Source organism: Populus trichocarpa, chromosome 1, assembly GCF_000002775.5.
Source record: "Populus trichocarpa isolate Nisqually-1 chromosome 1, P.trichocarpa_v4.1, whole genome shotgun sequence".
NCBI classification, from domain to species: Eukaryota; Viridiplantae; Streptophyta; class Magnoliopsida; order Malpighiales; family Salicaceae; genus Populus; species Populus trichocarpa.
This window is the reverse complement of record NC_037285.2, coordinates 34,645,429-34,711,738: the sequence shown is the minus strand read 5'-3', so window position 1 is coordinate 34,711,738 and position 66,310 is coordinate 34,645,429. Positions and strand designations below refer to the sequence as shown.

At 31.8% G+C, this 66,310-nt stretch overlaps 2 protein-coding genes across 3 annotated transcripts; both read right to left on the bottom strand.

Moving 5' to 3' along the window:
• Positions 1 to 16,377: 16,377 nt before the first annotated feature.
• Positions 16,378 to 30,940, bottom strand: LOC7467682 (uncharacterized). Of its 2 annotated transcripts, none has more exons than XM_024581770.2 (18): positions 30,435 to 30,940; positions 29,401 to 29,649; positions 28,901 to 29,091; positions 28,645 to 28,816; positions 24,688 to 24,825; positions 24,438 to 24,615; positions 23,355 to 23,500; positions 22,777 to 22,953; positions 22,431 to 22,541; positions 21,392 to 21,511; positions 21,107 to 21,263; positions 20,542 to 20,705; positions 20,351 to 20,437; positions 19,281 to 19,609; positions 18,656 to 18,737; positions 18,042 to 18,181; positions 17,662 to 17,935; positions 16,378 to 17,063 (listed from the first exon to the last, which is right to left on the bottom strand). In XM_024581770.2, exons 1-18 carry the CDS (start codon positions 30,726 to 30,728, stop codon positions 16,734 to 16,736), a joined length of 3,339 nt encoding a protein of 1,112 aa, XP_024437538.1. In that variant the 5' UTR covers positions 30,729 to 30,940; the 3' UTR covers positions 16,378 to 16,733. The 2 variants fall into 2 exon arrangements, with proteins under 2 accessions (XP_024437538.1, XP_024437544.1); XM_024581776.2 differs by having other exon boundaries at positions 17,662 to 17,911.
• A 12,145-nt stretch (positions 30,941 to 43,085) lies between these two features.
• Positions 43,086 to 65,458, bottom strand: LOC7456200 (putative UPF0481 protein At3g02645). The gene is made up of 2 exons (XM_002300042.4): positions 64,030 to 65,458; positions 43,086 to 43,479 (listed from the first exon to the last, which is right to left on the bottom strand). The coding sequence occupies exons 1-2, from the start codon at positions 65,404 to 65,406 to the stop codon at positions 43,222 to 43,224; spliced, it is 1,635 nt and encodes a 544-aa protein (XP_002300078.4). The 5' UTR covers positions 65,407 to 65,458; the 3' UTR covers positions 43,086 to 43,221.
• Positions 65,459 to 66,310: the final 852 nt, after the last annotated feature.

The window sequence follows — 66,310 nt, the reverse complement described above, 5'->3', positions numbered from 1 at the left end:
ATTAACAAAATAAAATGAAAAGAAATTTTAATTTTGTGTTTTAACTGAAATGAGTGAGCTAGAATCAGCAGGAATTGTGCTATCATTATAAATACTCTCTTTTTTCTTCACCTGTTGTCTTGTATCTTTAAGAATTGACATGTCATCAAACCAAGCAGGAAATTGGATTGCCTTTTCCCACTTCAAGTCCCTTATTTCGGTGCCAAATCTCTTCTGTGTTTGTTTTTAAAAACTGATTTTTAAAAAATTACTTTTCAAACTTTCCTGTGTTTATTTTTCATTAGAAAAGTTGGTCAACGAAAAACACTTTTCAGTCAAAGAAAAATTTAACTTGGTTTCTAGGAAAGTGTTTTCCTTTTATTTTGGGCAGAAAACACTTTCTGGAAGTTGTGAAGAATTTAAAAATGTCATATTATTTGTTGATTATATCAAATTTGGTCCTCAAACTTTTGATTGCTATATATATATTTTTTTGAATATTTTTTTTTCAATTTCATCCCTTAGAATTTAATTTTTATATTAATTTTAGTTTTTATTTTTATAATTGTTATTTACTTTTCCCTTATCATTTTTTAATTGAAATTTTTTATCTATCAAATTTGGTCCTCATTCTTTTGATTGTTACTTATTTTATTTGAAATAATTTATGAAATGTTAATTATTATTATTTTAATTTCTTCATCTTTTAATTTTTTTTATTTTTTAGATTTGATCTCTATTATTTTGATTATTATTTATTTTATTAGAGATAATTTATGAAATTATATTTTTTTTTCAATTTCATTCCCATTCAACTTTTTTAATTTGTAAGATTTGTTCCTCATTATTTTAATAAACTTGAAAAAAAAACATTAATAAGTTATTTTCCAGCTTATTTTCCATGACATAACCAAACACTGGAAAGTGTTTTCCAACTTATTTTTCATTACACTACCAAACATCGAAAAATAATTCACCTTTCCGGAATTCACTTTCTAAAAAAAACTATTTTCTAGTAAACAAATAGACCTAAGTCAATTTTTCCATTAATATAAGAGATTTCCCCATCTCATAGCTCATTAATTATTAACAAAAAACCTAAAACGCCCCGCATTGTGCAAAATGCACTATAGATCTCCTCTGACAATGTCAACAAGCTATTAATAGTTGCTTTTTTCTTTGTTTTTTTTTTTTAAAAAAAAAAAATTTGGTTCTTATTAGATAAAATTATAAGCCAATTTCTTAAGAGAAATAAGATTAAAAAAAAGAATCAAAGTAAAAAACATGTTGGGAATGGATGTCTTAAAAAGTTTAGAATTGTAGTTCTTGTATTTTATAAATTATAAATATTAGATTTTTTCAATTTTAAAATTAAAATAAAAAATTAATTTTAATCTAAAACTTTATTTTTTTATTTCTAGTATCAGGAAGGTGAGAGAAATACATTTTGTCTACTTTATGAGTGATTTGTGGCTATTTATTTTTCTGGTTGAAACCATACTTTTTTTTAAATAAAAAAAAATTATTTCATGGGAGGAAATATATGGTTGTATATGTGGGAATTGATGAGTTGATGAAGAACCTTCATAGAAAAATTGGCTAATGATTTTGATGTTTAAATTTATTTAATTAAGTAACAAACATATATAAAATTAAAAGGATAAAATATATATTTTTTGTGTGTAAAGAATAGATGCTAATTATAATGTTCTTCGTAAACAAAGTCCGTCTCTTGTATTCCTTTCTAATTTTTCTGCAACTTTTTCAGATTCCTATTCTTGTCGATCCAGCAGTCATCCTTAACTTTTTAATTACTGACATCACTTGGCAACTATTTAACTAAACAACTAAAAAATAACTAGTAAAAATCTAAATACAATAAAAAAAATATAGTGTTCTTCGTAAACATAGTTGTTTACAATTAAAAAAATTAAATAGAAACACACATAGGAGTTTTTTTTTTTTTTTTTTTACATTTCAAAAGTTTTTTTATTTTATTTTTTTTACTTTAAATTAATATGTTTTTAGTATTTTTAGATTATTTTAATGCGCTGATATAAAAAAATAATTTTTAAAAAATAAAAAATATTATTTTGTTTTATTTTTTAATGAAAAACATGAAAAACAACCGTAATCATACTCTCAAACAGGTTATATTTTAAAAAAAAATTAAATATCTGGAAAATTTAAAAAGAACCTATGAGCTATCTTTCACAAAATCGAATTCTTAGTCCAAATGGATATCGTGGATCTGAACCTAAAATATAAATTCCATATATATAATTTCTTTTCATTTTACTGTTCAAATCGAATATAAAAAAATACATTAGTAAAAATTTAAAGAGAGCGACCAAAATGGGTCTTAAAATCGGTCTTCTTCCTGGTCTCCTGGATTAAATGAGATGATGGAATAAGAAAGAATTAGAAATGAAGAAAAATAAACATGATTTCTGAATTTAATTCCCAATAATATAAATATAATTTAAATAACCTAAAATAACTTGGAAAATTACTATTGATGTACACTAAAAACTATTGTTTGCATGTGATGACTTTTTTATTATTTTGATTGCTCAGTGAAACGATCAAAATATTCTTGAAAACAAAAAGCTTAAATCTGGTGTTAAGGGGTATTTTTATATTTTCACAATGGCTCTTTGGTTATTATAATTTAAGTTAAGGGATAATTTGGTATTTTTCTAAATAAAAAATAATAAACAATTAAAATGCATGTTAAAGCAACAAAACTACCCTTAAAGTAAAAAAAAAATAAGCATGAGGTTAAGGAATATTTTTGGTTTTTCACAATGAGTTTTTGTGATTACAAAGTTAGCTCAAGGAAAATTTTGTATTTGACTAAATAAAAAAAAACCAAAAAGCTGGTCACGCGCATGACACACCATGGGGCGCTTGGGAGGCGCCCACACCATTCGAGTCATTGGAAGCGTCGTCGTGTCTTCTTCCTATTGGTGCGACGCATGTCATTGGTGGTGATCTAGTTTAGCGCCAATAGGCCTTTTTTTTCTCTCCTTCTTCTCTCTCTTCTCCCCAAAAAATTACCCAGTACGTGGGTGGTGTCCATGCCATTCAGTGTCCTCTTTCATTTGGAGCGGCACGTGATAGCTTACAGTGGTCGGATTGTCGTCGATGGTTGTTTGATTTCCCCCCCTCGTTTCTCTCTCCGGACAGGTAATGTACATCATTGTCCTCTTTGTTTCTTACTTTTCAATTTCAATCCTCATTTTATTAATTTCTTATTTCGTTTCTTTTCCATTTATACAAGTTTTATTCTTTTCAATTTAGTCCTTCAATTGTAATTTCTCATATGTTTGGTTTTTCATTTTGTTCTTCATTTCTAATTTTATCATCAGCATTTTTGTTGAAATTATTTTTCTTTCAATTTCATCATTCAATCAAATTTTTCGTTGTTTTATTTTTTTTCAGTTCGACTATTATTATTTTGATTTTTTTCTCATTTTATTAAAGCTATTTTTCAATTCAATCAAACCCTCCAATTGAAAAATTTTATCCCTCTAATTAATGTTTTTTCTCACCCTCATTTTTTTTTTATCCTTTTGTGTAATTATGTTTTTTCATTGTTTCATCTTTTGACATTTAATTTGTTGAGAATTCGGCTTTGTACGATCGTATTGTTCTGCATTATTTTGTTTTTAATATTGGTTTTTATATTATCTTTAATTTTTTTCTAAGAATTTATCCTGATCTCATGACCCAAGTCATGATTTTTGCATGCCTTTTTTTAATATAAGTTTTTTTAGTTGTTTTGTTTCTATTTTATTTTTCAAGGTATTATTCTAATTCATCTATAATTTGTTTTTGTACAAATGAAGTTTATTTTTTAAAATAAAAAATATTTATTTTTAAATTATATTGCTGATGTGTTCGGCCTTGCGTAATATTTTTATGGCGTGAGTTTATTCAATTAGTTTATTTGTGTTTATCTTTTAAGTTATGAGTTTTTTAGGGTGCATATTTATCTTTTATTTATTTAAATAAATAAGATTAGTAAACACAATCGGATGAGAGTCTCATTTTATGTTATAAAATATTTTGATCTTGCTTCCATAGGCTTTTTAATTTATATCTTGACTGTTTTTAATGTAAAAAAACATATTGAAGCAACATGAATACCAATATATTAAAAACAAAAAACAATTATAACATGTGGAATGACTAGTTATAACAAAAGCTAAATGGTGAGGAAAAATCAATGTAGATCAAGAGAGATTTCATTGTATATTATAATAGTAGTTTCACTTTTAATTTCTCATCTTTTCGCGAGACGTTTCTTTGGCTTTTTTTTTTTCTTTCCAAGTGAGTGAGTTGCTAGCAGACCCAATTCGTTTGGGTCTGGCATGGATGCCACACCTAAGACACTTGAAATGATAGCAAATTGACATGACAACAAACCAAGCTTAGCAACGTAGGGCTTGGTATGACATTATATCTTGGAATCTTACCTACTAGTTTAAGCTATTGGGCTGAGATTATTCTTTAACATGGTATCAGAGCCTTGATAACCAAGCAGTCACCAATTCGAATCTCACAATCCCTATTTATTTGATAAAAATGAAGCACAAGGTAATGTGGGTCTATGCAAGTTTCAAGCCCAAAGGGCTTTCACTTAAGGGAGTGTGTTAAAAAATAATATAAATTATATCTTAAGACCTCACCTAATAGCTTAAGTTATTGGATTGAAATGATTCTTTAATATATTTTATATTTTTAATATTTTTTTATAATTTTTAAAAAATTAATATTAACCCGCTGAAAATCACGTGTCAATATCTAGTTTTACCTAAATGTTGTGCATCCCTGTATCAACACATGATAGCTACGAGTTAGGAAGGAGGCACTTTTTTTTTTTTTTTGGTAACCTGGGGTGTCCGGGCCAGCTTACGCGCACCACAACTAATTCACAGACTCACTGAACACCTTGCAAGCCTAGTAGGCAGGTAAGACACCGCGGAGATGATTATGACAAGTATGAGTATTTTATTTTTCCCCCCACCAACGAGTTATAATATTTTTGCCTTATCTTTTGACTGCCACAGACGACATTACTGTTGGAATTGTTTTGGTGTTTGCTGAGAAATAATATAAGAGAATGAAAATAAGTTCGTGATTTATTGAGATGTTCTAAGACTAAATATATAGTCATTTACAGAACTTGATACAGAGAAGGAAAGCTAACAGAAATAACAGAATTCCTAAACAATAGGAATTATTCAAGCAGGAAATCAGGAAACCTAAAGACTAGTTCAACACGAAACAAACTCTAAACTGAAACAAACTCTTAACATCCTCTCTTAAACTAAGTGCTAACAATTCACTTAGTTTATCCCTGGGAATGTGCAGACCCCCATCAAACTTCTGAACTTTATGAACATGTCTAACTTTAAAGGTTTGGTCATTATGTCTGCTATTTGGTTTTGTGTGCTGTAGTGAAACATCTTGACAGTGCCATCTTTGGTGAGTTCATGGAGAAAATGAAACCTAATGTCAATATGTTTACTTCGGCCATGTAAGACAGGATTCTTTGATAGTTCAATAGCTGAACTGTTGTCGCAGAAAACAGTAGTGCTCTCATCTTCAGGTAGTTTCAAACTTGCCATAATTCTTCTCATCCATACCACTTGACAAACACATGAAGCAGCAGCCATGAACTCAGCTTCAGTGGTAGACAAAGTAACTATTGGTTGCTTCTTAGATGACCAAGAAACTGCCCCTGAACTGAGCATAAAGACATAGGCTGAAGTGCTTTTCCTGTCATTCAAATCCCCGGCATAGTCACTATCGGTGTAGGCAATCAATTTGTCTTCTCCTCTCTTGCTGTAAAATATTCCAAAATCACAAGTTCCTTTCACATATCGTAATACTCTTTTGGCAGCGTCAAAATGCATTCCTGTAGGATGATCCATGTACCTAGACAATAGGCTTACTACAAACATAATGCCAGGTCGAGTTGTAGTTAAATACATTAAACTCCCTACAATTTGCTTGTAGTGACTGCTGTCTACTTGTTCTCCAGTTGTGTCTCTCACAAGTTTGACTCCAGGTACAATCGGATTGAGCACAGGATTGCACTTATCCATACCGAACCTCTGCAACACTTCATGTGCATACTTCCTTTGATGAATGAAAATACCCTCCTGGTCTTGCAAGACTTCTATACCTAGAAAATACCTCATCCTTCCTTGGTCACTCATATCAAACTCAAGCATCATGGATTTCTTAAAGACAGTGATCATGTGTTCATCATTTCCAGTAAAGATTAAATCATCTACGTAGAGGCAAACAATTAAAACTTTACCTCCTTCGTTTGTCTTGATGAACAAGCTATGCTCATGTGGACACTTTTCGAAACCTTCCTTCGTAAAGTAAGACTCAATGTGACTGTACCATGCTCGAGGAGCCTGTTTCAAACCATACAATGCTTTTTTCAGTTTGTATACTTTATGTTCATCACCTTTCTTCACATAGCCTGGAGGTTGTTCAACAAAAACCTCCTCAGAAAGATGTCCATGCAAGAAGGCTGATTTAACATCAAGCTGAAAAATTATCCACTGCTTCTGGGCTGCAAGTGAGATGACTAAACGAACTGTATCCATACGTGCTACGGGTGCAAATACTTCAGTATAGTCAATTCCATGCTCTTGAGTGTAGCCTTTGGCAACTAACCGAGCTTTGTGTTTATCTACCTCCCCATTTTCGTTGAACTTTGTCTTGTATATCCACTTTACCCCAACCTTCTTTGCACCTGTGGGCAGATTTGTTAACTCCCAAGTATGATTTCTTTCAATTGCATCTATTTCTGCATCCATGGCCATTCTCCATCTTGCATCTTTCACAGCTTCTTCAAAGAACACAGGATCACTAGCAGTAGCAAACATGACCATATAAGATTCTTCCTCAGATATGTCTTCCCCACTGACATAATCCCTCATCCACAAGGGTCTTCCATACTCCCTTTCTGGTCTGCTGCGAATGATGTCACTGCTGTTTGGAGAGACAGCAGCATTGGCAGCACTGGTACTGCTAGATGCTCTTTCAGTGGTGCTTTCTTCTTGCAAAATGTTTTGAACATCTTGTCCATCATGTTGTCCTTCATCTTGATCATCATGTTGCCTTGTGTGTCCACTGTCTGCACAAACATCAGCTGTGACAGCATGTTCATCCATGACTGTATCTTCCCATGTTAAATCAACCGAATCCACAGCTGCTAGACTCTCACTCCAATCCCAACTATTTGTTTCATCAAATACCACATCTTTGCTGATTACAATTGATTGTGAAGTGGGATCATATAGCCGATAAGCCTTTGATTCTTTACTAATGCCAAGCAAGACACACTTTACACTTTTATCATCTAGCTTGCTTCTTTTGCAGTCTGGGACATGAGCATGTGCAATGCAATCGAAGACTCTAAAGTGATGAACTACTGGTTTAATGCCACTCCAAGCCTCTTCTGGAGTCATGTTTTTATTTGCAGATGTTGGACTTCTGTTTAGGACATACACAGCCCAATTTACAGCTTCCGGCCAAAAGCTTTTTGGCATGTTCTTTGCTGATAGCATGCTTCGAACCATATTCATGATGGTTCGATTCTTCCTTTCCGAGACCCCATTCTGCTGGGGAGAGTAAACAGCTGTAAGTTGACGACGTATACCATGCTCATTGCAAAACTCCATAAATTCCTGTGACATGAATTCACCTCCACGATCAGTGCGAAGGCTGTGAATACATGAACCAACCTCCTTTTCAACATGATTCTTAAATAATTTGAAGGCAGTAAAAGCTTCAGATTTAGCAGCAAGAAAATAAGCCCAAACTTTACGACTATAATCATCAATAAAAGTGATTATGTATTTCTTGTTGGAGTTTGAAGTGGGTGTAATGGGACCACAAATATCAGAGTGTATGAGTTGTAGAACCTGAGTAGCTCTCCATGAGGATTCTGCAGGAAAGAAATGTCTATGTTGTTTGCCAATCAAGCAATCTCCGCACACCTTTGTTGATGTACATAGCTTTGGCAGCCCTGTCACCATCTCCTTTTGATGAAGAAGATTCAAGCCAGTGAAGCTAAGATGCCCATACCTGTTATGCCAAAGCATAGCAGTTTCTTCTGATGAAGTGTTAAAGCATGTCTGCTCGTTGGAGTCCTTGAGCTGCACCTGGGCAAATAGTTTGAACATTCTGTTTGAAGACATGGTAATCTCCATAATCAAACCTCTGTCAGAATGATATATCTTGTATTTTTCTTGTTGAATAAGAATAGCAAGACCTTTCTCAACTAGTTGTCCCATGCTCAATAGACTGTTTTTCAGACCTGGCACAAAGAAAATATTTGTAATGATTTGCACAAAACCATTCACAAACATTCTGATATTTCCTTTTCCAGTAACAAGCATTGTTGAATTATCTCCCAACTTTACTGTCTCCCTGAAGGTGTCATCAAAATCAGAAAATAACTCCCTCTTCCCACACATGTGGTTGCTGCAACCCGAGTCAAGAAACCATAATTCCTCCATGTGAGCTGGTTGCTCATTCACATACGCCATTAACAACATTTCTTCACCTCCTTCTGCATAGTTTGCCTCCCATTCGTTCACCTTTTTAGGACATTCATAAGCAAAATGTCCTAATTTATGGCAGTAATAACACTCAACAGTGGATTTGTCAAGATGACGTCGTCCACCTCCAATTCCTCTGCCTCTACCTCTCCCTCTATTGGATCCTCGAAAACCCTGACCATTGCCTCGCCAGGCTGAGGATTCACCTGTTGTAACCTTCAAAGCATGCTCTTCTATATTATGGGCATTCATACGCTGTTCATGAACCACTAGACTACTTTGTAATTCATCTAGAGAAATAACATCAAGATCTTTTGATTCCTCAATAGAGCATACTACATAATCAAATTTGGGAGTCATAGATCGTAAAATTTTCTCGATAACTGTTAAATCAGTCAAGTTCTTCAAACCATTTAACCGTATTTTGTTCACAATTGCCATAGTGCGAGCAAAATAAGTGGTTACAGACTCACCTCCCTTCATGTTTAGCATTTCAAACTCCTTTTGAAGTGCTTGTCGATGGGCTCGTTGCACGCGTTCTGTTCCTTGAAATTTTGTCTTCAAGGAATCCCAAATACTCTTGGCAGAATCTTTGTTCAAGATTGTCTCTAAAATTGAGCGATCAATACTCTGGAAAAGATAATTCTTTGTCTTGAGATCTTTCAATTTTGCATCTTCAATTGCCTTCGTTTGAGCTGGAGTGGGTTGGACTCCTTCAATCACTATTGGAATCCCATCTTCAATTAAGCTCCAGTATTCCTTTGAACGGAGAAAATTCTCCATGAGCATACACCAATGGTCATAGTGTCCGTCCAATCGAGGAATTGAAGGCTGCACAAAACTTCCTTCTGCTGACATCTCTGATGTTAAAACCCAGCAAGCTCTGATACCAAAATGTTGGAATTGTTTTGGTGTTTGCTGAGAAATAATATAAGAGAATGAAAATAAGTTCGTGATTTATTGAGATGTTCTAAGACTAAATATATAGTCATTTACAGAACTTGATACAGAGAAGGAAAGCTAACAGAAATAACAGAATTCCTAAACAATAGGAATTATTCAAGCAGGAAATCAGGAAACCTAAAGACTAGTTCAACACGAAACAAACTCTAAACTGAAACAAACTCTTAACAATTACCACCATGAGGCTGGAGCGTTTTTGTTCCATTCATGAGTGCATATAAGGGGTACAAACCTCGACATCTTGCATGATGTTGACTCATCTAATTAATAAAATCACTAGACATGCATTATCTTAAATTCTGATAATTGATTATGGAAAATTCTATTCAAATCAAAAAGCCATGCACAAGAATCTTACATGAGATAAATAATGTTGTATATACGATTGATAAACCATTATATTATACGTTATTTATGTCTTTTTTAATAAAAAATATTTTTTTTTAATTAATTTGCAATTCAGTCAAGACTAAATCAGTTAAGATTATTTATGTTATTAAAAACAATTATATATTTCTGCTCTAAGATTAGAAGAGTTAAAATAAAGGATAAATAGATAATTAATCTTTTGTGAGGCCCAGTAATTGGCCTTTTATTATAATTATAGTTGTGTTTTTCTTTTTTAAAAAACTAGCTGGTGGTTTTACTATATATATATATGTTTGCATCATGCGCACTTTCACAATTCATTATACATTAGAGTGGCGCTCTTTTTTTTTTTTTTTTCCATTTTGATCACTCATTTTTTAAATCTTTTGTGAGTTGATATTCTCTTTTAGAGATATAAAAGTTTGGAATAGATTTCAAAAATTGATTAGATGTCAATTTAATGAGATATGGTTTGAATTCATAGTATGAAGATATAATTAGAAGAAAAAAATAAATAGAAAATAGAAAAAAAAGATGGCTTTACTCAATTTTGTGTGAAAAAATACATTTTTATCTATGTTTTTCATGTTCAGTCCTTTTGTTTTAAGATTGTTAGTTTTGGTCAATTATTTTATTTTATTCACGTTTTAATCATTGAGATTGAAAGATAAAAGAGAAATTAAAGTTGATAAAAAAAAAAGATGAAAGAAAGTTGTTAGTTATTCAAATTTCAACAAAAAAAAGAAGTTGATTTTGTTGATAATGGATTCCATTTAATGAAAGTAATGTAATTGATGTATTTTTTATCTTCCATCTTGTCTAAAGAAGTAGATAGAGATTCAATATTTTTTTAATTCAAGGTGATTTTTCGGTTTTTTAATCCATTAAAGTCTGGTTTAAGGTTGGATATGGGGTTATTAAGGATTTATAAGGTGTTTTTTGAGTATTTTTAGATGAAAAAAGATTGAAAATGGTTTTTTTAAATTCAAGAGATCTAACCTACTTTCCAGACTTCTAATGTGGCTAAAATCTTACTAGTGTAAACTAAAATTAGAGAGCATAATACTGTTAATTAGATGAATTTAAGTTGCTAATTGATCTTCGTCTCTAGTTCTAATAGAATAACGCAATAATTAATCTTAGAATAATCCTTGTGACTATTTATTTTAGCTTATACATTAAATGATGATCAATTAGTTAATTTCATTATAAATTAATTAATTTCATGGGATAAATTGGCGTGCCTATAGGGAAAAAAAAACCCGGAGAGAATGACGCACCATCTGCTATAAATTATAATGACGAACAAAAATCAACCAACATATGATATTATTTCCGCTCTATGATTTATTATTCCAAATCCCTTTTTTAAAAATTATTAAAATGACCATATTAAATATATGACTTAATTACTATGTAGTTTTAGATTCTACAATTATTCCTTTGAAAATAATAATATGAAAAAAAAATATTTCAAGAATTTTATTTAACTCTTAATATATACCATTAATAGAAGTCAATATATCATAAAGAAATACTAAACTATTAGTGATAATTTCTTATGATTTATAATATATGATTTTTGGTAATCAAAAACCCTAGAGTGATCCATTGAGTGACATATTAGTAAACTATGTAATATCTACCAACTCAGTTTTAAATTTATAAGGAAAAAAAATATTTTACATGACTTGTATCTTGAAAAATAAGGTAATAGATATTTAGGCATAATCTTTTTTTTTACTTGTATATATTATTTTAAGAATAAAGAAGGGTCATTTTGAAATTTGTTACCATGAAGATTTAAATTAAAATCTACAAAACACATTAATAAATATTAGCTTTATCTCTGTAATATAAAATGACATAAAAATAACAAAAATTTGGATGAGAACACCACCACCCAAAATAATTATTCATTAACTTCAGTGTCCGGTTAGACTCAACGAGGTCATTGATCTACACTTTGTTGCATATCAAATAATTTAAAAAATATATATATATAAAAGAAAATGTATGATTTGGTAATATATTTTTTATTTGCAAGTAAAATTTTAATTATAAATTCAAAATTTAATATATGTAAAGTTGTTTTTATAAAAAAATATTGAAATGGTGATATTTTTGATCGATCAGGTCTAATTCAATCTAACTTGTCAAACCTGAAACTCAGGTCATGAATTTAAATTGATTTAATAATATTTGTTTTTTGAAATAATATTTTTAGTTACATGACAATAAAATATACACTATCAAAAAAGCAACCATATAAAAATAAAAAATACTAATATTATAGCAAAAAATTACTATATTCTTAATTAATCTAATAAATTTTAAATTAATTAGTTTTAAAATATAAATTTAAATTAATAAAAAAAAACCTAAACAGGCCAAACACATGGGCTTGGGTTGAATTACTAGGCTTCTTCTATAAATCAATTATTAACCTAAAAACACCTAAAAATCACTTAAAAAATAAAAATCAACAAAATCAAAAAATTCAAAATCAATGGAATCAAGAAAATCAAAATCAACCCCGATCCAATTTCCCCATCATGTTTAGTAAAAAATCACATTCATCAAACTTTTTTTGTTATAGATTTCATTGACACAAAAATCTTTTTTTAGGGCCAGGTTGAATAATAACTTTCTCTCTCCTATATTTTTTTTATAACTTTCTCTCTTCTTTTTCAAACTCAATAGGTGAAAAATGAACAAAAGAACAAAATAAATTTTTGAACCAGAATAAAATTTCTAAAAACTTTGTGATTGATTATTTCCTTCATGTTTTACATTGTGGTTCTCTTGCTTTTAATTTTGTCATTCTCTTATAATTTAAAACTTTATCTCATGAAATTAGACTATGAAAAAAGAATTTGAGGATAAAATTTAAAAAAACCAAAAGAAGTGCTTTACTGTTTAATTGAAAAGTAAAGCATTATAAAATAAAAAATAAAAAACCTAAAATATTGTATAATAATGCTGTATCTGGCCAGCCACTCGGAACCTCTCCTCCGCCAAGGACACTACTTCTTCCCATCACCCATGGAGAGAGGAATATTTTGTATTCAATACATTTAAGGACGTGGGGATTTCATAGCATGCTTTTGGGCATTGTGTTTCGTTTTGGGGCCAACGGTTTAGATTAGATTCAAAATGATCAAAGGGATGAAAATCATTTCCTTTAATTTAATTTAATAACAAAGTCATCTATATAATTTAGCTTGGTCAACACGATCGTCTAATGACTCACCGACCTGAACACCTTGCTGCCTAATTTTCTTTCTGATACAAAATATTCCTTGCTCCCCAAGTTCCTATCACCAACTCAACTTCCTATAAATTGAAACAGGCAACACCTTGCCTTTCATCGTCAAGACAGTTCTTCACCTTTTTTCCTTCCAAATTCAAGCCCGCAATCTGAAGTAGGCAAGATGAAGAGAGAGGGACGCCCCCATGGAATGGTTAGGACCTACACGATCTTGCCATCTCCATGGAACTCTAAGCCTTCAGACAAAAAATTCAACAAGTTCGATGCACCTCCAACAGCCGGATTGTTCTCCAAGGTCCCATCAAAGCCCACAAACCACTCCAAGTTCACAGGAAAATGCTCTAAGCCACGGTGCACAGGGTGTCACATGCACCCATCTTCCAAGTCCAAGGACAAGACCAAGGGATCCCATAAGGTAAAGTCACATGATAGGGTCATGACCTGGGGTGCCGCATTTGAATTTTCTGGGTTTTCTGCGACGGCGATGCTAGACCATTTGGCTACCGACGATGAAGTATTCTGGTAATAATTAATTTGATCCTGGCGCCTATTTGGGCGGGCGCTTTCACACTGGAGGGGACGTCGTGAGGGGAGATATTGATTCACACTTGAAGATTTCAAGAAATTACAGACTTCAATCATGACGTTAAAAGCTTCGGTGCTGATTATGATAATATCAATATATAATATAATGAAGAAGAAGATGGCCGTGTTTATAGATGAGTTTTTGTGAGGATGGATTCTTGTTGGACCAACATCATGTTGAATCAAGGTTGTAATATATGATATGATCATGTATTAAATGCTATCCTTTAATCACTAAACTATCCTTTCAGTTTACAAAAAATCTTATATGTAAACCTACATGCAATAAATGCTAATTTAAACTTGATGATGTGTGTATGTATGAACCTTATCTTACGCCCATCACATTTAAATTTGAACCAAAATTTCCTCCTCATTTTCAAAAAAAAAATAAAAGATAAATTAATTATCTTATTTGTTAATGGAAGAGATTGTTCATTCAATTTTCCTATGATGTATTTTTGAGTTGTTGAGCTTATCATTGTCCTTGGATGTCCAAATATTAAACTACTATGATTTATAAAATTAAGAACACCAGATTGAATTTATTCCTTATATCTAAGAATTCTCTAATATGTTTGAAATTTTTTTGAGAATATTTTGTGGATCATATACAAAATAACTTTTTTTGATGATTAGATAGATGGTTTGTGCTATATGATGGTTTGAGTTAAATTATTCCCGACATAAAAAAATATTCATTAATGTCAACGCTTTTAAATAAATAAAAACTGTTTTTTTTTTGTAAACCACATATTTTATCTGATAGATAGATACTCTACTATTAATTTCTTCATATTTTTGTACAAAGAAAATTTAGTAATTAGTTAATTTTCTAAGTACAAATAATCATGGTAATAACTCAATTTTGAATTTTATTTTTGTATATATTTTTTTAAAAAATAGATAATTTTAAAAAATATTTCTCACTAAATTTAGTCAATTTTAATCATTTTGTTATTTTTATTTAATTTTTGTGTGTTAAAAAATAAATCATAAAAATTACAAAAATACAAAAAGTGCAAAACAATTAAAAAAATAAAAATAAAAATATAGTTGGAGTTAAAATTGGATCAATAATCGAGTATTATGGGTAAACAATTGAGTTTGGATTACCATGAGGATTTAATTAAAGAGAAATTGAAGAAAAATACTTTAATTTGATCTTTAGTTGGCTAGGTATTTAAGAATGCGATAGCAGTTGAGTTCAAAATGCTTTTTGCACGGAAATGTATCAAAATAATATTTTTTTTAAAAAAATATTTTTGACATCAGCACATCAACACGATCTGAAAACATAAGAAAATTAATTTTAAGTAAAAAAAATTAAAATTTTTAAGGAACGCGATTTCAACCGCATTCCCAAACACTGTTTAAGATTAGAAAAGTTAAAGAGCAAGGATGGATTTGAAACACAAAGCCAAATTAAAAAGTCATTTAAACTTAATTGAAGAGGAAAAGCCAAAATTAAGGGTTAGATAAGTTATAATTGCATAATTTTGAGAACTAGGGATGAAGGTGTGACAGGTAGCCAAATCTAGGGGTCTAAACCAATTCAAGGATTCATCAATTCATTCCCTCCCTATACACCGCCGAATCCAGCAACAATGAAACCAATAGCAAAACCCAGCCATTCTTTTTTTCCCCTATTTCCAGAAACAATTCACAAATAACCATCATATCAGCCTTTCCCATCTCTTCTACCACCTGAAAAATGTAACCACCACAACACCATCAACAACCAAAAGACCATCATCCTCCCTCACAAACCCTCAGTCGAAACCCACTGACCCATTAATACAGGAAATTCTTTTTAGTCTTCAATCAACACAACCAAGCCACCATCACCGTCCCATCTCTTCAGGCCCGAACCACCATTGCGGTCCTGTACTTGGGCCACCACCCTTTTCTCGCACTTGAAGGACAGTGCTCCGATGCTTGAATGGGGAGGTGTGATTGTAAACTCAAAAACAGGTGGACAACACACAACAACTGAAATGGAAAGTGGTCATTTTCCTCGAGAAGGCTTTAGAAAAGCTGGATACTTGAGGAATATTCAAATCATTGATCCTAGGCACTTTTACCTCCCAATCCAATTGCTATGATATCCAAGAGGATCATGTTAGAGAATGGGGGGTCCTGGTAGAAGCCCTAGTTGCCCATGATCTCATCTTCGAAGAAATGATTTGAGTATCATCAATCTGTATGGAAGGGGACTTGATCAAGGAAAACAAATTACTTCTGGACCTAATCGATAATGTCCCTATAGACTGGAGACTTTTTTTAGGTTTGCCCAAAGAAAATCGATGCTCTTTAATGTCCTCAGCCAGTAACTTATCGTCCAGAGTTCAGCGGAAGCTTCATTCTTACTGCCTGCATTAGCTATACGCATTCATTCAGCTATGAATAAAAAGATTAGCTAGTCCCATACCAGTAGCTAACAAGCACCTCAAACCCCAGACCGCTTCCACCTGTTAAATCCCATCGGCTGCTGTTAGTTGATCTAACAGGCTAGCCATAAGATCTATAGAACATAGTTATTTCCTAGCTTGATGCAATTTCAGACTAAGGTAATAATCTAACAAAAATCATAAATAAAACCAAAGAGACCAAATCTTCAGCAAGTAAACTCTTGAAGGATCACCTTGCTTTGCACAATCAACAATGGCCTTTGTTTTATGCCAAATGCAGGATGTCTTTTCAATCGCAAAAGCTAGTCCCTTCTCTCCTATGATCTCAAAACAAAATGCTCATATACATACAAAAATGCAAAGCCATAAAAAATCGGCCTAATGGTACAACAAAATTTCCTTCTTTGTTTCTGTATTACCCTTCACCTGTTAGCAAGATCACTTCCCTTCAAAGATTGCAGGCTTATTATCTCCAGAAACTGAATGCTCATTTCATGCCACCTCCCATCACAAATGCTTGTACAATTTGTCTTCTAAAATTCTGATGCTTTTTACACGTCCTCAATGTCTATGAGAACGCTTTTTTCTGCCAAAACGTGGCTCTCCCTTCTCCCTGCTCCTCCTATATAAGATCCTCATGACACAAGATATGAAACCTATAGCAGCCATGGCATAAAATACTCTGTATGGCACCAAGCCCAAACCAGCAACATAGGAATAGTAGCCGGCGAGCAAGTAGATGAAGTCCAATCTCACTTCCTTCCCAAATATTTCTGGGAAGGAAAACATGGAGTTGAACTCAGGCTTTGAGTTGAGGATACCATGAAGAATGACACCAATGCAAAGAGCTGAATCAAGGAACCATGGAAAGCTATGTCCCATGCCTATTCTCTGCAGTCACACAAGTTCCTCTATTAAGGACAGATCATGTTCAACCAGAAGTGCAAGGAGCACAGTGCATACACTTTGAAGATCTTGGTGCTTTAGTATCCTTGTGAACTAGAGATGAATTCATGTAAGGTACGATATTATGCAAGCACACACAGAATATGCAAACACTGTAGATTGAATATCGTGCAACAGTAACCACATAACTACACATCCATAAACTATTTCTAAATTCATGTGAAGCATATTATATATTTTATTTTTTACTGAGAAGCAAACAAATCTAACATATCATTGAGGAGCAATATATTCCATTTGAAACCATGCATGAGAGAGAGAGGGAGGGGGAGATAGAGAGAGTGGGAAAAGGAGGGGGTGGGGGGGGCTTTTAAACTATTATACCATTCGTTTTTAAAGTTGGAAATTTGGACGCAGCTTATAGTGGTCATAAAATAATGTCTCAGCTTGAGTTGCCAGATCTATGGGTTATATTGGCTGTGTGCCACCTCAAAAAAGCAAAGCAGATGGTCAAACTAATTCATTGCAGAAGTGATACATTCAATACTCAAGGCCAATAGAGGAAAGAACACGTTATTCATACCTGCAACCAAGCCACAAAAGAGGGGACAAACATTAGCGCTGCAAGAAGATGCAGAATCAATAAACCATGCCGGTGATGGAATATCTCTAATTGGGTGTCCCCAAAACTTCTTGAAGAGTCAGGACTACTGGAGCTGTTCTCTTCCAGCTGGAAATTCTGGTCGAGTCCAGCATCATGTTTAGATGCAAATTGCTGAGATCTTTCATTCCCAACATCTTTAAAATCAAGCAACTCTTTCATTCGTGCATGGCTGCGAAAGGAAGCCGTAAAAAAACTGTTACACAAACATGGAGAAACGCTTAGGACGGGTATCACTTGTTCTGAAAATGAAGTGAATGCGCAACAATGATAAGTACAAGGAATTCAAACTTGAAAAGTACCTGCACAACGCATTATGACAGCACAAAGCATGAGACAAGATCAATATGAATAAACCCAGTGCTGGTTGGACAAAGCACCCCAAGGTAATAGCAGTCAGTGCAGTAACAAGTAACGGATTGACTCTAAGAACCCTCACAACCTGCTTTATGAACAAGTTAGATCAGGTGAGCAAGCTAAAGCATAACTTGTGCCCATAAATTTGGGGAAAACAAATATAGAAGGAGATAAATATGCCCCGTGACCATGAGAGAATAAAGAGAAATCAGCATAAATAGACTACCGAACAAAGTTCTACAGGCTTTCTGTAAAGTGGAGTGGTTTCCAGTACAAAGGACTACTTAAGGCTTGTTTGAGAGTATAGTTGAGATTACTTTTCAAAGTGTTTTTTGCTCGGAAATGCATCAAAATAATATATTTTTTTATTTTTTACATCAGAACATCAAAAGGATCCAAAAACACCAAAAAAAATTTGAAGCTAAAAAAAAAAGAATTCAAGAATTTTCAAAAGCACGGTTAGACTGCAATGCCAAACAGTAAACTCTTTTTATGCAGCTGATTATGCCATTTTACATCGAAAACGGAGATGACAATGATTTATCCCAGTGTGCCTTACCTTTAATGAAAAGAAACCAGAGGATAAATTAATAAACCAATGAAGAAATGCCAAGCAAATATTTCCTTCACATTCTTGCCACCTGCAAAGTATAAACTCTTGCTGTTCAGCATCAAATGTGATACTTTAACATATTAATACCAAATGGATAACTCATTTGAGGTACAGGAAAGAAAGTAGGGGCTCCATTATGCTATGATAAAGAGAGAAAAAGAAAAAGAATCCCATCTTAGATCCTGTGTGCATCACATGATTATCAGTTCCCATTGATAATCTGCAGACACCTCTAGGGTAAGGTTGTGGATGGTGATGGTCAAAATAAATTTAATTATGCAAAAGAAGTTAGTTATGGGCATATAATATATTCTTTAATAGGAAGGTCACTTTTCAAAATGTTTCCAAATGCACTTGAAAAATTGTGAGACCCTCTTGCTTTATTTAAGCAAAATAATAACCAATCAGATATGGAATGATAAAAACAGCAATTTTCTTTTGTTTTCATTCTCTCCCTTGCACGCAGCCCCTCCTTCCCCAGGGGGGTCTTTGACTAAGACAGTTGAAACATTGGTAAACATGTCATCCATATCCACATAGTATGGAGCAGAGAGAGGACAAGCATACCAACCTTGACTTGATGAAAACATGTATGATTGCAACCCCATAGAACACCAATTGTGAAACCAATACCAGAAGAATCACAGATCCATTTGCAAAAACATAGCAAATCGTTGATACAAAGACGAAGCTTGCCAATGGTGGAAGTGGTTGAGACTTTAGCAAGGAAATGAACAAGGAAAACAAAATGGGTACAAAGCCTAGAAGCAAAAATGGCCATGGAATTCTCAAATTGGACTCAACAGCCACCAGCATTGAAGGCATGGGCAGATCAAGATCCCATGCATGTGCTTGTCGCATCAGAGCAAAAAAGATAACCGCAATGGAGAAGCCAACTATCTGCATTAAAGAAAACTCATGACATGATATAACTTTGATTTCCCAAGAAGTAACACTAAGAATCATTAATATAAGCATGTCATCATAACAGCATTAAGCCATTCCCATCTCTTGGAGCATCTGATTTGACAAATCACTACTTTTCTTTTTTCCTTTAACAAATAAACCCATGTAACCATGTCTCCAACAAGATATAATCCCATATATGTAAAGGCTCAATGTCTATGTGGATAAATTAACCAAGAAGGAAAATAATAATGCATCAACGTCTCTATCCAATTAGGTGTTTCTCATGGTTAGATACTCCCATCTTAAGGACCTTTGGATGACCTAAAAGTAATTCTTTCTACCTCTGCATTCCACATTAATCCTGCAACTGCAAGTCTTTTCTTTTGGCCTTGTGTTTTAAAGCAAAAGGTACCTCAACACCATTGCAACACAGAAGGTTGTAAGCATTACACCACATCCTCCTCCTAATTAAACTCAGGTCTGAATTTTCATTTTATTACTCCGGTAACTCTTCAATGATTTAAATCATACCAAAAGACCCAACCAATATCTAACCACAATTGCATGCTTAAGGAATTGCCTTTAAATGACATGTTTCACAGAAAAGCAGTAAAAATAATAGCAAATTACAAGAAGACAATGCAAGAAAACAAAGGCACTTTCCAAAATTAATTTTTAAAGTAAAAAAAAAATGATATTATGCAGAAAATTCACAGGAGGCTCTAGAATCACCTGTGAGCTATACAAAAGCAAAAATCTGCTAGCAGCTGCAGTTTCTGAAACAGCAATTCTTGCTTTATATGAACAATGAGGATCAACCTGAAGAAGCATACAGAGATAAAGACCTCTACTGGTTAACAATTAAAGCTAAAACATTACATCTATATATCTACATTACAAGAGTACTGTAAACACCATCATACCAGTAACATAATGGTGGTTTTTTCCGACCCCTGGGTAGAACTCCATAGGGCAGGTGAGGAATCAACCATAATAGTTTCACTGAACAAATTTGGAAGGATGTGAAGACCTGATGTATGATCCCAGGCAAGCGCTACTGGTGGGAAACACCGCAGTTTACAAAGCCCTGAATACCAGGAAAGCTAACTTAGTGGAAAAATGACACACGTGTAGGAGAACCTTCAATTGTAAATAAATCGACATGGAATGTTATAAATGATAGCTGTCTACAGGTTTATATCATATAACCAAAGGGATTTGTATCCAAGTCAAAATCAAATTACTGAAATGGGGCATGGAATGAGTTCACAAGAGTTCAAAACCCGCAGTTCAAAGTAAAGTATTGATAAATCCATCAGTGAAACTAATTTGAGAAGTGAAAATGAAGCAGTGTGGAAATCCATGATATCTTATAGAACGCCTCAGACAGATTTGTAGCAATTATGCATGCTTAAGAACAAGAGGATTACATGTAGATCCATAGATATTAAAACAATTGGCTGACTAGAAATAAATTAAATTCCTTACTACTGTTTTCCATGTCTCCAACCTCTTCTGCCAGAAGGCCAGACCTTTGTATTCCACACCCTGTGGTCGTCAAAGATAAAGAAATGGGCAGAAGGCCTAAGCTAACAGTGAATGATAAATTGAGAGCTAGGGGATGATCCTCCTTCAAAAGTAATTCCTGCACAAAAAGAAGTTATAAAACTTTCAAGGCCAGTTGTCTGAAAAGGCATGATTTAACTAACCCATTATTTTAAGATTCCATGTCTTACAACCCTAAGAAGTACAAGTATTTAAAAAAACGTTAACCTTCTGAGAATGGCTAGATAGAAGCATAAACTGAGCAGATAAATCTCTCTTTCCGTCATCTGGGTTAAAGAACTGACCAACTGCCATGGAAGCTGCTGGTGGAGGCCTGCCTGAAATTGTCTGACCATCAGAATTAATCATATCAATTACCACCATTTCAAAGCATCAGTGAACAAAAGCACAAAAGCACCATTCAAAAGAATGCAGAGATGAGAAAAGGCTAATACAAACAACCCTAGTATAAGCAGTAACTCAGCTCTTTTGGTGATTGAACTACTGGTGGAGATCATACTCCGAATTGCCAAAAATCAAAGCATGTGATTTACATATTAGTTGAAGCATTATTGGTGTGAGATATTTTTTAGGTTCTCCAATATTTACTTGAAAGAGCATTGTATGGATTAAGAAACATGTAGGAGACACAAAAGTAGGACACAAGAAGGCATCATTGGATGGAGTGATAAGTTGTAAGTAGTAGGGGGGAAGAGGGGGACCTAAGTTAACGTGAAAGTTAGTATTGGAGGATTTAAAATCTCCCAATTTTGAGGCAGATTCGATACATGATCACATGGAATGGCACAAAGGATCCATATAGCCAACCCCAACTAGTTCAGGACTGGTGCTTGGTCGTTGTTGTTGTGTCAAACACAATAGTAGATGAAACTATTATTAATTACAAATTTATTTGCCAAGCTAATTCATAATCACTCTTCTTTTGAACTGGCAGGCATTTTCAGTGGACATGCAACTAAGATTTGATCGAGGTTAATTCACAATCCTGTTACTAAGCAAATTCTGAGCTGTTTGTGAACAGCTTGGTGTAGTTGCAGCCCAGAGTTGTTCCCCTTCCTCCAAAGTTTATGTTTACAGCTATCACTAATTTGACAAAACAAGGCAAGGCAATGAATTCGAACATATGCTCCTAAAAAATAATCTATGAGAGGAATAGAACTTTGAAAGAAAAGTAAAAAGATACAGACTAATTTGATGCAGAAACCATTCATGGAAAAGGAAAAGAAGCAAGAATGGCCAACAATACCGGACGAGGAGCAACTGAGACAGTCAAGAATCTGAAACCATGCATATCTTCAGGACTCAACCAGAGTACAGCAGATGGAGGTGCTTGCTCGGTCTGACTTCCAGGTTCAATCTGATTAAGAGAGAGAGAGAGAGAGAGAGAGCATATTCAGAAATAAAAGCATGTCTATCAAACACTTGAGAAATAACAGTCCAGCTAATCTCTAATAGCTAGAGAAACTACACCTCATAACATATCATAAATTTCCCTAATACAAGACACAGAGGGAATATAAATGACAGGCAGCACCAAACATAATTATGGTAAATATATTTACATGAAAGAATGCAATAAACATATTTAGTACCTGTCTTGGTGCTGGTCCTGATGGAATCTGCACCAATTTTGCTGTAACCTCTAGAACCCTTTTACTTGCAGCCATTTCTGAAGCAGATTTCCCCTTATCAGGCCATAAATGAAGTCTAATCCCAAAACATGGAGCGAGATTTGTTACAAACATGAAGTGTCCTTTTCCATCTGACCCCTATGCACATAAATTGCAGATAAGTAACTCCACATTTTTTAGAGTGGTCTATCAGAAAGAAAAGGTCGAATATTTAAAACCACAGACCTTTCTTTAAATGCACAAATTCAGAAGCTTGAACTACAAAGCCTAGAACATTATTCAACGTTTGTAGATTATTTATCAAATTCCAGGACAGTTAAGTTGGACATGTATTGAGGCTCATTTACATGCCAAATTTAAATGAAAATGAAAGGAGAAATATAACCAGGTGCCAACCTGACTTAAAATGGGAGGTAAGGCTTAAATCAACTCTTGAGAATCAGCAATTAAAACATTTACATGTAGGAGTCAGGTTGAAGAGAAAAAATATAAATTAAAACGTTTTGGAACTACTAATGAGAAGCTTTAACGAGGCTAACCAATTTATGTATATCCAACCATCGTCTCCTCCCATCCATTGCCAAAACAGTCATGGTAGTTGTCTGGATATATAAATCCCTATCAAGGCCATCATCATTCCAGTGAACATTGTTGGGGCAACTGGAAAAAGTATGCACTTGAGAACCTGCAAATACAACATGGACTGTCACTTCAAATTTATAATTAGTCAAAATAAATCATTAACAGTTTGAAAATACAGTCATATAGTTATAAGAAAAACATTGTTGTCCACATTATGCAACCTAAGAAAGAGTTCTGCCAGCTATAATCCCAAAACCAAGCACGCACACTCTACTTGTTCTTATACTACTCATTCTGCTTTCCAGCTGTATTTCACATGATAAGCCACTTTTAAACTGCTTGACTGTCATCCATTGGTCAAACAACATGGAAGAAACCCAAGTATTTAACAGGTTCCAGGTTCCAAATCACACTTATGGAATTCATCTGCAAAACATAACGCTGGTTTAAAGAAGTTTTTCATTTCTTTTTCCTTGCCCTTCAAAAACCTGTTTTAAAGATGGCACCCATCCTTTAAAAGATGCTTGGTTAGTACTCGTAGTGAAAAGCACCACCTCTAACATGGTACAAGAAAAAAAGAAAACAAAGCACAATCACTAACAAAAGAAGGCATCAATAGGGTATATGTAAAGGTGACAGCATCAGTGGCTGTGAAGGTGATGACAGCAAAATGTGGATGTGATATCATCTCCCTTTACTACAGTACTAACAACAGGCATATATCTAACTATTGATCTTTAATTAATCATTCACTTGGCTTTGTTGCTAATATATTTGCACTCGTGAATTCTTTCTCTTTCTAGTTAATTCTTTATTTCTTTATCATCTCAGTGAAGAGGAAAAAAATTGAACATTTTAATCCATCAAATTTCCCGCTACTGCATGTCACAAATATTTATACATTACCTAAATGATTTCACAGAGTTTGAAAGTAGTTCATAAAACACAATCATTTATTTTCTTCAGCAAGCTTTCTTACAGAAATTATAAAACTTCAATAGATGTCAGCTGATAAAAGATAGAGTCAAGATAGACAATACCAGTTGCATTTTTCAAGTCCTTTAAGGGAACATATGTTGATCTATGAGATGACATCCAGTTGAAACTCTGTGGTATCCCACTACGAAGCATCCTTGCAAATACTGAAAGTCTCTTATTAGCTTCAGGAAATGGCTGGCCTGTTTTGGAGTCTATCAGACTAAGGAGAGTATGTGACACCTACATGGAACATGTACATTTCAGCAATGTTTGTGGTACAGGCATGTATTCTGGAAGAGACCGCACACTTACTTGCACAACTAACTGGTTGCACCACAAAATAGCCTGATGTTCCATTGACAACCAAACATTTTTCATTCCTGTACTACTTATCAAAAAACCATTGGTGGGTGGCACAATACCATCGAGGGACTCTAACTTCGTTCTAACCTGAAAGTCAAAATGTAAAAAGTTTTACCATATGATGAAAAAGTAAGAGCATAACAAAAAAGTAACAATTATGTCCAACGCAAATTATTGATATATTGTATGTGATAAAAAAGTAGAGCAAGTACAATTTTTTCAGGTGTTAAGTTTGATAACTATATTTGAGAAAAATAATAAAAAAGCATCGACTGAATGTACTAGTGTATGCCATGATGAGAAAAGTAGAGCAAGTGGCCAAGCATCTGCATCAGAGTATTTAACAAAAGAATGAAACAACATGTAGTTGATTGTCATATTTCCCTTTGTTTTTCCTTTTCCCTTGGGTATAGAGCATCTCATCATCCACCAAAATAGTGTCCTCTATACACACTATCATCTCACAAGTCACAACTAGCATAGGCCAACATGCACAATTCAGTTACAATCATTCTATATGGACATTATGCTTCTTGACTATGTTAGTGTCTGTATGAAACAAGGAAAAGGTTAATAGCTATCTTACAAACTTTTGGAACATTTTTCATGACAGATAATCAATTATACATCAGCAAGCATGCTGGACTTGGTTAACCAGCTCTATTTTGCTAGCAACATCTAACCAACCTCTGTAGATAAGTGATCATGCACAATTCAGTTACAATCATTCTATATGGACATGATGCTTCTTGACTATGTTAGTGTCTGTATGAAACAAGGAAAAGGTTAATAGCTATCTTACAAACTTTTGGAACACTTTTCACGACAGATAATCAATTAAACATCAGCAAGCATGCTGGACTTGGTTAACCAGCTCTATTTTGCTAGCAACATCTAACCAACCTCTGTAGATAAGTGATCCCAAAACTAAGAAAGTCTTTCTATAACTGCCAAGAAAGTGAACAAAATGGGTCACCTAGAGATAAAAAAAAAAGGATGACAAGTGAAGTGTTCTTTTAGTTGTGAAGGTAATTCGGCTTGCTTGAGCTTCAAAACTAAGAAAGTCTTTCTATAACTGCCAAGAAAGTGAACAAAATGGGTCACCTAGAGATGTGGAACATCGTTTTTGTATAAGAGTAATAAAATAAGTAAAAAGCCTGAGCAAATAAAATAGAGAGCTGTCATATCTACCAGGAATCCACATCCTCTGGTTCATATTTTCACCACACGTCATCCTCTCTAGATTAAAAGAGAGATGTAAATATTATTCCATAAACAACCCAAGAAACTGTTTTATGAAAGCTAAATAACAATAACAAAATAAACTAAAAGGAAAAGGGTTAATAATAGTGTATTTTCTGTAGCTATATACTCAAATCAACTTTGGATTATAATAGTGGATTTACAAATTTGCCCCTTAAAACCAAAACAATTGGGTTAGCTATTAAGGTAGGAGAGACTTTTCCTTCTTTAAAATACCCTTGGGGACAAAAAACTTAGACCTTGAGTGTACGGATAGTTTCGGGATTTCACTTTTTCAAGCATGGTTAAATTACTTACCTGCCCTTAAAGTAAAAAAAAAACCCTTGCATTTGGCCTAAGGTTAGTTTCATTTTTTTATCTTTTTTTTTTAATATTAAGTGTGTTAAGGGGCAGGTTTCTCTTTTACATTATAATAGATATAAAAAAAAATTGTTAACGAGTGCGTTGCACGCGTGATTGTTGGCCACCGTTTTTGGGCGGCACCCAGCGACTAGACAAAGGCTTTCAAGGTGCCATCCAATTCGTCTCAGCATTCCCTCCATCATTGGCTGACACGTGTTGTCGACAAGCATCCGGTTTAGCGCCGACAACCTTTTTTTTCTTCCTTTCTCTCTCCACCAAGGTTTCCGCACCTGGCCCCCCAAAGTTTTAAAGCAGCCACTCAATTGTTTTTTTTTTAATTTGATCCCTGTTATTTTGATTCCTAGTTCTTTGTCCTTTGCCCTTTTATAGAGTTTTGATTATTTTTTTTCATTTTAATCCTTTAATCTCAATTTGTCATATGTTGTTTATCCTCAATCTTTTGATTTCTAATTTTTTTCCTTAACTCTTTTGTGCACTTTTTATTGGTTTTCAATTTCACCCCTCAAGCCAAATTTATGAAATATTATTTTTTTCAATTTGATCCTCATTCTTTTGATTTTTTTTATCCTTTTATTCAAGTTTTTTTCTTTCTAGTTTCACCTTTCAATATTACATATGACCTCTAATTTATTTTTTATTTGATTTTTATCCTCGTTCTTTTAATTGTTCTTTTTAGTTTTTTATCCTTTTATGTTATTGTTTTTTTATTCAATTTCATCCTTCAATATTTGATTTGTTAGGGATTGAGTTTTTTGATTTTTTGTGTATGGTGCTTATGATTAAATAACACGGGTCACGGGTTTGAAAAGTTGACAGGGATCAATATCCTTTTTTTTGTTTATTTTCTCTTCCAATTTTATTGTTCGATATTGGTTTTTTTTATAAAAAAAAATTATTTTGTAGTTTCCTTCGGTTTATATCGAGTTATCCTGATCTCATAACCCAAGCTGCAAATTTGACAGGTTGACTCAGGTTGGCTCAACCTTTATTACCTAGGTTACATATTTATCATGCTACCCCGGGTTGACTCAAGCTAGTTTTTTTTCTTTTTTTTATCCAATTTCATCCTTACAAGGTTTTTTTCCAAGTTGTCATGTCATGATCACTTTTTTTTTTACTTTTTATGTGTTTACTATCGTTGTTTTTTTTTATCTACTACTTAAAATAAAACCAACTTATTAAACTCAGCTGGGTCTATAACTCGAGTTGTTTATTTTTCTTCTTTCATTGAAACATAAACATCATTTTTATAGGAAAAAAATTTGACCCACGGCATAGCACAAGCCCACTTCTAGTTACCCTCTTATTCATAAACTGCGTACAGGCTCACTCATCTTTTCAATTGAACCTAAAAATTTGATCAAGCTTGATTCACCATCATGGTCGAGCTCTAAGATGAGTCAATCATGAGTTACTCTGTTCCTTTTACAGTCGTCATCTCATCATATTTCCCAAACAGATCAATGGAAGAAAAGGTTGAATAATTGGAAATCTTCACTAGAGTGAAGATTGCTTTTAGAAATTATTCTGAGATGCAACAGCAAGAAAGAAAATTAGCTAACTCTGGCTGAAGCAGTGCAGAATTACTGGGGACTTGTACCATATGCAGAACATAGGGATAAACAACAATAATCATACATATGAAACTTCACATCAGTTTGACATTCTTCAGCTGTCATAATTTAGTTTAGTGGATGTATAAAGGGTTTTGCATCAACATCAGCAAAAACAGATAAAGTGCTCAAAGAAAACACCTGACAATCCTTGTTCAATTTTAATACTCCCACCCCTTCAAAGAAATAAAATAAATGCTCCTGTAACGTTCTGTGTAACTTCACACAAATTAAGAAAACTCAATAAATATCATGCCAACTCACATTTTTTTGCTCACCTTTTTTCCCCAAACAAATCATTTACTCTGTTAACGCTGAATGGGTGGTTAAAGTCTTTTCCAAATGGGGGGATAGTATGAAATAAAGCGATTTATTATTTGACAGGACATGCATCTTGAGACAAACCAGCATAGAAACCCAAAACCCAAGTGGGTTTGGTCTAGCGGAAGCAAGCTAGGCTTGCAAGTGGGGTGGACGCTGCTGAGATTCTCCTGGTAATAGGAGGTCTCAGGTTCGAATTCCAGCTTGTGAAAAACAACCCTTGGAGAGGGGGCCTACCCAAGTTGCTCTCAGCCCCGGAATGGTAGCTCACTCGGCCACCATTTTAAAAGAAAAACAAAACATAGAAACCCAAACACTCTATGGAACAAAGGGAGTGTGATTATACCTGATAATCGTTATAGCCACCAGAGATGGAGACAACAACTACACGAGAGAGTAATGGATCAGACACATAATGTCCTGTCTGAGTGGTTTGGACCTCATATCCCTTTCTCCATTCCTCATTTACCTGGGAAAAATAGTGACCCAATGATGGCTGCAATGCCACAGGAGGTGATCTGGATAAACAGGTGATAAGTGAAAAACTAATCGATGAATGAAATTTCATACAGATACATGAATGAAAAGGCTGCAAAGCTCACTGGTGTGGTGTTGAAAGAGTAAGAACAGTCTCGACAGCTGCCTTCCTTAAACGAGGGTGGATGAGTGCAGCTCTAGCAACAAAACCACCCATTGAATGTCCAACTAATATGACACTTTTTGGCAAACTACCATAGGCAGCAGCACCTTCTTTTTCTCGGGCAGCACGAGATTCTTCATATTGATCCAGAATCTGCATGCGCAACCACTTAATAAGTAATTGAGGAATTGAAGTTTCTAATTGTGAGAAAGCAGGGTATCGTAAGATAACATAACCAAAGCAGGGTTGATGAAGTTCAAGCATAAGTAAGGATGTAGAAAGAGAACCTAAACAAGGAACAGTTAGTGAAACTAAAACCTTCAAGATTGCTAAAAGGTACTTAAATGCATCAACGGCATAAATTGATGGAAGTTCAGCAGGTTGTAAAGAAGAAACAACTGGATGATTAAACTAATTTGGTGTGCTATTTGCAGATCAAAATGTAAACACAATAAGCAATACCCTGTGGATGGCATAAACAACATATTCTGTGTGCTCTTCCAGTATCCGACCATCCATTGCAGAATGTTCACCTTCAAGGTCTACAGCAAACCAATCCAGCCTTCTACTATATTGATTAGGTAACTGGAAGCCAGCTATATCCATATCTTCCCCTCCCTCCTCGGGAGTCAGGGAAGCCTCTTGATAAAATGCCTGTTCAAGTGGACCTCCCTGATACGCCCTATCACATTCTGCAGCCAGGGATCTAACCTGTGAAGAGACCACCATAAAACTATAGCTCAATATTTCAAGTGTTTGAATGTGCAGTGCAAACAATCCTTCTTACACCAAATAAATGGGGTTGTCATGTATGATATACATCTCATCTTTCCACTTCCATTTCTATAGGTTACAGAATATGCAGTTTCTTCTGCCAAAAAGAAAGGTACCATAAAGAAACTCAATCGACCAATTGTTAACCCATTTTTACAACTTGTTGATTTACATATAATTCAACAGGTTCAAGATTTTTCTATCCTTGCTAGGTAGGACATTCATTTAACATCCGATGACCAAAAACGGATTTTAAACCAGAATCTTCCACTCGTAATCAACATTATTTAAGTACGGCAAGGCAAGAAACTAAAACCCCATTTCAACAACTCAACATGACCCATAATTGAATCCGATAGTAAAAAAAAAAACCCTTAAAACCCATTTATATTGTTTCAGAACACAAACAATCACGTAGATAAAATAAGAACACGCGGAATTTACATAACCCTAGATCTAATTTTTTAAAAAAAAAAGTAGTTCAAGATCTCATTAAATTAATGCGAGCTGGAATTACTCATTGCAAGATCTCTTAATAAATAAAGAAAAATAAAAGAGCAAGGTCTCATTTAACTAATGCGAGCTGGAATTACTAATTACAAGATCTCTTGATAAATAAATAAATAAATAGAAAGATCTCTTTAAAAAAAAATGAAATAAAAAAAGAAAAACAATTAAACAACAGCGAATCCAAAAATAAATAAATAAAAAGGAAAGCTTACCTGTTTGTAACTGCCACCATTTCCAGGAATAAAAAGAAGAGGAATTCCACTAAGCTGCTTAAGATGCTGATTAAAATCAATCTTCTTCCAACCTTCATGGTATAAATACAATCCATACTTAGCAGACGACACGCCGCCATTTGTAGAAATAGGAACGTAAGTAGGATACATGTAAGTCATTATGCAGCCATTGGAGATCGGCTTTAATAAACCGTACAAAGCAAGGATTCCGATCCATGCTGATACTATAACTACAATTGCTACTCTGATTTTGGATCTCAATCCTTCCATCATCTTTTCATATTTGAGGTTTCCCAAATTATAATATATTTAGCTGATCTGATTTGGAATGGGAGGGTGATCGGAGGGAGATGCACCCACCGGAAAGATGCTAAATACGGTAGTGATGTGCTGATGGAAAGTGGAAGAGCAGATAGTACTACGCTAAAAGATGGTTGAATTAAACTACACTGGCACTGCGAGCTGAGTTGTAGCTAAACAGTTTTATGAACATCCCTCTACTCTTGAGATTTTCTTAATGCGACCTCTTTACTTTTTAATATTTATTACATCCCTCTATTCTAGACATTTTCTTAATTTGATCCCTCCAATGAGATTCTGTCCAATTTTCTCGTAAAGTTGCATGTCATGAGAGGTAAGATTGACATGTGGCAAAAACTTAAATTTTGAAAATCAGAGAAATTTGTATAAATTAATAAAATGAAAGTGAAAAAAAATAATTTCTAAAATATAAAATTTTTCCCTTAACTATTCATAAAAATTTTAAGGTGCTTAAGTTATAATTAATAATATTTTATTAGTTACTTCTTGAAATTTACTTTCAAAAAAGAGATTAACATAAAAGAAAAAAGAAAATAAATCATGACCCACCAAAAATTATAAAAATATCTTCAATTATAATTTATTTCCTACTTGTATCTCTCAATTTCTTTAAAGTAAAGCCTAATAAATAACAAATAAGATATCATTATTCTCTTTAACATATTTATTATGATTTTAAACTCAAATCTAGAAAAATATCAATTCCTTATCAAGAAAAAAATCCAATAAAAAATGAAATAAATATAATATACAACAAATCACCTATGCCTAGAACATACAACAATCCTTTTTCTATATCTTAAAGTAAAAAAAAATGGAAAAGAAAATGAAATGGCGAAAGTGATTAAGTTACAAGTAGATTTAAAAATATAAAGATTAATTTATTTATTTATAAAACTAGAGGGACTATTTAATTATTTTGTAAAATTAGAGAAACTCATTGACATGTTATATAATGTGTTTTGACTAGTTCTGTTTTTAATTTCTGAACTTTTAAGCAGTGTTTGGTTATTATTTTATAATAGAAAAAATAAAAACAATAAAAACAAAGAAAACAAGATAAAAAATAAGACGTAGATAAATTATGTTTGATAATGATATACATAATAAAATAATTGTTTTTGAATTTTGTTTGGTTATGGTAGACAAGATAAAATAAAATAAAATAAAATTTATTTTATCCTTAATATGTATTGTTGCTAGACTTATATATTTTTAAAAAATAATTAGATATCTCTTTTTACTTAGTTTATATTGAATGTTGAAATTAATAATATTATAATAACCTTAATTATAAAATTATGACCGACTTGATGGGTTGACTTGGGTCTAGACTAGTTCTGGTCCGGTTAAAAGATAGAGGAAGGATTAATTTGACATGACCTAGTAAAAAACTCAGGTAAACCCGGGATAAAACACGGGTCAAAAACCCGTTGATTTTAAAAAAAAATTGATAAAAACAAGATTGTTGTCATTATTTTTTTAAAACAATATAAGTCAACTGGGTTAACCTTCCAGGACTATGACTTGAACCTTGCCTCTGGTTGACTCTTTGGTCAGGTTTTAAAACCATAATAATAACCACTTTTATCCATAAGTTGACTCGGTTAACCCATGCTGACCCTTCCGACCTGTGAATTTGGCCTTACCCCAGTTGAACCTCGAGTTAAATTTTAAAACTATGATAATAACAAATTTTATTATTACATTGACCCGAGTTAACCCGGGTTGACCCTCATGATCTGTGCCTCGAGTGTTACACTAGGTTGGCCTCCGAATCAAGTTTTAAAACTATGATAATAACAATTTTTATTTTATGTTGACTCAATTTAACTCGGGTCTTATATCAGGTCGACCCCTGAGTTAAAATAATAACAACTTTTGTTTTTATGTTGACCTGGGTTAATGATCAACCTCACTCATGACCCGGACCTTGCCTCGAGTCGACCCCTGAATCGGGTTTTAAAATATAATAATAATTTTTTTTATTACGCTGACTCAGTCAACCCGTGTCAACCGAACCCTTGACCTAGGCCTCGACTAGTGACTCAGGCTTTGCCTTGGATCAACCCTCGAGTTGAGTTTTAAAACTATGATAATAACTATTTTTATCCTTATATATCTTACTTCAACAATTTTGGAATTGAAAGTTTTTTACAAGCATGTTTTAACAAAAAATAATAAATATTAGTCCGATAGAGACTTGTCCTTTTTATATCTCTTGTTTTGGAAGTATATAAATTTACTATAAAACTTTCTCAAAGACAAATTTATTTTTATGTTTTTTAAATTATTTAATAAGCCAAAACTGCTCAGTATTTCACTGTGCAAGTCCACAGTAAAATGCTGAACTGTCTCTTTTTTTTTCTTTTTTTTTTTTGTTTTAAACTGAGCTGTCTTTTTCTTTCCCTTTTTTTTTGTTTTTTAAGCTGTCTTTTATTTTTTGTTTTTTATGCCTTTCAGGTTTTTTTTTACTTCTTTCTTTGTTTTTTTTTAATTTTTTTTTGTTTAATTTAGCTTGTTGATGTTAAATTATTTTTATTTAGTTATTAGACTTTCATGACACGGATCTCGGATTTAACAGGTTAACTTGGTTTGACAAGTAAACCCATACTTTTTTTTGTTTTTTTTGTTTTTAATTAATTTTTTTTGTTTACTTTTGTTTGTTAATGTTAAATTTCTTTCTATTTAATTATCAGACTTTCATGACACATATCTCAGGACTGACGGGTTAACCTGGTTTCACGGGTTAACCCAATTAATTCTGGGTTAACCCGTCTATGTTTTTTGTTTTTTTTCTTTTAATAATTTTTTTATTTAAGTTAGTTTGTTAATGTTTTTTTTTTTTATTTAGTTATCAAACTTTCATGACACGGATCCCAGGTTTAACGGGTTAACCTGGTTTGACGAGTTAACCTAGAGTTTTTTTTTTTTGCTTTTTTTCTTTTTAATTAATTTTTTTTTGTTTACTTTAGTTTGTTAATGTTAAATTTCTTTCTATTTCGTTATCTGACTTTCATGACACATATCCCGGGTTTTACGGGTTAACCTGATTTCACGGATTAACCCAGTTAATTCTGGGTTAACCCATCAATTTTTTTTTCTATTTAGTTATAAAAATTCCATGACGCGAATCCCAAGTTTGACGGGTTAACCTGATTTGAAGGGTTAACCCAGTTAATTCAGATTTTTTTTCTCTTTCTTCATTAGTTTTTTTCTTCATGTTGGTTTTTCTTCATTAGTTTTTCTTTTTTTAATTAATATATTTAATTATCACACTTTTATGACACGACCTTATAGCTAGACCCACATCCAAGGCTCTTGGGTCTGGTGTTGCAGCCAGACTCACTTAAACTTGAGTCACGTAAGTTTAATATTATTATTAATATTATAAATATTACTCTTGGATCAAGCGTTACAGCTAGACCCAAGACTTGTGGGTATCTCTTTGAAGAAAGACCTTACACTCTTAGATATTAGCTTTTTTATATTTTTTATGCAAGAAAAAAAAAATAAACCCGTGGTGTATGACTTTGTTTTTTTCCTTTTCTTTTTCTTTTTAAGCTTTTTACTGTGGACTGCATAGTGCAATCCACAGTGAAAAAGTTGATGCCTATAGTTTTTTTTTTAATTAATTTTTTTAATTTACTTTCTTAATATTAAATTTTTTCTATTTAATTATCAGACTTTTATGACACGGATCCCAGATTTGACAGGTTAACCCAGTTGATTCAGATTTTTTTCTTTTTCTTTATTAGTTTTTTTCTTCCTCTAGATTTTTTTCTCTTTACTTTTTCCTTTTTAATTAATTTTTTTTTAATTTAGTTATCATACTTTCATGACACGAATCTCAGGTTTGACGGGTTAACCTGATTTGGCGGGTTAACCCAGTTGATTCAGATTTTTTTTATTTTTCTTCATTAGTTTTTTTCTTTCAATTTTTTCTTTTAATATTGTATGCAGTCCACAGTGAAAAGGCTGATGCTTTTAGTTGTTTTATTTTTTTTTATGCCTTTCACTTGGACTACACGAAACCTTCTTCTTCTTTTTTTTATTAATTTTTTTAATTTAGTTTGTTGATATTAATTTTTTTCTATTTAGTTATCAGACTTTTATGACACGGATCTCAGGTTTGACGGGTTGACCCAGTTAATATAGATTTTTTTCCTTTTTCTTCATTAGTTTTTTTCTTCTTATAGGTTTTTTTTTCTTTTATTTTTTCTTTTTAATTAATATTTTTTTTGTTTAATTTAGTTCATTAATATTAATTTTTTTCTATTTAGTTATCGGCTGATGCCTTTAGTTTTTCTTCTTCTTTTTTTGTCGTTTTTATACCTTTGACTGTGGACTGCACAGTGCAGTCCACAGTGAAAAGGCTGATGCCTTCTGTTTATTTTTTTTTTAATTAATTTTTTTCTTTTAATTTGGTTTGTTTATGTTAAATTTTTTTTATTTAGTTATAAGACTTTCATGACACGGATCTCAAGTTTGACGGGTTAGCCCAATTAATTCAGATTTTTTTTCTTTTTCATCATTAGTTTTTTTCTTCATATAGGTTATTTCTTCTTTGTTTTTCCCTTTTTAATTAATTTTTTTAATTTAGTTTGTTGATATTAAATTTCTTTCTATTTAGTTATCAGACTTTTATGACACGGATCTCAGGTTTGACGGGTTAACCCAGTTAATTTAGATTTTTTTTTCTTTTTCTTCATTAGTTTTTTTCTTCCTATAGGTTTTTTTTCTTTTAACCCAGTTAGTTTTTTTTTTCTTTTTGTTTTTTTGCCGTTTTATGCCTTTGATTGTGGACTGCACAGTGCAGTCCATAGTGAAAAGGCTGATGTCTTTTGTTTTTTTTTCTTTTTAATTAATCTTTTTCATTTAATTTAGTTTGTTAATGTTAAATTTTTTTCTATTTAGTTATCAAACTTTCATGATACAAATCCCGGATTTGACGGGTTAGCCCAGTTAATTCTGGGTAACCCGTCAATTTTGTTTTTCCATTTAGTTATCAAACTTTCACGACACGAATCCAAGGTTTGACGGGTTAACCAGGTTTGAAGGGTTAACCCAGTTAATTCAGATTTTTTTTCTTCATTAGTTTTTTTCTTCATGTTGGTGTTTTTTCTATGTTTTTTTTAATTAATCTATTTAATTATCACACTTTTATGATACAACCTTGAAATCAGACTCACATCCAAAGCTATTGGGTCTGGTATTGCAATCAGACCCACTTAAACTTGGGTCATCCAAGTTTAATGTTATTATTAATATTATAAATATTACTCTTGGGTCAGATATTACAGCCAAACCCAAGACTTTTGGTATAACTTTGCAGAAAGACCTAAAACTTTTATATTTTAGCTTTTTTTATATATTTTTTATGAAAAAATATAGACCCGCGGCATCGCGCGGGTCATGTAACTACTACATTTCTATTTTCACTGTTTTTGTTTCTTTTTATTATAGGACAGTAAACAAAGAACACTTATGATTTTTTTTGTACCATAAAAAATCAATAATGCATAAATTGTTTTTTAATCGTTTTCCAAACAAATGCTCCATACTTTAGACTTAGTTTTTACAGGCCTAGCGAAGAGCCACATCTATTAATTATTATTTATTTATTTTTTTGTAAAATTTGTTTTTGTTTCATCCATGCAAAATGACTTCAAAGTTATGACTTGATATTTCATATATGCTTTTATTATTACGATTACTATTATTACGGCTCAATAAAAAAGAAGAAGAACGGGTATTTAATTTGACCTCGCATAATAAATACATAATTATGCAAAAATATAATATCCAATGTTCAACCTTGTTTACCTAAAAACACTCCAAAAACATCCTTCAAACATCAATGAACTCATTTCCATGGTTAAAACACATTTTAATTAGGCTAAAAATTTAAAATCAAATATAACCAAATTAAACTTTTTAGACTCTGATTTTTTTTTTTGCATGATTAAAGATCAAAATTAAATTCATTTAACTTCCTTCATGAAGATAAATTTACATCAAGTTTAACCTTTTTATTACGGAAATATGGCTAATCAAAAGCTTTCCTTTATCTCATTTCTTGTTGACCTTTTCTCTTATCCCTCAATTGTTGACAGAGAAATTAGAGTAGAACCTTATCATAGTTTGGTTGAAATTAATTCAAAGGCTAAACTCCACAACGTCGAAGATGTCTTCGTTTTTGCCAATCAATGGTAACAAATTTATTACACATACAATCCTTCATTTAGAAATGATCATTCAATAACTGATTGGTTATTCGTAAAGAAAACCAAACATAGAGGTTGTGTCGAGGTTTTTCAGAATGACAATTGTAAATTAACTATGGGAGATTATGTCTTTGAACTTGGTGAATTAGTTGATCCATATCAAATTGCTCCATCTAATAACTTAGAAGAAAATTCAAATTTTCGCATCACCGAGAATATTTTTATTTATGTTGACGTTGAGGAGTTGGATGATGTTTTGTGCTCCAACTGACATACACAAGTCGATGAAGATGGTAACGACAAAATCAATATACAAGATTGCGATAGAGATGAGGACGAGTCAATTGACGAAGAAGAAGAGAATTTTTATTAATTTTCACAACATGAATGTGTAATGCCATAAACTATAATGTAATATTTCTAGACAAAATTCAATTTAATGTAATGACAATCGTGTTAATTTATTTTTGAATGACAAAGAAACATTTATTATATTATTGTTATGTGAATTGATGTTATTGTGTTGTGTGTGAAGTTGTGAATTTAAGTATTTGCAGGATGGATAAATAGGGAATACATATAAAATTTGGCATCAGACATTGTTTTACACCGATGGAAATACTAACAGATTATACATTACATACGGGTATACCAATAAAATATATCCGTCGGTATATTCTAGAGACTATAAGAACTATTCCCTTTCACCGTGGCACTGTTCACGGTGTTTATTACATACGGGTATACCGATCAAATGTGTTGAACGATATATTCCAGAGACCATGGAAACTATTCAACTTCACCTTGATATTGTTCATAATGTGTATTATATATGGATATACCGACGAAATGTGTCTATCAATATATTCCAAAGACTATAGGAACTGTTCACTTCTCAATGACACTGTTCACAGTATTCATTAGATATCGGTATACTGATATAATGTGTCCGTCAGTATATTCCAGAGCCTATGAAAACTATTCACTTCTCAATGCAGTGATAACTAATAATCTTTTTATTGTTCACTTTTTTCCCAACAGAATCACTAATGGAATGAAAAGCCGTCAATAATATTTAGAGGGGCTTTCTAAAAATTTTTATGCAAATTGAAAATTTCCATTTGACTTTATAGACGAAATCACTAAATGAAAATATTAAAACTATTAATATTTAATTGTCCATCAATAATCCCGTTGGTAAAAACTAAAATAAAAGACTATAATCATGATAGATCAAGGCTTCATCTTCTTCTCTAACACACTCGTTTCTCTCTCTTTCTCTTCTCTTCTCTCTCATTCTCACTTGAGATCAAGTATTCTCTTCTCTTCTCATCCTAAGGTATGTTGTCTTTTTTCATTTTTCTTATTATTTTTTTTGGCTTTATTAACAATGTCTTTTTTTTTTCAATTTAGAGCCAAAATAAAGCACACCATTAAGGTAAGAATTTTTCATTAATTTTTCTTCCTTTTTTGTGTTCTTTTTGGATTATTTTTTTGTCATTATTTTTGTTTTTTTGTCATTATTTTTGTTCAATTTTGTGTCCTTAATAATTTTATGAATTAATAAATGACATTAATTTTAGTTGTTATTGAAATAATTGTTGCATTATTTTGTTGAATTTTAGTTATTTTTTTTTCAAATATTTTGTTCAATTTCAATTAAATGTGTAGGATTAATTTTAATTATTATTTTGTATTTATTCCATTTAGAATAAATTTTTGTAAATTTAGGATTAAAAATATTATTACTTAGAAATAATTGTGTTAAATTTTAATTGTTATAATAATAATAATTTTTACATTATTATTTCATTGAATTTTAGTTGTTTTCTTTTTCAATTTTGCTGTTCAATTTCAATTAAATGTGTAGGATTTATTTTAATTATTATTTTTAATTTTTGTAAATTTAGAATAATTTCTTGTAAATTTATGATTAAAAATATTATAACATAGAAAATATTATTTTTTTATGAAATTGAATTATGCTAAATTGTTAAAAGAAATTGAATAAAATCAATTGGTTTGTGGCATATATGTTGTGTATTTATAGGTTTAGAAATTTTAGGTAGGCTCCCTATACGGGAGATGCTGCCGAATGTTTTTTTTTTTTAAATAGGAATCATTTCATTTTTTTTATTCGTTGATTTGTGTAGATGCATGGGGAAAAGTCTACTGCACGTTGCAAGGACTTAATCACTGCTAGTTCTTCTAGCAGCGATTCTGACGACCATAAGTCATTAGGTGTCGACCTAGAACAGGCATCCGAGGCACATGCATCGACTCACAATGTGGGCTCGTCGAGTGCGATGCCACAACATCGAGGGGGGTCCCTTTACAACGAGATCCATTTACCCGCAAGTACGAGACCTAATGATAGGACAACCTTTCAATGTAAGTTTGTTTTGTTTTCATAACGACATGTTTAATAATTGTTTTAAAAATAATATCATTTAACGAATGCAATTTCAAGTTTACAAACATTAAGTAAAATAACATTGACCTTTAAATCATCGATGGAAATTTCATTATTTCAATGAAGTCAGGTTTCCAAACTTCCTAAATGAAAATCGCAGGTCGATGCATGATTTTCAAGGTTCAATGTTAATATTAACTTAAATATTTTTTATTTTAATTTGTACCGTTTATTGAAATTAATGAAATTTTCTTTTTAGAAATTTTTACTTCAAAAATTTGAATGAGAGAGAGTTGATATAATAATGTTGCAATGAGGGTTTAGAAGAATCACGTTGCAATTAGATAAGATTGAATTCATGATATTTTTTTATTCCAAATATTAAAATTTTATTTTTCATTTCCTAACATATAATTAATTTGTATCATGTAGGTTGCGTGATTTTTGATATGAGGCGCAAAAGAAAGCCAAAAAATATATGAAAGAAAGAGAGCTTCCAGGCTGGAATGACATAGTGGTTTGGAAGGATTTCAGACTGTTGTACGTCTCAGAGGATGTATGGGCGGAATACATTAAGCACGTGATGTTCGTGCGTTTCACTAGACGGTTATAGTCCGATACAGATAACCAAAACCGATGGGTTCATAGTTTCATTACCATGCACATCGGCGACTCTGTTTCGTTCGTTTCACATATGAAAAGGATGGTATTTTTTTTTATTACATCTATTTTTTTTATAAATATATTTAAATGACAATATTTTTTTATTGCAGGCAACGATTCTTAGACTCGAGCCAAGCCTAATGGAGCTTTTAGTTGAAACGTATGTGCGGAGTGATGATCGCCAAAACAGGGTGCAACGGTTCATTGATAGCCGAGTTCAACACTTTGTAGTATGTTCGTTTTCAATAATTTTTTTCTTAAGTTATTATTTACTTGAATTTTATGAATTTATTTTTTCTTTCTAGGACACATATAACAGCCGATTGAAGGAGAGATACGAGAACGATCCTTCGACCCATCCGAATATCGATCCGGATTTGTTGTTGGAGGCATGATCGTCTGATGGACCTGGTAGCAATCAAGTGTACGAACTCTCTAACATTAGGTCAAGAACTTGCTGACGACGCTTACTACTTCAACAATTGGATGCTCACAATCAATTCCAAACGTTCAAACTTTGGAGTTTAGGGCGATATTAGACCAATAGGTATAAGATCGGACAACCCATCTTAATGATAAATATGAACGACTCACTGCTAATTATGAAGAACTCCTTCGATTCGTAACGAAGATAAGATCATAGATGGGTGGTTGATGTGCATCCCCTAATTAGCCCTACAGTCTTGACGATGACTAGCATTCTCCTCCTCCTTTAACACTATCTCTATTTTAGATTTATTGTATTTGAACATGCAAATGCTTAAATTTGTAATAAATATTTGATTTTTACACGAATTTATTTGATTTTAATTATTTTCTACTTCTGTTCAATATATATTTTTAAAATATTACTGACGTGGTTACCGGCAAAACTAGATCGTTGATATATTCTAAAGAGTTACTGCAAATGTTACTGCTACTGTTAACGCACCAACATAATTACATATAGTATTCTACCAGTGATATGTTATATGTATCGATGGATATACCAAAGGAATAAAGCAGGTAAATGTTTTTTAGCGCGCATTGTTCATCTATAAATCCATCGGTATATTTATTACCGACGGTCCATAAATTACCGACAAGAGTTTTTCCGACGGACTGTTTCCATCCGTGAGTCCGTCGGTAAATAATTTCAAAAGAATTTTTTAAAAAATTTCAATAAACAAACAAATACCTTCATGTATAGAACGTGAAAGAGATAGAGAAACTTCAATCTTTTGACAAGAAATAAAGGATACACACACACTCTAAAATTATAACCCAAAAAAAACAATGATCTATCCCACTTTATTAGGACTTCAGAATTTCCCTTTAACCATATGAAAGCCAATTTTTCCAACAAGCCAAGACACCGACCATCCCTAGTAGTGCCACGCACCCTACGAATCTCTGAAATCCTGTCTGGCACATCTGCTCTTGTACTTGGACTAAACATAACAGAGCCCTTACCAATGTTAGTCTGTCGCCTTGATTCAACTTCGGTAAATCCTCAGTATGTCAACAATATTATTAGTACAAGGAACAGAGGCATTTGCAGACGAAAGATTGTTGTCAGCAGAAAATAGATGGAAGATACTAGCCTACTTGGACTCCTGCACATAGCTATACCCGACACTAGCTAGCTATTCCGCACATCAAAGAAAGAGACAAGGAGTCCATTACCTAAGCTAATAGGTCAAAAATCTGACATCTCTTTTGGGCCTTTGACTTTGGGAATGAGAACAGCATGCGTGAACTTACTTTTTCCTGGTAATGACATAGGTTTTATGTCCGTTTTCAGTAATTTGTTTTTTTAATACATACTAATGTGACTCAAATAAGTTGACATTAAAAAATATGAAACAACTAAATTAAATTAAAAAGTATATTTTATATTATTAATTTAACTATAAAAATTAATTACTAATTTAATTGCAAAAATTAATTATAAATATCTAGATACATTTAAAAAAATTGGAGCCACAAGTAAAGATAAGTAAAGATAAAGAAGGATAATTCTCGTAAAGATAGTATAAAACTAAATAAGTATTTCATCATCTCTTATAATTGCTTCCAACTTTGTTTTCGAAACTTTGCCTCCATTTCATCTCTTAGAGCAAAAATTTATTCTTCAGACAATTCTTCAATAGTTAGTGTTGATTGTCTTGAACTTGATTGTAGGGTATTTATGATCAACACACTATAACCCAACCTCATATCTCAGGTTGTAATTACAGAGATATTATAAACTCGATTCTTATCAGATCCACTAGTTGCTTCAGCCACCCATCATAACTCTGGATTAGTTAATTGGCTCATGCCTAAACTAGGTAGCTTATAAAATAAATAATTAGTTAAATATTGTCACAAATAATCATAATCATTTTAAAAAGAATACTTAAAAATAAAATTTTGCATGGTTAATAAAAAAAATAACCTGCCAGTTACGAGTTTCATTGTTTCTGTTCAAGGACTCAGTCCATGATTGCCTTCTAAAGCTATACAACGTCAATTACTCTAAATATCTATCTCAATTGCTGAAGATCTATACCTCAAAATTATTTGACTTGCTTCTCCTCTTAGCATATATGTATATATTATACAAAAAAAATACGCAAAATGGTAGTACCCCAAAGACTATATTATGCACCTCCATCGTAGTAGCACACCACTGACCCTCAATACTTTATCTTTCTATTTTATTAGTTATCATTGATTTTAGGGTGATTATTTATCATATTTTTAAAATGAAATTCATTTGTTAATACTAGCTTGTACGTATATTATACATATCCCGCGATAGGTAAGGTTAAAGCTTTCAGAACTTACTTTGTACGATTTCAGTTTCTCTTTCGGAAATGAATACAACGATGACATATTGCAGTAAATACACAAATCTTTCCTTGATCATAAATTTTAATCATCACATTAATTAATATCTATAATTATGTATCTTTTTTTATTTTCAGAGAAGGAAAAAACAAAAAAATTAAACAATAACTTGTTATTTCTTGAGGAGAAAACGTTAAAAAATGCTACCGCCTCCCACGTGTTCCCCCGCACTAGTCTTTGAAAAAAATTAAAGTGGGAAAGACAACCACGGCCTTCCATGTTGAGCAACAACCAGTCCAGCTTCTTAAACGTAGACTCCAAAGACTAGCTAGTAGTGGATATGAAACAAGCGAGCACAGTCATAAACTGAGCAAAACGCTTGCAGCGATGTTATGAGCAAGAGCAAGATGGAAGCTAACAGTGTGAGAAGCTTCCATGAACTAAATACATGCTGCTTCATGAACTTTTCAACCTTAACTTTAAATAGTCCATCATGATACTTGTTAACATCTTCAATAACCTTATCCAAGAATGGAACTTTTGTCAATCTAATAGACCTGCTCATCCCATTCCATATGTTGGCCACCTCTTCATCGTTCTTCAAATGATTCAAAATAATGCCTCTTTCTCTAAGTATTTTTGCATCCTCCCCGGTATCGATAATCCCATTCATCAATTCTGTGTAACGTGTAAAAACCATCGGACCTGATGCGTTTGATGCTTCATATGCTACCAAGTTTCTCAAGACTACATCACTATTTACATCCAAACTGACAGTCGGGAGGTAAAATGTACATGTCTTCTTGTCAAAGTTGATGGTTGAGATGCTGCCTTTACTAGGCACAAAACGCACCCCGCATTTGGAGAGCTGGGTGACGGAAGGAATTGTGATTTCTTCAACCAGAGGTGGTTGGTCAATGCTGGAACAAACACTTTGAGATTCAGAGAAAGCGTCAGGTTGTTTCGCGGATCCAAACCCAAGAACATTGGAGAGGATTGACCAAGGCAATTTGAGTATCACTGCAACAGGTGCTGATCCTAGCAATTTTTTGAGGAACCCTGCAGGATCTATGTTTAGACTTGAAAACAGATTCCAAATCTCAATCAGTAGTTGCTTCATGTAAGTAGAGCCAACTGAAGGCTCTTCGTTTTCTTGTGTGGCTTTGGTATGATCCTTAACTTCTTCAGGTATATTGACAGATTCTTCAACCTTGGGCACGATAATGTGGTACAAAAAGTCTAGCAAGTGGGCATGTTCCGAAACTCTTGCTACTGGCAATCTCACCATTGTCTTGAATGGAGAAAGTTCTTTACATGATCCCATCAACATGGAATACAACATGTCGTCGGCCGATTCTAATGACAGAAATCGAAATTCTAGCACCTTCCTCAATGTGAATAGTGGAATTTGATTCTCCAACATCACTATATCTCGAAGAATTGCATTACAGCTTGATTTCCTATAGGAATATTCAAGAAAATGAGGCATTCCTGAGGAAACTTCGGATAGCATTTTAGGGCCACGGAGATCATAGACTTGTAGGAACTCAAGCAAGAATGATGCATCAATGGCCATCATCCATGCTAGAGTTTCACCGTTGAAGTTTAAGTACTTGTGGTAGCATGCACGAATCTTGGATTCGAGCTTCATTAATTGCTCAACAAGATCTCGAAATTTAAGACTTTGAAGCAGCTTTTGACTTCTTTTTGCCGCTGATAGCTTATATCTATCCATCTCATGTAGCTCAAGACGCGAGTAATGGTATGGACCAAGTGAAAGTTGTTGTGGAGTATAAGAATCTGGGTCGCTAGACATTAGGGCTTTGGGGACATTAAAAATGCATATGGGAATATTACTGTCATCTTCAACCTCGTCTTCGATTGTTCGACGGATTGTATTGACCCATTGTAGCTCATCGAAGATTAGACTGGAACAAGATGACAGGGTGGGTTGGAGAGAAGACATAGTTGCTTTTGTTATAGAAAAACTTTTTGCTAGCAAAACAGTCACGGAGCGCAGTTGTTCGGCGTCAGTTCTTGTGCAGTTCAATTTGGTGGCTTCAGTGGATGGGGGGATGTATGCTTTTATATGGTTTCTCGTCTTGGGTGCAGGTTTTATTTTATTTTTTTTCAATTTAGTTTTTTCTTTAGTGTGTTAATAAATTTTATGATGTCAGGCTATGTAATTAATAATATTTACATATTAGAAGAAAAAAAGTGTGAGGAACTTAAAGAAATAAGAAAGAGTAGATAGAATTTTCGATCACAGATCTCTTTTTTGTGTATGTTTCTCTCCTATAATTGTAGCTAAATACCATATTTAAGAAAATATTAAAATATTACAGTCCCTACCTTACGTCTCAAAAGAGAAGTTTGTCAAAAAAAGAATCTTGACAATGCAGGGTTGCCATGTTGACTACGCATGTTGTAGTCCAAACATACAAATTAAATAATACACAGAATTCCCCACTTTTCTGCCCTACAATTGTGACCCACCCTCATTCCCTATCTCCAAGTCTAAATATTTCACCTTACTTTCTCCCACCTCAACCATCGCCGGCCCGTTTATCAAATCAAAATGCAAAAAATTATGTGAAAAGACACGTTATTTTATTGTTTTAAACAGTAATGATATTTTTAGTTTCATACTTTGTTCTCCATAAATTCGATCCGTATTTGGATTACTTTATTGATCCTCAACTCCTTATTACTTTCAAATTACATTATTTTTTTTATTCCAATAAACAATTCAACTCAATAACTTAAGTTGTTAGGTAAAATTCCACTATATAATTTATATTATTCTCTAACATATCCCCTCAAGTGAAAGCTCTTTGAACTTGAAACTTACACAGACCCACATTACCTTATGCTTAATTTTTATCAAATAAATGAAGATGGTGAGATTCAAACTTGTGACCGCTTGATCATCAAGACTTTAATACTATGTTAAGGAATTATCTCAATCCAATAGCTTAAACTGTTAGGTGAAGTTTCAAGATATGATTTATATTATTCCTTAACATACTACAAGAACATGCAAAATTCATTTATTGGTTTTTAGTTCCGGGTAGAGATCTGAGGATGGTTTAAGAAACAATTGGATTCTGAAATTCCAAATTAAAAGCTTTGTGAAATTAATCAACTGATTACAAGTTGAAGAAAAAAGTTGTGCCCTACAACGGAGGAGAAAGATATTAAGAAAATGTAGTGATATTAAGAAAAAGGAAAAACAATTGGTTTCAGTTTACTTTACTTGTAATTAGGTCTAGAATGGTAGTTTTTTCTCGTGTGAAATAGAGCTAAAATCGACATCATGGTCTTGTAGGGTTGCAGGAGCACAGAACTTTCATTTTTTGGAATTATGGGAGACTTTCTGAAGTGGCAATCTAACATGATCACTGAAAGAATCACTCGTAGCTGCAAGGAAATTCCACACCGAGCAACTCTCTGAAGATTCACGATGAGAACCCAGAATTTGATAACGCGTAATTACAGTAAATAAATTGACTACAGACCAAGGGTGGATCATATGACTTCTGGTGTTTCGTTGTTGCGAAAACAAGCTGACTTTGAATTAATTAGTTTGTTGACTGCCTAATTGACAAACGAAATTTCAGTACGGTCGGTAATTGACAAACGAAATCTTCGTTCTTCTTGCCTATAATAGCTAGAATCTTCGTTCTTCTTGCCTGTCCAATGTTAAAACTGAACACACATTAAACACACGCACGCTGCTACGATATCCAGCATTTTTCAAAATCTTTTCTTATTTAATTATATAAAAATTAAAATAAATACTTGTAAAAAGACCAGTGATTAAATTCTAGAAGAAAAATATATTGTTTTAGGGAACATTATCTTCACTCAATATTGTAGTATTTATTTTGTTTTAACTTTAATATTTTTTTTATTAGCAACATGGTTTATTTAATAAGAATTAATGGGTAATTATAAAAAATATATATTTATAAAAATTCTAATGACTTGAATTAAATTATTTCTTTTTTATATATATTTTTAATCAAAAACTCTATTTCTCATTTATTTATTTATTTTGTTTTTAGAAGCATTGATGTTCTTTAAATAAACATTTATTATAATCATAAAAACAAGTTTTAATAATAAAACAAATTATAAAACAAGCAATAACAGCCATAAAATGAGCAAAATGCTTGCAGCGACGTTAAAAGCAAGAACATGACGAAAGCTAACAGTGCGAGAAGCTTCCATGAACCAAATACATGCTGCTTCAGGGACTTTCCAACCTTAACTTTAAATATTCCAACATGAGACTTTTTAACATCTTCAATGTAATGGAACTTTCGTCTATATATCTAAGCCAATGTGTGGTATGCTGGGTTATATATATATATGATGTTGTTTGGTGTATTTTTGGACAATATAAAAATTATTTTTATTTTATACAGGTTGCTCTAGTGGCAAAAGTTTTATTCCAATAAAAGAAGTAGGATAAGTTTGTCTAATTTTTTGCACAATTGTTAACCCAATTGATCTGAATTAATATAAAAATAAAAATTATTATTATTATTATAATTTTAAAATTTGATTAGGAGATCAACTCGAGGTAAGACCTAGGTCATGTATTGGGTTGACCACTGACCCGAGTCAATATAAAGATAAAAATAGTTATTATCATAATTTTTTTTTGTATTTTTAAAAAGTAGGCGAAACTTTCATGGATTTCATAAACTGGTTATTAAATCCAACAATGCATGCAAAAATACCAACAAAATTATTTTTCTTGAATTTTGGTATTTAAAAAAGGCTAAATCATGCCATGTATTTTTTTGTTTTTATTATTTATGAAAATATAATTTTTATTTTTATTTTTGAGATGTTGGTCATAAGAAATTTAAAATAAAGTTATATTTTTTAAAGAAAGATTTTTGTTATTATTTTTGGAAGGAAACCGATTTATTAAATACCAAAAAAGCGCCTCGCGTGTATGTCATAATTTCAAATATTAAATATAAAAGGGTAAAAAAAATAGAAAATTCAAAATTAATTTCACGATGATCTTTAAAAAAATTGACAATTTATTAAAACTAGACTAATGACTTGTTTGACAAAACTCAAAATAAACAGAACATAATGTAAAAATATCAACTACTTTAATCAAGATATTAACTCAATGCTAACTAAATGTTCATCAACTTGAAATTAAAAAACACCAAAAATCCACACAAATCTTATTAAATTCAAGAACTTAATTCAAATGTCATGCCAAATCAAATAAATCAACATAGATCCAAACATAATCCATGAATCATTATTTAATGTTCAAATCAACGTAAACTCAAACGTAAGTCATGAACCAACATTTAATATTCAATTAACAATCACAACCCTAAAATAAACTCACAATTTAACACACATCAATCCAAGTAAAATAATGTCCAAACAATCCAAAATTTATACACAACAATGAGCATTTTTTCAAGGATATAGATTGACAATTTGTCCAAAAAAATAATTTGAGGTTATAGATTGACCATTTGAGGTGTTTGATGTGTCAAGGATATACTGAAATCAACATTGGAAGACCACTAGAACAATGGTGATGCATGTACTAGGCGCCACCACCATTACCAGCGTGTGGGTTCACGCGACGATGTCTGTTGTCACCTATAAAGTAAAGAAAAACCATACAATGCAGTAGATTTTATTTTCTTTTTTTCTCTTCTTTTATTATCTTGGTTTATATTTTTTTACTGTTTCAATCTTCTTCTCCGTGAGCAAAGCTAAAGGCATGGTGGGTGTTTCATTGTTGCTTTGACGAGGCGGCGTCAGAAGAAATAGGGAAAGTCATGGCTAGGGGTTTGTGAAGGAGAGTAAGAGGGTTTGATGCGAATCTCTTAATCATGTGGTCAAGCAACCCCCAACAAAATAGATAACAACCTGGAAAGCAAAAAATCAGGTTTGATAGAATCTTGACCCAAAAGTAACCATGTACCTAAGAACCAAAGGTATTGAAAAAATACTTGGACCCAGAGATAACCTTGTATCTAAGAACCATAAGTATGTGAATGATGACACAAATCCAATTAATCTTCGATAAGTCAGTGTACGATCTTTGTCCATGCAAAGAAAGGTTGTTTTTATCATAAACAAATAAAAGAAAAACTCACGTTTATTCTCCAACTTACTGCTAAAATTTGCAGCAAAAAAAAACACAATATAATCTCTTCTAACTAACCCTAATGAACCCCTTTTAGGTTGTAAGCTAGTGGTCTTAAACTAGTAATCAACTAACATAAATTCAATAATAAAATAAACCCCTAAATAATGTTTAATTGGCCAGAATAAACTCAAATTAAAAATAATTATTCAGTATTAAATAAATAAATAAAATATTTTAATAAAAACAAAGTCTTCATGCCAAAATTCCTCCATGTTGCTCGAAATTTTAATTTTCGCATATTCTTGGTGGATTTTCAGTCCTGACTTTAAATATGTCGTTCTCTCTCATATGAATGAATTAGTAGGCATATCATCTATGGTTGGAAAGATTGAGATGCCTAGTTTTCATACCAACTTGAATAGAAAAACAAAACTCCACATGTAGCTTCAAATATGTCCTAAATAGTACACAATGGTCTAATATGGCAGATTTGACAAGATTTGTCTTGTAACTTTGACCCTCTTCAACAATATATTCTTGAACTCCATTTGACCTGCAAATTTACTAAAATATAGTTCTATGTGTCTAGTATCTCTATGTAAAATTTTAGCTCGTTCAAATGTACAGTTTGATAGATATGCTTTATCTCGCAAAACTGGTCAGTAAATATTTTAAGGCAAAATTCAGATCTGACTTAGTTTTCATCATCCTCCCCTTCTTTAAAAAGATTCGATCTCAAATATGTATCATGGAAAAAGATCCGATCTCAAATATGTATCATGGAAAAAATCTTCTAAGGTAAAAAAATCAGTACCAAATTGAAGAATAACATCATCATCAAAACCAAGAAAAACCTTGTTAGCAAAGAAGGTCCCTCTAATATACAAACTCTCTTTTTCAACCATCTTTTGCTTCTTCAATTTTAGTTGCTCCTCATATATTTGCTTAGGTGTTAAAGATGTAAGAGTTATAGGTCTTCCATTTATCTCAAATGAATACTTATTTTTCACTCCATCATGCATAACTCTCTTATCATATTGTCATGATTTACCAAGCAACAAGTGACTAGCTTGTATTGGTACAATATCACATAACACCTCATCATGATATTTACCAACAGAAAAGGCAACAAAAACCTGCTTATTCACTTTTACTTCACCAGAATCATTTAACCATTATAATTTATAAGGTATGGAATGTTTGGTAGTGTGCAAGTTCAACTTTTTTACCAATTAAGTACTGGCTAAATTAGTACAATTATGACTATCTATAATTAAGCTATATACCTTATTATGAACATGGCATATTATGTGAAATATGTTCTCCCTCTGACGTTCCGAATCATCCACAATGACATGCATATTCAGTGCTCTCTTCACTACAACTGTCTCTCGCCCAACTGGATACTTAACACAAACATCATCAACATCCTTCAATGATGACATCTTCTCCTCTTCATCCTACCCATTGGTCTTAACCTCATTATTAGATTTCATAACTATGACTCTTTTGTTTGGATATTGTAAAACAACATTTAATGTGCATTTACAAGAAGTTGGAGTAACATTGTTGCATTTAATAATGAATGAGGTATCTTTCTTCTCTCTGGGGTATTCAGCCTTGCCCTCCTTATTTTGTAGTGATGGACCTCCTTCAGTGTTAGCCTTTCAATTAGGTTTTCAAGGTTTTGAAGGGCTTAATGGTTAGCTTTGCTGAATGGTACCCTTTCACTTAAGTTGTTTCTCCACCTTCATGGCGATATGCACCATCTCCTCTAACTCCACATAATGATACAACTCCATAATATTAGATATATCATGATTAAGGCCATTCTTAAATCTAGCCATGATATCCTCCCTATCCTCCTTAATATAAGATCAAATTATAACAAGTTCCATCTCATTGAAGTACTTATTAACACTCTTTGTACCTTGACTCAAACTCTACAACCTTTGATACAATTCTATATAAAAGTGGCTAAGCATTAATTTTCTCCTCATAAAGGATTTGATCTCATCCCAAGTATCAACTTGTCTTTTATAATTTCTCATACGGTTTGTCACTAACTGATCACACCATACAATGGTATAGTCACTAAAGGCAATCACAATAAGCTTGACTTTCTTTGGCTCTAGATAATTGTGACACTAAAAAATCCACTCCTTCTTCTCTCATTCTAAATAAACTTTAGGATCATTATTCCCTAGAAGAACCGATATTTTTAGCTTAATTGTACCCAAATCTCCACCTAACTCAGTATTATGGTCCTGGTACCTATAATTACACCTCTGGCCAACATTATCACCATATCTTTCCCCTACAAACTCATAATTCCACTGTTTTCCAAAACATTCCCCATATCCCATGGACATATCTTCAAAATCAACATCACTCATGTTTGCATTATCAGCCACAAACTCATCTATATTAGTGTTAACTCACCTAACAACCCTCCTAACATTAAATTCTCTTCGCCTAGGCCTGATTTAACATGTTGCCTCTCCAACCTATCCAACTTATCTCCAAATTCATTGGTCATTCAATCCATCCGTTGATTCATAATACGTACCCAAGTTACAATTTCATTGTCTCCTCTTTTTGGTGCCATGTCGTTGCTTGCCTTCAACATCATTGAATCTAAAAATTGGTTACTTAACATGAAATATATATTCCTCACCCACTCCCTAACGTATTTACACTTCTCTCATGTTTCCCTTAAATATAGGCTTTTCACTTAAATATGTTTGCTACACCTTTCTTTGACTTTTACGGAACTGAAATCAACACCAAATATAACAACCATAACAATGTATCTAAATATGTTTATATGACTTAAAAAGTAAGAAAAATATGAAAACAAGCAAAGATAAAACTATGATTATAATTTCACGAGAAACAAGCAAATTTGTATGAAAAATGAACGTTTTTTAAGACGCGAAAGAAAAAAGATGTTAAGGTTATATAAATAAAATTTAAATGACACCAAAATATATCAATTATGATGTTATTATACTATCATTTGAATTATTGATGAGAGTTAAACCCGTTATGACAAGTTGCAATCAAGTTGCAATCCCAAATTTAGTTCCTATAGCAAAAGAACTCCAAATGGCCTTTAATTTATATGGGGTGCGATTAGAACCTTGAAATCTAGTATATAAAGTTTGAGAACTTTTTGAATTTTATTGATATGATATTCCCTTCTGATACGAATCTGACTTGTTATAACAAGTTTTAATCCCGACCTTAGTTACTATAGCAAACAATCTCCAAATAATCTCACTTTTATATGGGTTGAGATTAGGACACCTAGAACCAGTATATAAAATTTGAGAAGTTTCTGAATTGGTTTGGTCTAAATTATCCCTTGTTTGTATTATGTGGCAGATTCAACACAAGTGACTTTTGGATTTTTTTTTTCCTCTTTTTTTTACTCTTTATGCTATTGATATATTATAAGATGACAACAAATAAAAAAATAAAATCTTTTTTTAAGAAACCTAGATGCAAACTACTAAGCTTTAGACACGAAATAATTAAAAACTTAATCATAGACAACTAAAGTTAAGAAAGTTGAAACTAACAAGAAGAAAATAAAGGATATAACTTGGTTTTTGAAGCCTAGCTCTAATACCAACTGATGCGAACATCTTAAGTACATGGTCAAGCAACCCCCAATGAAGTAGATAAAAACCTGAAAAATCAAAAATCAGGTTTGATAGAACCTTGACCCCGAGGTAACCTTGTACCTAAGAACCAAAGGTATTGGAAAAATACTTGGACCCAAAGATAACCTTGTATTTAAGAACCCTAAGTATGCGAATGATGCCATGAAGCCAATTAATCTTCGATAAGTCAGTGTACGATTTTTGTTCCTACAAATAAAAATTGTTTTTGCCACAAACAAACGAAGAAAATCTCACATTTATTCTCCAACTTGCTACTAAAGTTTGCAACAAAAAAAAACATAATATAGTCTACTTTAACTAACCCTAATGGACCCTTTTTAGGTAGCAAGCTAGTGGGCCTAAAATAATAATTAACTAACTTAAGTCCAATAATAAAATAAATCCCTAAACAATGTTTAATTGGCCAAAACAAATCCAAATTAAAAATAATTATTCAATATTAAATAAATAAATAAAGTAGGACAACAAAAACAAAGTCTACATGTCAAATTTCCTTTGTATAGCCTGAATTTTCAATTTTCACATATTTTTGGTAGATTTTCAGTCCTGATTTTAAATATATCATTCTTTCTTGTATGGATGAATTATTAGGACTATCATATGTGGTTGGAAATCTTGAAATGTCTAGTTTCCATGCCAACTTGAATCATAGACAAATTCCACTTATAGCTCCAGAAATGTTTCAAACAATACACAAAGGTCTAGTTTGACATATTTGACAAGATTTGTCTAGTAGCTTCAACCCTCTACATTAATATGTTCCTGAACCTTATTCGACCTAAAACTTTACCAAATATATTTCCATGTGTCTAGTGTCTCACTGTAAAATTTCAGCTCGTTCCGATGTACGATTTGAGAGATATGTCTGATCTCATAAAATTGGTCAGCAAACATTTTAAGATCAAATTCGGACCTGACTTGGTTTGTATCATGGTCCAATAGGTTCAAGAGGAGGTGATGGTTCAATTTGGATAAATAGAGTTTGGATAATTGTTGTTTTGTTAGCATTGATGGAGGTCATAGTCGTCATTGATAGTGAGAGAAAGAGAGAATGAGGGTTGTCATGGTGTTTTTAGAAGAAAAAACTTAGTTTGGATTCTTTTGTGGGCTTGGAAATGATGGGTGATTTTTGAAGTTAGTCTTGATGGAGGAGATTGATGAGGTTGAAGAAGAATTTGTTGGTTGGGGAAGAAAGGTTGGTAGGTAGAAATGCTTTTCATGGTGGTAGTAGATGATTGTTGTTGGTTTGGCAATCAAAACTAAAGCTTGTGGGCTATGATGGTGGTGTTGTGGTTTAGCTAGACTGTTGGTAGTGGTTGATGGTGGTGATGGATACCGTTGCTAGGAGGAGAAGGTGGTGCTGTTAGTAACATTGATGGAGAGGATTGGTTTGAGAAGTCTCCTATTTTTCTTTATTTGATGGTGATAGTGAAGGCTTTTGGGCTAACGATTATTGAAGGAAAGAGGGTAGGGTCACAGGATCTTTTTGTGTTTTTTTTTATTCAAGGATTGGATTGATGTATATAATATGTTGATATGTATATAGGGAAAAGTTAAAGAGTAAAGTGAGAGACAAGTTTTTGTTGTTTGTCTTTTTTAGGGGGAGAGGGTTGTGAGGATCATGTTTTTGGCTTTTTTTGTTTTTTTTTTTTTTGCTCAATGCTCTCCCCAAAATCCCCTCCTTTTGTGTGTGAGATTCCCTCATTACTTATAGGCAAAATAATTTGTCTTTTTCTTTCTAATTGCATGGTCCCCAAGCAAACTTGGTGACCAAGAAACTCAAAATCACTTTGGTCCCTCATTTTCTTCTTCGTTTTTTTTTTTTTGCACTTTTGGTCCCCTTGTCCAAATATTTTTTGTTTTTTTTATTTTTTTAAAATGCAACGTCAACGTTGATTCAATGAGAAAGATAAATCAATGATTTTAAAATGAGTGCATTGGAAATTGAACGCGTTGAAAGTAAATTTATAAATTTTGAATTCTTTTGAAAAGATGCTGAAAATAGAAAAAATGATGCAAATACATCAAAAATATATTTTTTGGATTTTTTTGTTGTTTTTTTCCATTTGTTTTGTATAGTTTAAAAAACATTAAGAAAAATGGGTAAAAAATCGAGTTATGACAATAATTATATGTTATTTAACTACAATGAATTGAGACCTTTTATTTAGTAAGTACAATATTAACATGTTATTTTTAAATAATTTTTCTCTTATACTCTCATAAACTGATAGCTTAAAAAATTCCTCGTAGGCAACCTTGTCAATTCTTACAATCTTGAAATTCACATTTGAATAAATCTCAAATTTCATGGTTCAGAACATATATAAGTACTACATAATAATTCTTATTTCTTGTAATACTTAATTTCATTAAACATTTCTCTTAAACTGTTATTGATTGTAATTTTATATGAGCTTTATCAATTAGGAGGGCATGCTAGTGGTAGTTTGAATTTATTATGTTTGGGTCCTAAAAGAAAAATCAATTTTATAACGAGCATTTCATCAATGGATGTCTTTTATACTGAAGAGCATGGTCATGGTAGAATGATCTATAATAGTAGAATTTGTGTTAAGGGATCTACCTATAATGAGTTTGAAGATGATTATTATAGGAAGTTAGAAGAGGTGAATGAATTGCAATATCATAGCGAGTATAATAGAGCTTTTTTATTCAAATTCTATTATTATGATACCAATAGAGGAATTAGAGCATATCCCCACCAAGGTTTGGTCAAAATTAATGCATAGGCTAGACTTCACAATGTCGACAATGTTTTTATTTTTTCAAATAATGCCAACAAGTTTATTACACGTACATTGCTTCCTTTAGAAATGATTGTTCTAGGATTGATTGGTTATCCGTAGTGAAAACCAAACTCAAGGTTCGTGTCTAAGTTGTTCAGGATGGTAATGATGAAGTAATTGTGAGAGACAATGTCTTTCAAATTGATGAGTTAATTTGCTCCATCTACTGACTTAAAAGAAAATTCAAATTTTCATGTAGATGTGAGTATTTTTTATGATGTTGATGTTTAGGAGTTAAATGATATGTTAAGAACTAGTGGACATACAAAAGTCAATAAAGACGATGATATCGACAAGCTTCAATTCAATGAAGAAGATTATGATGGACACGACGATGATGAAATTGAAGATGAAGAAGAAGAAGAAGAAGACAATTTTGATTAAATTGATTTCGAACTGATTTTAATTGTAAAACATTAATGCGTAATGAAATTGACTTTAATGTAATCTTTCTGGTTGTTCCTTTATAATGAATTATTGTTAACATCGATGGAACATTTATTGTTGTGATTATATTATTATGTTATTAAACAAAAATGGTGTAACTATGTTATGATTCTATTGTAGTTGTAGGTTGGATAGATAGGGAAAACTAGAACTTTTGGAAAAAGAAATTGTTTTATATCGATGGAATTACCAACGAAGTGTAAATACCAACAGAATTATCGACGAACTAAGTCCCTCGAAAATTTTTAGAGAGTTAAGAAAAAAGTACATGACTTTCCACTAATAATTCCATACAGAATTACTGATGGATTAAGTCCTTTAGAAAGTTCCAGAGAGTTGGGAAAAAATTACATGACTTTGCCACTGATAATTCCATGCCATTGATAATTCTATATCACCGATGAAATTATCGATGAGACAAAATTTCATCAGAGAAATTTAGGGGGGGTTTGGGAAATTTTAGGTTTTATTGAAAAATTTAAGTTTTAATTACCAACAAAATTATCAACAAAATGTAAAAATTAATAAATATTTGATTATTTGTCAAAATTTCAAACAACTTTGAATATTTTGTTTACTATTTTTTCCAATAGTTGAGTTACTTTCAAATTTAGGCAATTAGGGTTTGTGTATGAATGTGTTTGAAAAAGTAAAAATGAGTGAATATTAGTTTTAAAAATAAAATCAATTGGTTTGTGTCTTTATTTATTGATGTGTATTTACAAGTAATAAAAATTTTAGTAGTCTCTTGTATAAGGGAGGTGCTGCTGAATTTTTTTCAATAAAAAAAATAGGATATAATGATAGTGTTATTACATTTTTATGCTTTAGTTTATTTATATAATGAAGAGAAGATCATTAGTGAGTAATACGAATAGTAGCACTGTTAGTTCTTCTGACAGCGCTTCTAATGACCATAAGTCGTTAGGTGATGACTATGACCAAGCATCTAATGCACATGCACCCTCTCTCGATGTAGACTTGTCTAGTGCGATGCCGCCTCACAGAGAGGGTGTACCTTGTAAACATGATCTATACATTTAGAAGTACATTGCTTAGTGGAAGTTCAACCACAACATGTAAGTTTGTTTTCATTTCCTAAACAATTAAAAAATAAACAACTATGGATAATTTTTGAATAATTAATTTCAATGAACGAATGAAATTTTAGGTTCACAAATGTGGAGGTTGCTTGCACAAAACATCATTGGTACGTGTACGAGGAGCTGTTGTCAAACTTTATTGGTACATGTGGTCTACCTCATCCCCCACTTGGTCTCGGTGAAGATCTCCCTCCTCTCCCTTCTCTTCCTCCTCTTTCAACTTTTGTCCACTAGATAAATTATATTCAATAATATTTTTTAAATTAATAATCAAATTTTGGTTTTTTATTTTAATTTTATTCTCTTTTAACTTTTTTTCTTGTTTTGTTTATTTTAATTTTTTAAAATATTAAATACAATACTAAAAGAATTATCGATGGAATTTGAAACACAGATAAAATTTTTGGGTTTTTTTTTCATAAATGCATTCCATATTTGAATTACTTTATTAATCATCAACTCCTACCTTCCAAATTACGTTTCTCCATTTTTTTCTGGATTGCAAAATCATGCAAAAATCATATATTGATGTAAACCCATTCAATTCAAAATATAGTTGCTATTGACCATTTGATTTTTAGTTTTGATTAAAGATAAAAAATTATTTTAAAAAATAATTGGATTTGGAATGCCAAAAAGTTTTGTGAAATCAATGATTACAAGTTAAAGAAAAAAGTCGTGCCCTACAAGGAAGGAGAAAGAGATTAAATTTTTTTGGTGATATTAAAAGAAAAGGACGAGAAATACTTGTAAAAGGTCTTGATGGCTCACGGTAATGGTGTACTTTTCTCCCTGTAGTGTGAAATAAAGCTAAAATGGACATTTTGACCTTTTGTGGAATGCAAGGGCAACGAACTTTCATTTTATGGGATTCTGGCTGCAAGGAAAATTCCGCACTGGAATTCTCAGATTAGATTCATGATGTGAATCCAGAATCTGATAACGCGTAATTACTGGTAAATAAATTGACAAGTGACCATGGGTCTATTGATGGAGGGCATTTTCATTTGCAGCTGGATTCAAGTTTCGAGTTTTTAAAAGTATTGCAGTGATTGGTTTTTTAAATATTTTTTTATTTAAAAATATATTAAAATAATATTTTTTTTATTTATATTTTAAAATAATATTTTTTTTATTTAAAAATATATTAAAATAATATTTTTTTATTTTAAAAAAATTATTTTTAATATTAACATATCAAAATATTTTAAAAATATAACAAAATTAAATAAATTTGTTTTAAATTTTTTTGAACCTGTTTGAACGTAACGTTAAATAAAGGTAAGATCTTTGGTATATCATTGTTGCGAACACAAGGTGACTGTTAAGACCATGTTTGTTTTCTGGAAAGTGATTTCCGGAAAATCATTTTCCAAACTTTCCTGTGTTTGTTTGCCGTTAGGAAAGTTGGTCAACGGAAAACACTTTCCAGTCAAAGGAAAATTTGGCTTGGTCTCCAGGAAAGTGTTTTCCTGAAAACTTTGGGTGGAAAACACTTTCCGGAAATTGTGAAAAATTTAGAAATGTCATATTATTTGCTGATTATATTAAATTTGGTCCTCAAACTTTTGATTGCTATATATATTTTGCTTTGAATATTTATTTTTCAATTTCATCTCTTAAAATTTAATTTTTAATATTAACATATCAAAATATTTTAAAAATATAAATAAATTAAATAATTTTTTTTTAAATTTTTTTTGTTGAACTTGTTTGAAACATAACGTCAAATAAAGGTAAGATCTTTGGTATATCATTGTTGCGAACACAAGGTGACTTTTAAGACCATGTTTGTTTCCTGGAAAGTGATTTCCGGGAAATCACTTTCCAAACTTTCCTGTGTTTGTTTGCCGTTAGGAAAGTTGGTCAACGGAAAACACTTTCCAGTCAAAGGAAAATTTGGCTTGGTTTCCAGGAAAGTGTTTTCCTGGAAAATTTGGGTGGAAAACACTTTCCGGAAGTTGTGAAAAATTTAGAAATGTCATATTATTTGCTGATTATATTAAATTTGGTCCTCAAACTTTTGATTGCTATATATATTTTGCTTTGAATATTTATTTTTCAATTTCATCTCTTAAAATTTAATTTTTAATATTAACATATCAAAATATTTTAAAAATATAAATAAATTAAATAAATTTGTTTTAAATTTTTTTTGTTGAACTTGTTTGAAACGTAACGTCAAATAAAGGTAAGATCTTTGGTATATCATTGTTGCGAACACAAGGTGACTTTTAGACCATGTTTGTTTCCTGGAAAGTGATTTCCGGGAAATCACTTTCCAAACTTTCCTGTGTTTGTTTGCCGTTAGGAAAGTTGGTCAATGAAAAACACTGTCCAGTCAAAGGAAAATTTGGCTTGGTCTCCAGGAAAGTGTTTTCCTGAAAAATTTGGGTGGAAAACACTTTCCGAAAGTTGTGAAAAATTTAGAAATGTCATATTATTTGCTGATTATATTAAATTTGGTCCTCAAACTTTTGATTGCTATATATATTTTGCTTTGAATATTTATTTTTCAATTTCATCTCTTAAAATTTAATTTTTATATTAACTTTGGTTCTTATTTTTATAATTGTTATTTGCTTTTCCCTTATCATTTTCTTATTGAAATTTTTTATCTATCAAATTTGGTCCTCATTCTTTTGATTGTTACTTATTTTATTTGAAATAATTTATGAAATGTTAATTATTATTATTTTAATTTCTTCATCTTCCATTTTCATTTTATTTTTTAGATTTGCTTTCTATTATTTTGATTATTATTTATTTTATTTGAGATAATTTATGAAATTATATTTTTTTCAATTTCATCCTCATTCAACTTTTTAATTTGTAAGATTTGTTCCTCATTATTTTAATAAACTTGAGAAAATAAAACATTAATAAGTTATTTTCCAGCTCATTTTTCATGACATAACCAAACACTGGAAAGTGTTTTCCAATTTATTTTCCATTACACTACCAAACATCGAAAAATAATTCACTTTCCTGGAATTCACTTTTCAAAAGGAAACTACTTTCCAGCAAACAAACAAGGCCTTAATTAACTTGTTGGTTGATTGCCTAATTGACAAACGAAATTCCAGGTGGTTGGTAGGAATGTGCCTTTGTAAAATCAGATTTATAAAATCTTTATTATTATAACTAGATATGTGACTGTGCATTGTCATGGGGAAGATGTTTTTTTCTTCTAAAAATATATATATACAGGTTTTTTTAAATATATTTTGTAGTTGTAAGTAAAAAAAATAAAAATATATGCATATATATAATTAAAATAAATCAAGAATTATGTGTATTAATAAATAAATAAAAATCATAAATAATAACAAAAAATAAAACTGGAAAATGAAGAGACAATTATAGAACAAGATAAAAGATAAAGAATTCATAATCTTGACATTATTTAAAAATATATAAGAATAATTTACTATTTACAGATTTCCATGTGGAGTGTTTTTGGAATGTTATTAAACTTGGCATGGAGGTTCAATCTAGTGACTTGTTGATTAGGTACCTGGCTTTGATTGAGTTTCAAATTAAATTGGGCTGCTTTTGACTTCATCGACCTATTAGGTCCACGTGCTACTTGAGGTCAAAATCTTTTTTTGTTTTTTAAAAAGACAACGATAATTAAAATTATGGTTTATTAAAAAATTTAATCATTTCAAATAAAAAAATAAAAATATAATAAACGCTCTAAAAACCTCAATAAACCAACTTATCACATCAAAACACATATAAATTGGTCCAAAAATATAAAATTAAATCAAACGAAAAAACTATTTCTTAACACTTATCTATTTTTTTTTTAGATATGAAAGTTTAAAAATATCTTAATAGCATTTCTCTTGTGAATATGACACCAAATTTGATTTTTTTTTTTTTGTTCTTGAAGCTTGTCCAACCGACTACTATCTCTCTCCTCACAAATCCTAGGGATTGAAACGCAAAACATATGAAGTATAGGATTGAAATGTAAAAATCTCACTAAACATGGATCAAAAATGAAAAAAAAACAATTAATGAATCAAAATGTAGGTTTACGCACCTCATGAACAGTAAAGAAATAGAGAAAGAGAGGTGGTTTTTTATGTTAAATTTGATCTTTATTATTTCAATTTATTTTAAGTAATAAAATTGAATTCTATTTTGTAAATTGAACATTAACTTAATGTTATAATTTTTTTTATAACACAAAAACCTCATAGCAAGTCAATTGAAACAAATGATCAGGCTCGAATTCAATGAACACATTATTATAAGAAGAATTAGAAAAAAAAAAGGTTCAGTGAGTGAAATAAAAAATGCTTTAATGATATAAAAATAGATTGTACTATGCGAATTGATTGTGGTTTGTGTCTAGGTATATAGTGAAGTCAATGAGCCGTTAAGTTTTTTTTCATTTAGCTTTTGCTTATGGTAATAAACCCAATTATATTGTACATAGTTGACATGACAATTAATTTGTAACAGAGGGTTTAGAAAGTAATTGAATGATTAAATTTTATGAGAAGAAGTACTCAAATAAAAAAATCAATACAAATATTCAAATAAAAAAAAAATCATAAAGTTTAAATATTTCATTAAAACAATAAAAATAATTAAAATAATATTAACCTAATCTCGCTTGACGGGTGGAAACAAGGGTGACGCATCTCAATTTTGTTTTTCAAACGTTTTTTATCATCTTAATTTTTTATATGCATTTTTTGTTGGATCTTCTTAACTTTTTTTTTCATTCACATTTTTTTTTATTAAATTCTTTTGCTTTTCGTTTAACATTTATAATTTAATTTTAAACAATTAACCTTCAATAAATCATGATGAAACGATGTTTAAAAATTTAAAAACAAGAGACAATACAAAATAATAAAAATATTAAAAAGATAATAAAAATACAATATAGGAAAAAAAAACACAATCTAATATGATTTGCAATAGTTATCTATAATAATTTTTCTTTTTTTTCTTTTAATTTTTTTTATCAAGTTATTCCCTATACAAACTATTTATATTAGATCAAGATCTCGGAATATAAATTCTAATATAATTTATATTCCTATATCATCATGTTTTTTTCCTCGTAATTATATATTTTCTAATTAATTTATAATACTTGGAAATATCATTTGAAAAAAGAATTTACATACATCAAGTGGAGTAAAATCGCATTGACAACATTTTTTTTTTGAAAATATTTGAAAACTCCAAACGCAATTAATAGAGAGATAATATGTATTGGATTGAAAATCATTTTAAAAAATCCACACATGTGAAATATATTTAAAAAATATATTTTAAAAAATTAACAACGAATGGAGAGATAATTCATATTAGTATAAAAATTATTTTGAAAAACTCACACTTCGAGTGAAATAAACTGCTTCAATGTAAAAATCTTTGAAGAATCCAAATGAACGATTGAAGATATAAGCCACATCGGATTAAAAATTCATTTGAAAGAAAATATATAAAGAAACAAAATATCTTGAAAAAAACGCATTGAATAGAAAAAATTGTATTGATATAAAAACGTTTGACTCTTGTGGCTCTACTCTTTTTGTGATTTTTTTATTTAATTATTTTATTTTTTGATATTATAAAATAAAATTCTCTTAAAATAAGATAATTACAATGATATTTTAAAAATCACTTGTAACACCATACTTTTAAAATAATATTAGAGTTTTTTTAAAGTAATATTTTGTTCATGGATATTTAATAAGAATATAATTTATTTTTTATTTTTTTAACAATGGATCTTTTATACAATTTTCTCAAAATAACTATTCCTTTATTTATTTTTTTATATAATGGTATAAGAATTATCAAGATATTTCTTTTATGTTTTTACTGAAACTTGCTATTAAAATCATAATAAATCTTTATTCAAAAAATTACCAAACCATGAATAAAAAAGACATTTAAAAAAAAAAGAAATAAATACATAAACAATGCAAGAAAATTTTGAACAAACAAAATTTTGACAAAAACAATATTTTTCTTGACCATTTTGACTCAATATATATAGACCCACACCATTCTGTTCAATTAGTTTATTGTTTTTTTTTTAAATACAATTTTAAATATAAGTTTTGTGAATGGATTATATTATTATTAAAAGATTTTTATATTTTAATGAACATCCGCCTTCACTAAATTAGTTGAAATTAATCCAACAAATTTTTAAATATCAGGATTTAAAATTAAAAAAAAACACCTGCAAATTAATATTAGTTGGAATTTAATTAACAAGGCTTATAGAAGCTTGATTATAAGAGTAATTATAAATGATTCTCCTGTAATCTTGCAGTTTCATCATAGAGAGTTCATGGTGATCAGTGAGACAATTAGTCTTTCCTGCTAGTCTTGTAGTGCTGGTTTAAGGATCATCTATCTCAAAATCCACAAAAATTTTACCCCAAGAAATTAATATTTCCTTGATCATAAAATTTAATCATCACATTAATAAATCTCTATAATTATATATCTTATCTTATCTCAGAAAAGGAAAACAAACAAAAAGACTTCACAGAAAAAAAATGCAAATGTCTCCCCCTACTTGTCTTTCAAAAAATATAAAAGGGAAAAAGACAAGCAACACCTTGCATGTTGAGCAACAAATATTGGTCCAGCCTTTTATGGTAATGAGATAGTACTATAGTAGACCCCAAAGACTAGCTAGTAGTGGATGTGAAACAAGCGAACACAGTCATAAACTGAGCACAATGCTTGCAGGAATGCCAACAGCAAGAACAAGATGGAAGCTAGCAGTATGAGGAGCTTCCATGAACTAAATACATACTGCTTCATGAACTTTTCAACCTTAACTTTAAATAGTCCATCGTGATACTTGTTAACATCTTCAATCACCTTATCCATGAATGGAACTTTTGTCAATCTGATAGACCTACTCATCCCATTCCATACGTTGGCCACCTCTTCATCGTTCTTCAAATGATTCAAAATAATGCCTCTTTCTCTAAGTATTTTTGCATCCTCCTCGGTATCGATAATCCCATTCATCAATTCTGTGTAACGTGTAAAAACCATCGGGCCTGATGCGTTTGATGCTTCATATGCTACCAAGTTTCTTAAGACTACATCACTATTTACATCCAAACTCACAGTCGGGAGGTAAAATGTACATGTCTTCTTGTCAAAGTTGATGGTAGAGATGCTGCCTTTAGTAGGCACAAAACGCACCCCGCATTTGGAGAGCTGAGTGACGGAAGGAATTGTGATTTCTTCAACCAAAGGTGGTTGGTCAATGCTGGAACAAACACTTTGAGATTCAGAGAAAGCGTCAGGTTGTTTCGCGGATCCAAACCCAAGAACATTGGAGAAGCTTGACCAGGGCAATTTGAGTATCACTGCAACAGGTGGCAATTTGTTGAGGAACCTTGCAGGATCTATGTTTAGATTTGAAAACAGATTCCAAATCTCAATCAGTAGTTGTTTCATGTGAGTAGAGCCAACTGAAGGCTCTTCGTTTTCTTGTGTGGCTTTGGTATGATCCTTAACTTCTTCAGGTATCTTGACAGATTCTTCAACCTTGGGCACGATAATGTGGTACAAAAAGTCTAGCAAGTGGGCATGTTCCGAAACTCTAGCTACTGGCAATCTCACCATTGTCTTGAATGGGGAAAGCTCTTTACATGATCCCATTAACATGGAATACAACATGACGTCGGCGGATTCTAATGACAGAAATCGAGATTCTAGCACCTTCCTCAATGTGAATAGTGGAATTTGATTCTCCAACATCACTATATCTCGAAGAATTGCATTACAGCTTGATTTCCTATAGGAATATTCAAGAAAATGAGGCATTCCTGAGGAAACTTCGGATAGCATTTTAGGGTCACGGAGAGCATAGACTTGTAGGAACTCAAGCAAGAATGATGCATCAATGGCCATCATCCATGCTAGTGTTTCACTATTGAGGTTTAAGTACTTGTTGTAGCATGCACGAATCTTGGATTCCAGCTTCATTAATTGTTCAACAAGATCTTGAAATTTAAGACTTTGGAGCAGATCTTGACTTCTTTTTGCCGCGGAGAACTTGTATGTATCCATATCATGTAGCTCAAGACGTGAAAAATGGTATGGACCAAGTGAAAGTTGTTGTGGAGCGTAAGAATCTGGGTCAGTAGACATTAGGGCTTTGGGGACATTAAAGATGGATATGGAAGTTTCACTATCGTCTTCAAGGTGATCTGCTTCTATTGTTCGACGGGTGTTAGTGACCCATTGAAGTTCATCGAATAATCTGAAAGTAGAACAGCATGAAAGGTTGGATTGGAGAGGAGACATGGTTTGCTTTGTTAATGGGAAAACTTTGGGTAGTTTTTTGACAGTTTTCAAGTAATCGTTTACTGGGAATAACACAACTCACAAGCGAGGGGAGTGAGGCTTTATACATTTCACTTACACCTAGTACCGTGACAGAACACTGTAGCAACACCACGATGTTGCTTACAAGTTTCCTCGGTTACTTATCTGACCAGAACAAGTTTCTCTTATGGCCATATATAGCAAAACAATGTCGTCGACGGTGGCTTTGTCGTACGTATTAATTCAATATTGTATCTTATGAACAGGAAAGAGCAACTCCAACAATTCTGGCCTTCAGTACGTTGTGGCCCTAATTTTATGTTATGGAAAACGCAAAATCTTTGGTTTTTGGTCTCCCAAATTAAGGCCATGCCACTATTATTTATAAAATAAAAATGCTAAATTGTAAAATAAGCTAATCATGTCTAGCTAGGCTATTTGCTTTGTGGTTGAACCATATGATTATCAGCTTTTTCTTATAAGATTATAGCCTAACTTCTGTCAGTGTATTTGATAGCTTTCTTGCTGTGGTGTATTTGATAGTTTTCTCCAAAAACGCAATTTCGAGTCTTTTAAGTGCTTCAATTAATTTATATTATGTAATGGAGAAGCACCATTAATTCCTCATTATATATTATAAGATCTAAAGTCTCTTTATGAATTAAAAAAAAAAACTATATATTGTTGTTTATATATTCTGGCAAAAAATTTAAGCAACTTTGTACATGTTAAATGTCCCTTTATGTAAAAAAAAAAAAAAAAAAAAAAAAAAAAAAAAAACCTGTCTCTTTCTCATGGTAGGCATGCAACGTGACTTGGAAACGGATGACGCGTAATTACAGAACACATTATTGACTTACGACCATGGATTTGTGGTAGCTGT

Coding starts and splice junctions, on each gene's coding strand:
- LOC7467682 (XM_024581770.2), bottom strand. CDS start 30,728: ATGATGGAAGGATTGAGATCCAAAATCAGAGTAGCAATTGTAGTTATA. Junction 22,542..22,776: donor CAGGACCAGCACCAAGACAG/GTACTAAATATG, acceptor TCTCTTAATCAG/ATTGAACCTGGAAGTCAGAC. Junction 21,264..21,391: donor TATCTAGCCATTCTCAGAAG/GTTAACGTTTTT, acceptor CTTTTTGTGCAG/GAATTACTTTTGAAGGAGGA.
- LOC7456200 (XM_002300042.4), bottom strand. CDS start 65,406: ATGTCTCCTCTCCAATCCAACCTTTCATGCTGTTCTACTTTCAGATTA. Junction 43,480..64,029: donor ATTTGAAGAACGATGAAGAG/GTGGCCAACGTA, acceptor AACGATGAAGAG/GTGGCCAACATATGGAATGG.